General features: G+C 36.4%; 2 protein-coding genes across 2 annotated transcripts; one reads left to right on the top strand and one right to left on the bottom strand.

Moving 5' to 3' along the window:
• The first annotated feature begins 31,591 nt into the window (after positions 1-31,591).
• On the top strand, positions 31,592-36,429 carry LOC149845854 (subtilisin-like protease SBT3.9). Its single transcript, XM_089989515.1, has 10 exons — positions 31,592-31,693; positions 31,809-31,900; positions 32,018-32,115; positions 32,240-32,395; positions 32,485-33,155; positions 33,558-33,652; positions 34,159-34,401; positions 34,565-34,679; positions 35,541-35,718; positions 35,803-36,429. Exons 1-10 carry the CDS (start codon positions 31,592-31,594, stop codon positions 36,369-36,371), a joined length of 2,319 nt encoding a protein of 772 aa, XP_089845641.1. The 3' UTR covers positions 36,372-36,429.
• Positions 36,430-42,057: 5,628 nt separating this feature from the next.
• Positions 42,058-43,430, bottom strand: LOC149845853 (uncharacterized). The gene has a single exon (XM_089997759.1). The coding sequence runs from the start codon at positions 43,204-43,206 to the stop codon at positions 42,460-42,462; it is 747 nt and encodes a 248-aa protein (XP_089853885.1). The 5' UTR covers positions 43,207-43,430; the 3' UTR covers positions 42,058-42,459.
• Positions 43,431-72,089: the final 28,659 nt, after the last annotated feature.

Here is a 72,089-nt window from a genome sequence, read left to right as displayed (position 1 = left end):
ATAAACAAAGACAAGATGGGAAAAAGCATTAATGCACAAGCTTCCTTCCCAAAACCTTGTTGAGAGTTCAAACCTAAGGATCAATTCTTTAAGAAATTTAAAAATAATTTCAAGGTGCATAAAGTGCAGAATAAAAATCCGCAAGCTACACCAAAGCGTTCATGCTTTTTTTATAAAAAACTTGGGCATTTCAAGAAGGATTACCCAAACAAGTTAAATAATGAAAATCAAGGAAAGCATGTGGTAGAAAAGTGTAAAGTAATATGCACAATGTTTGAGTTACTAATCACATATGGCGACCTCTCAAGGTGATGGATTGACTTAAGGGCGACATGATATATTTTAAAGACGAAGGAAGGACTTATAGAATCGAAGGAGCTTAAGCCAGTGATGTAGTCAGGATCGAGACTTATATGTTGATGAGACAAGTTTGTTGTTAACTATTGTCTTGTATGTACCCTTCAAGAGAAGGAATATCATGTTTGTGGTTATGGATACCTTCCTCACAGGTTTTTAAAAAATGCAAAAAAGAAGCAAGGTTTTTTTACTTAAAATATATTTTTAAAATGGATCCAAAATGGATCTAAATTTTGAGAGGGTGTGGAGACTGTTCTTCAAAGTAAAGAGTTTTTCCTCCTTCGATGAGCAAGGATCAACAAAACTAGGAATCTCCAATCTTTGTTTTGGGGTGACAACATTGAAGAGTTTCATGCCTTTATAGATGTGTCCTAAATGAAAATCAAGTTTCGAGGCAGGAGTCACTGAAACTCAAAAAAACACAAAAAGACAACAATTATAAAAACATTAGATCAATTTAAACTTTAAAAATAAGTAAATAAAAATAAACATGAAAATAAACAAGAATCAAGTCTCATATCGAGCTTAGGTAGCCCTTTCTATGATGTTGACGAGCGTGAGAGAGCATAAACAACACCTCGGCTAGGTGCAAAGTCCAAAGGGGATGAGACTAGGCTGATTTGGACCTTAGACTAGGTTGACTAGGCTGGGAGGGCAAGATAGACTAGGCTAGGTTTTGTAGAGGATTTGGCAGAGTGTAGATGCAAATTATTAAATTTTCAAATACTCTCAAATAGGGGAGAATATGTCCCTATTTATAAGTTTTGAGGAAGATTCAAATATTTTTTTTTGCGTATTCGGGATTCATCCAGATACACAATTGAGATTAGGATATGTATGAATGGATGATTGAGATCAGGATAGGGTTTTGTTTCCTTAAAGGGATTTGTGGTTTAAGGCAAGAAATTTTGAAATGTATGGCTTTATATTCTAGTTTTTGAAAGGCTTATTTATCCCAAGGGCACAAAAAATGATGGCCAATGATGAGTTGGCATCGGGGTACGTTAACGACAAATTACACTCACAACAACTAGTGCTAACGAAAATTTGGGCGCTAATGACAAGTTACTCTAATGATAATTCATGACAAAAAAAGAGCTAACACTTTATAGGAATCTAATGACAACCTAGGTTGTCGTTAGCTCTCTTGAGCAAAACCGCTAACGACAACTTGACTTGTCAGCAAAATTGGGTAAAATTGGCCTGATAGGATAACTTAATTTGGTCATAACTTCCTATTTGAATGTCCGTTTGAGGTGATGTTTATTGAGTTTGAAAGCTAATATCCTTAAATTTAATTCATATTTTGAGTGCAAAACCAAATTCGATCATTTTGGTAGTAAAAAATGTGCTTAAATTTGGTTCTACCTGAAAAATAAGTTTTTTACTAAACAAGTCACCTTGTTTTGGTTATAACTTGTCACTCCAATGTTAGATTGGCATAATTTTTGGTTTGTTGAAAAGCTGAAATTCTCTAGTTTAATTTACCTTCTAAACAAAAACCTTGAAAATGTTGTTTTAGATACTAAAAATGAAGTTAAAAATAGAAAAACCTTAAAATAAGTCAAAAACACTAATTTTGGCATCTGTCTTATGATATAAAATGACTCAGTCAAAATTTATGTGTCTACAGTGAAAAACTTTGTCAAGAAAGGGTTAGAAGTCCATTTTTGTGATGATAAGGTCACATTTGAAAAACATAAGAAAATGAATCTTAGGGGTCACTATGATGTAGATCATTTTCTCTTTCTTCTTAATGCAACTCTTTCAATAAATAAAGCAATGACTATTTCTGGTTATACTGACTATGCTATGAACGTGGATGCATATGGACTGTGTAATGTTAGGTCGTGTGAATATGAATCAAATGAAAAGCATTATAAGCACATGGTTGCTAGATTCACTTAAAATTTTGAATTTTGAAAAATGTGAATCATGCATATCTGAAAAAATAACCTAGAAAACATTTTCTTAAGGGTAGCATGACATCTAAATTGCTAGTTATGGTACATACTAATATATGTGAGCCATTGACAGTAGAAATATATGAAAAAATCATATTTTATCATATTCATAAATGACTATTCAAGGTATGGTTATATTTACTTAATTTCTAAAAAATCTGAAGCTCTAGAACGATTTAAGGCATATAAACACAAGGTTGAAGGGTTCTTATGAAGAAAGATCCAAGTAATCAGATCTGATAGGGATAATAAATATAATTATAATGAGTTTAAGTCCTGCTATGATAATAATATAACCCCTCATACAATTATGCCTTATACACAACAACAAAATAGTATAGCTGAAAGAAAGAATATGACCCTAATGGATATGACCAGATACACGTTGACACATGCAAACCATCTCAAGAAGTTTTGGGGAGAAGCTATAAGCACTGACATGTATATTTTTAATAGGGCCTCTACTAAGGCTGTAAAGATCACACCGTATGAGTTGTGAATTGGCAAAAAGCTAGATCTAATTAGTCAACTGCAAAAGTGGGGGTTGTTAGTGCCTGTGTTATTTCTTAGTCAATTGATGGACAAATTGGATTGTAAAACTATCAAGTGCATTTTTATAGAGTACCCAAAGTGATCAAAGGGTTATATACTATATAATCCTGAAAAAAGATTTATACAAAGAAGGGAAGTAAAATTCTTAAACAGTAAAGAATGTGGCTTTGATCCTGAGGAAGATGAAATCTCTCTTGAAATTTTGAAATGGATGGCTTTATATTCTAGTTTTTGAAAGGCTTATTTATCCCAAGGGCATGAAAAATGCACTAACTAAGGCCATCAAGCTACAATGGACCGTCGTTAGAGAACACATATGTCGTTTGTAGTTAGAAGATTGTGCATTCTGTAGAGAGATGGGTCATGCCATCCATGACTGTCATCTTAAACATGGCTATGACAGAAGGCAACTAGCAGCACATGACCTCGCTGATGAGGCTTCATACACTAGTGTCCTCTGGACTCACCCAAGCTAAAAGAAATAATTTCTTTGGATTCATCGGTAGGCATGACAAACCATGGAGAGCCCACAAATGCTCTGACGTCGCTTATCTATAATCTGACATCGTTGATCTACCATCTGGCCTTGCTTGTCTATACTCTGGTCTCATCTGCCTATAATCTGGCTTCGTTGATCTATGATTCGGCTTTACATGTCTACCTTCTGACTTCATCGATCAACATGTTGACATCACCTATTTACACTCTGTCTCCATCCTCCCATACCCTGCACAAACCAAGGCGCACTAGAAATAAAAGGGATTATCTTAAATAGTTATTGAAACACCTGTAGGAGGAACATAGGAGTTTTTTTTTTGGAGTCAGGTTGATGAACTCCTACTAGATATGTGCCTTTCTATTGATATCAACCAACGATGTTGGGTTTTAGTATATATTTGAATATGTGCAAATGTTACTCTACTTAATCTATGTTTTCTTTTTCCCATATCCCTGATATGATAAGTCATAACACGATCTAGTCATTTTAAATTATAAATCACTGACTCTAGGGTGACTCGCCAAGAAAAGAGGGATCCACCTAATGAGTGGACAAAGTTGTGAGGGTTTGTCATGGAGACCCTCAATAGTTTGGCTACAACCATAAGAGATCCAAGTGTAGACTAGACAAGAACCAATTGTACCAATTGAGGCGTGCCATAACCAAAATAAGATTACATACAAAAAGTTTTTAAAGTTGGATTCCCCGACATTTACAGGGAAGACAGATCCTGAGGCTGCCGAAATTTAGATTTAGGAGATAGAGAAATTCTTCTGTGTTTTAGCAGTTCCCAAAGATAGAAAAGTAGAGTACAAGGTGTACCATTTGAAAGGTGATGCAGAACGTTGGTAGGCAACCACCTTAGAAGTAAAATTTAATAACGAGCATGTTACTTGAGAACAGTTCGTAGGGGTCTTCTACGCTGCCTATTTCCTAAAGCATGAGAGGAGTCAGAAGATGCATGAGTTCCTAGACCCATTTTGAAGAACCAAGTGATATCCACGCAAAAGTACCTAAAGAAGGGTTGCACAACATTCCTAGTCAATGTCACCTTGGTGGAGAAAATTACTATGCCAATTGAAAGCTAGGAGGTGGTCCGCGAGTTTCCAAATGTTTTCCCGAAAGAGTTGTTAGGACTTCTTCTATACTGAGAGATCAAATTTGGTATTGAGTTATTGTATGGAACTGCACCGATCTCCAAAGCACCGTATCAGATGGCACCAATAGAGCTTGAGAAATTGAAAAAACAATTACAAAAATTAATGGAGCGATGATTCATTAGGCCAAATGTATCACCTTGTAGAGCGCCTATGTTATTTATAAAGAAAAAAGATGGGTCATTAAGATTATGCATCGACTATAAGATGTTCAACGAGACCATGATAAAAAACAAGTATTCATTACCACGTATTGAACATATGTTTGATCAACTACAAAAGGCTAAGGTGTTCTCAAATATTGATCTTAGATCTGGATATCATCAACTTACAATCAAAGAAGATGATATTTCAAAGACAACTTTTTAGATAAGGTATGGGCATTATGAGTTCATAGTGATGCCTTTCAGACTCACAAATGCGGCAACGACTTTCATGGACTTGATGAATTGAGCATTCAGACCATTCTTGGACACCTTCATGATTGTATTCATTAATGATATTTTGGTATATTCTGAAAGTATGAAGCAACATTGGAAGCACTTGAGGTTTGTTTTCAGAATACTAAGACATAAACAACTATATGCTAAATTCTCTAAGTGTGAGTTCTGACTCAAGAAAGTTATATTTTTGGGACACATGATCTTAAAAGATGAAGTATTCGTAGACCTCAACATTGCAAGAAATTAAGATTCAATTTTTTATTTAATTTTTTATTTAGATCTTTATAAGTAGATTTTAGATATCATGATAGGTAGAAGCAGTATTTGAATAGAAGCAACCAAAGAATATTTCAGATATTCACAGCTTCCTAAGACTTGCAGGATATTATTGAAGATTTATTTAATATTCCTCCTGGATACTATCACCAATGACCAAACTCTTAAGAAAAGGAGTTAAGTTTGAATAAGATGACAAATATGAGGAAGCTTACCATAGCTCCTTGATGTCTTCTTTTAAATCGTTGTAATTTTGAAAAGATTTTTATATGAAAAACATGTGAAAACCAGACATCAAATAATAAAAACCGGTTCTCACTAGTGGATGAGACCGGATCAAACTCAGGGAACGGGGATATTTTGTATTCAAATACACAAGTCTAAACTAATCTTTATTGCCGAATTATTTGAAATGTAAAATGTTCAAGAAATGTAAAAACAACTAATTATTACAACAAATGAATACCCTTCGTAGAGGGCGTAAAGTGCAATATTTACAAACCCAATCAAATTCCTAATTCTAAAAATAAAAGCAAAAAGACTTTATTCTTCGTACTTCGTGTCACGTAATCGCTTCCGCTCCAGTCCTGTGCTTTCCTGCACAATTCAAAGGAACATGAGCAACACAAGAGAAATATAGAAACTAAAACTATACTAAAACTAGATAAATGCTAATTACAAAAAAAATTATGCAAGAAGAACGAAATATCTACTAATGGAACACTAATTAAATCTTCTAATTATAATGCAAATCACCACTAACTAACTATTGAGCTAATATTTAACAGCTTATTTAACTAATAGCATTACTCCAATTTCAGTGTTACCAGGGTTGATTAAACTGTTACACAAATTTGGTAGACAATGAATCAATTTCAGACAGCATATTCAACAACATTGAAATCCTCTGAAGCTTCATCAAATAAATCTCTTGTATTAGGTAAATCAACACTTAACTGATCAGAAGATTTAATATCCAGCAACCGTGTAGCAATTCATTCAGAAAATTTTTACATTTCAACAGCAGATCACTGCTTAAACAGAAAATTTCAACAAAATTTTTTTTATCAGAAAGCAGTAGATCAATGCTTTAACAGTCAATTGCTATCAATATTCATATTGGATTCAGACATCCGATCGACTATAAAAATTGTTTTTTTCAAGAATACTTGCTGGAATTTCAAATAACCAAAAAAATTACACTGGAAACTTCCAACAGCCACCAGAGTTATTGGAACTAAAAAAATCTAAAGAAACAATAAACCGTGAACCGAATTCACGGTGATTCAAAAAATGAAATTCCTGTTTCTTCTTTGTGTGTGCAGTGAATCAGAAGATTTCAATCGGCTGGACTGTATCCATCTCTCTGATTGCTACAGAAAATTACTCCAACCGATGATTGCTGCAGAAAATTAATCCAGCCGATGAACTTTAGACAAAACAATCTCCGGATGTTCAATTGGTTCAAATCATTGCCGGAAAACATTAATCAACAGTGGATCAACATTCATATAGTTGATTATTGGAAATTAATCACTCTAAAATTCACAGATCTTCATTTAAACTAGACATTACATAATTTTGACAGACTAAAATTAATCAAATTCCAGCACTCAAGCACCGGAAGGTTCATTCATGCTCAGCTTCACTCGCCGGAATTCCTCTTCCATTTGTGACTATCAACAAAATTCTGAATAGAAAATTTGTCTTCTTCTAATGTTGATTCAGATTGTCATCATACGGACATTATTCCAGTAGATTCTGATCAAATTTTTAATCAGAAATTGATGCAAGCAGTTATCAAGAATTATTCATTAGAAATAATCTTCCAGTAGATCCCTGTCCATCGCCGGAATTTCCCTTCCGACATTGTTTTTTTTCTTTTTATGTTTTCTTGTTTTTTTTTTTATTCTCAACATCAAGATTCAAACCGTAGATTGAAGTTCAGAAAGAAGATAAAGAAGAAGAAGAAGAAGAAGAACTGAAGAAGAAAACTTACCGTGAACAGAGAGGGGTTAGAAGAGATCGGACTCCTTCCATACGCCGCCACCGGAATGAGAAAAACCTCCACCTGAAAAGAGGAGAGAGAAACAGGGAGAAGGAGAAGAAGGAGATAAGAAGAGGTGGAGGGGAGAGGTTAGGAGAGATGGAAAAGGCACACAGAGGAAGACCCTTTTGAAAATCCCCCCTTCGTGGGTTTTTAAAGAGCAAACCGGTTTGTTAAACCGGTTTGTTATTTTTTTCAAAAATTAAAAGAAGAGCTTCAAGAAAAATTATTTGCTAAAAGACTCATTTGATTTAAAAATATAACTACTCTACTATTTTCATAATAATTTTTTTTTTCTATAAAGAATACTAAAACAATTTTAGTAACAATATAAAAATGTATACTAAATTGCAAAATAAAGCTATTTTTCTCTATTTTCTCTATTTTTTTATTTTTTTATTAAAATGCTCTATCCTAGCATATAAATGGGTTTTTTTTTATTGATTTTAATATGAAATCATGCATGTTTTTATGTAAAATGTACCTAAATCTATGCATGATCAAATACCCCCATGCTTATGTTTTGCTAGTCCTCGAGCAAACTAGAAAAATGCAAGAAATCAAACTATCACCTAACTCACTTTCGTAGGAATCACGGTTGCATTTAGCTCATGCAACAAGCCCTTTCAACCCCTGGGTTACCCCAGTGGACGAGTAAGGTCTCGTGAGGGTTTGCAGTGATGCTACCCACAAACATCTCTGTCATGTATGCATAATATTACACATCCTCACAAGTAGTAGGTAATTAAAGACTTTGTTTTCACAAATATTTCCTGTTAAAAAAAAAATCAAAACATAATTAGAGTCTTTTATATACCACCACAGAAAAATAATTTCTTTCACTTTTCTAAATATCACAATTATTTATGTTTAATTCTTAGAAAATCCAATAAAAACATATTATTATTTACTTATCCTCACACATATGTTTTCTGCATAGGTTTTCTCAATCGCACTTCTAAGCACTGAACTTTTCTTTCTTTTTCAGCTCTTTTCTCAATTTTTTCATTTTTTCACACTTTTTCCTTTTTGCGTATTCATTCTTCTCTTATAGCATGCGTGTGGTCTGCTTTTATGCCTTGTGCAATGTCAATATCTTCTATACTTTTTTAATACATACCAAAAGATATCAACTAAGACATAAAAGTGACTTCCTTCATTCACCTTTATAACATGAGTCAAACATTTCAACTTGTATCTGTTCTCAGTTACTTAGGATCACGAAGTTTTCCACTCTCCTTTTCGAAAATGGAATTAAAAGTTTCAACTTACATCTAAGTTCCATCTACTAAGGATTTTGGAATTATCCAAACAACCTAACGCATGCTTTTCTCACTTTTTGAGCTCATTTTTACACTTTTGTTCATTTGCTTATTTTTTCAAAAATAGAACTGTGCATATTCATATTTATGATTCAAAATAAATTCTAACATGTATCTATCATCATTTCTTCGAAATCCGCATAAACGACCATAATTTTTAGATCCATGTCAGAAAAATAATTTTTGTGGGGCTTAAAAATCCTCTAAAAACATCAGATTTGAAATAACATTCATATAAGTTCAAATTCTTTCTTTAAAAATCTACTTTTCATGAGAGATGTATAAACATGTGCAAGAACGTAAACAGAAATATCAAGGTGTGCAAACTACACCCTCCCCCATGCTTGAATGACACTTTCCCAGTGGCACTCCCCCATGCTTATATGAAACTACATGAATGCACATGAGAGAAATAAATGAGGGAAAAGAGTAAAATGACCTGACATGAATTAAAAATTCACATTCTATGAATGTAATGAATGCAATGTATACATGACAAAACATAAAACTCATGAATGAAAGAAAAAGAATATGAAAAACTCATGAAAAAGTAAGAACAAAATAAAATCTATAAATTCTAAGCAAATCTAAGAATATACAAGATATGGGTTGCCTCCCATCAAGCGCTAAGTTTCACGTCCCCAGCCAGACGGATCCCTGGAAAAACCTTCATCGTCCATGAGATCAATGGACATGAAGTCAGGCTCAACCGGGTTCTATAAAGAAAAGAGTGTCATCTGTGACACTGCGCAGTGTGTTCCCATCCTGTCTACCTCTGAATGGCTCGAAGTGCCCGATCCAATTCAAATCACCTATCTGATTCGCAAGTAATTCTAGGTGATGCTCTTCTAGTGATTCCTTATCCTCCTCAAGAGGTGGATCACTCAATAACCAAGCATATTATGCTTCTACGAGGTCTTAAATGACATCAACCTCGAAAGAAGCCTCCTCAACAGCAGGCCCTATAGCAGCACGAAAAATGTTTAGCCGCATCTTCCTATTTCCAAATGGCACATCCACCGCACCAGTGCGGCAATTAATGCACGCGTTGGCGGTAGCTAGGAAGGGGCGATCGAGAATAATAGGAGTCTGCTGTGGGCTATCAACTCCCTCCATATCTAATATCACGAAGTCAACAGGGAAAAAACAATCCTCCACCTTGACTAAAACATCTTCAAGTATCCCTCTTGGGATCTTGATAGATCTATCTGCAAGCTGAAGAGTCATAAGTGTAGGTTTCATCTCTTTCAATCCAAATTGATCATAAAAGAAACCCGGCAAGATGTTAACACTTGCCCCAAGGTCGAGCAATGCACGCCCAACAGTGATGTTTCCTATGACACATGAGATGATCAGAGTCCCTGGGTCCTTGAGCTTAGGTGGGGTTTGATGTTGCAATACTGCGCTCACCTGCCCAGTTAAATAAATCATTTTCTGCACATGGGACATCGACTTCCTTTTCTGCGTACAAAGTTCTTTGAAGAACTTTGCATATGCAGGGACCTGTTGGATGGCATATAGTAAAGGGAGGTTTATCTGAACGTGCTTGAATATCTCAAGCATCTCTCGCATGTTCACTCCATCCTTACCTAATGCCCTCGGCCTTTCTAACGCCTCAGGAAAGGGGGCTTTAGGAATGTAGGATGGTGAAGGCTCAGATGGAAGAACCTTCTCGCTTTCCTGAGGTAAAACCTTAGGGATAGACTGCTTCTCACTTATCTTCTCTCTTTCTTCTGCAGTATCCCTCGCTTGGTACTGTTTTCCACTCCTAAGGGTTACAACTTGAGCTTGCTCTTTATGTGCATTGGTCATATGCAAGCTATTCATGGGTTCCTTTCCCTTAGGGTTGACAATAGGCTGGCTAGGCAATGTCCCCTCACTTCGCCTGCTAAGTGCCTCGGCGAGCTGCCCCATTTGAGTCTCTAATTTTGCAATAGATTGATTATGCGAGCTTAAATTCGCTTTAATATCAGAAAATGCTTGTAGCATCTTGTCTTCGAAGGACTGACTATGCGAAGGCTCATGAGACTGGGGATGAGTATAAACAGGTTGAGCTGGGGGATAACTGGATCTCTGAAATCCAGGCGCATAACCACCCTGACTGGGTTGAATCTGGGAAGGGGTTAGGGGTTTGGATCTGTGAGTTGCGCCATGAAAAATTGGGATGGTTTCGCCAACCCGGGTTATAAGTGTTGGAAAATGGATTGGGTGCGGGCTTAGCGAAGTTTTGAGCCATCTGAGCTTGCTCTTGGACAAACTCAGGATACTGTGGCGCAACTGAGCACTGAAAAATATGGTATGCAGGACTCGCACACAACGCGCACACCTGCATGGCAGGAGAGGGACCCAACAAAAACTGATCTAATTTCTGGGACAGTTGGTCTACCTTGTTGCTTAACTCAAGGTTTATCCCTATTTCAAAAATACCTGCCTTCTTAGTACTATCCTGTGCAGGTGCAGCCCTATCGAACCGTGAAGTTGTCGCATGGTGCATCGAATTTTCGCTCAATGTCTCAAAAAGCGACCATGCTTCATCCTCACTTTTTAGCATAAAAGTGCCCCCACATGATGAATCCACTATTTGCCTGTCCTTCTCGGTCAGGCCATCGTAAAAATACTGCACCAGTTGCCAACAAGGCACCTGGTGGTGGGGACACTTGCGGAGAAGATCTTTCATCCTCTCCCAAGTCTCGTAGAATTTTTCTCCCTCAATCTGCGAGAAACTGATTATGGCTTTACGAAACTGATTCGTCTTACCAATTGGGAAGTACTTTTTAAGAAATTCGCGCTGCATTCCTTCCCAAGTGGTAATCTAAACTGTATCGAGAGCCTTTAGCCAATGTTTAGCTTTATCTTTGAGAGAGAACAGAAACAACGTCAACCTCAATGCATCATCTCCAAAGTTGTTGATCCGCACTGTCGAGCAGATCTCCAGAAATTCATCAATATGATTATATGGGTCTTCGTTGCTTAGGCCATGAAATGATGGTAACATTTGAATGATAATGGCCTTTATTTCAAATTGATTGGCTCCTACATCAGGTCTCGTGATGCAGAAGGTGGGAGTGTATATGGTGGGCATGAAATACTCCTTAAGGGTACGGAACAACGACCGATTTTTGGCCATGGTGATAAGATGAGGAGTTCTCCTAACAAGACTCTCGGGACTCAATTAGCTCGGGTCGAGTGATCGTTGCCTGTGCATACACCTTGAAGTAGACCGGTGTAGCACCCGTCCTAATTTTGGGTTTTCTACCTAACTAACGCGCTAGCGGCCAAACCACACAAACCACAAAGCGAGTAAACTAAAACAACGAAAAACTAAACAAACACCACGCAATTACACATAACAGAGATTATGCAAAGAAATATGAAATCTATGTGTACGGTACCAATCGTACACAGTCACCTCTAAGGGAATCCTAATAGGTGGGCTGTGCAGAAAAGTAAGCTCGTCTCTAAGATATGCACATATGTGGTTCTAAACCAAAATGCAACACAAACACTAGGCAATAAAGTGAATACTAATATTACGCCGTTCCCCGGCAACGGCGCCAAAAATTTGATGTCTTCTTTTAAATCGTTGTAATTTTGAAAAGATTTTTATATGAAAAACATGTGAAAACCAGACATCAAATAATAAAAACCGGTTCTCACTAGTGGATGAGACCGGGTCGAACTCAGGGAACGGGAATATTTTGTATTCAAATACACAAGTCTAAACTAATCTTTATTGCCGAATTATTTGAAATGTAAAATGTTCAAGAAATGTAAAAACAACTAATTATTACAACAAATGAATACCCTTCGCAGAGGGCGTAAAGTGCAATATTTACAAACCCAATCAAATTCCTAATTCTAAAAATAAAAGCAAAAAGACTTTATTCTTCGTACTTCATGTCACGTAATCGCTTCCGCTCCAGTCCTGTGCTTTCCTGCACAATTCAAAGGAACACGAGCAACACAAGAGAAATATAGAAACTAAAACTATACTAAAACTAGATAAATGCTAATTACAAAAAAATTTATGCAAGAAGAACGAAATATCTACTAATGGAACACTAATTAAATCTTCTAATTATAATGCAAATCACCACTAACTAACTATTGAGCTAATATTTAACAGCTTATTTAACTAATAGCATTACTCCAATTTCAGTGTTACCAGGGTTGATTAAACTGTTACACAAATTTGGTAGACAATGAATCAATTTCAGACAGCATATTCAACAACATTGAAATCCTCTGGAGCTTCATCAAATAAATCTCTTGTATTAGGTAAATCAACACTTAACTGATCAGAAGATTTAATATCCAGCAACCGTGTAGCAATTCATTCAGAAAATTTTTACATTTCAACAGCAGATCACTGCTTAAACAGAAAATTTCAACAAAAAATTTTTTATCAGAAAGCAGTAGATCAATGCTTTAACAGTCAATTGCTATCAATATTCATATTGGATTCAGACATCCGATCGACTATAAAATTTTTTTTTTTCAAGAATACTTGCTGGAATTTCAAATAACCAAAAAAATTACACTGGAAACTTCCAACAGCCACCAGAGTTATTGGAACTAAAAAAATCTAAAGAAACAATAAACCGTGAACCGAATTCACGGTGATTCAAAAAATGAAATTCCTGTTTCTTCTTTGTGTGTGCAGTGAATCAAAAGATTTCAATCGGCTGGACTGTATCCATCTCTCTGATTGCTACAGAAAATTACTCCAGCCGATGAACTTTAGACAAAACAATCTCCGGATGTTCAATTGGTTCAAATCATTGTCGAAAAACATTAATCAATAGTGGATCAACATTCATATAGTTGATTATTGGAAATTAATCACTCTAAAATTCACAGATCTTCATTTAAACCAGACATTACATAATTTTGACAGACTAAAATTAATCAAATTCCAGCACTCAAGCACCGGAAGGTTCATTCATGCTCAGCTTCACTCGCCGGAATTCCTCTTCCATTCGTGACTATCAACAAAATTCTGAATAGAAAATTTGTCTTCTTCTAATGTTGATTCAGATTGTCATCATACGGACATTATTCCAGCAGATTCCGATCAAATTTTTAATCAGAAATTGATGCAAGCAGTTATCAAGAATTATTCATTAGAAATAATCTTCCGGTAGATCCCTGTCCATCGCCGGAATTTCCCTTCCGACATTGTTTTTTTTCTTTTTATGTTTTCTTGTTTTTTTTTTATTCTCAACATCAAGATTCAAACCGTAGATTGAAGTTCAGAAAGAAGATGAAGAAGAAGAAGAACTGAAGAAGAAAACTTACCGTGAACAGAGAGGGGTTAGAAGAGATCGGACTCCTTCCATACGCCGCCACCGGAATGAGAAAAACCTCCACCTGAAAAGAGGAGAGAGAAACAGGGAGAAGGAGAAGAAGGAGATAAGAAGAGGTGGAGGGGAGAGGTTAGGAGAGATGGAAAAGGCGCACAGAGGAAGACCCTTTTGAAAATCCCCCTTCGTGGGTTTTTAAAGAGCAAACCGGTTTGTTAAACCGGTTTGTTATTTTTTTCAAAAATTAAAAGAAGAGCTTCAAGAAAAATTATTTGCTAAAAGACTCATTTGATTTAAAATTATAGCTACTCTACTATTTTCATAATAATTTTTTTTTCTATAAAGAATACTAAAACAATTTTAGTAACAATATAAAAATGTATACTAAATTGCAAAATAAAGCTATTTTTCTCTATTTTCTCTATTTTTTTATTTTTTTTATTTTTTTATTAAAATGCTCTATCCTAGCATATAAATGGGTTTTTTTTATTGATTTTAATATGAAATCATGCATGTTTTTATGTAAAATGTACCTAAATCTATGCATGATCACTCCTGTGCTGACTTTGCCTTCGGAATGAGGTGAATTTGTAGTATATACCGATGCCTTAGGAACATGTTTGAGTTGCGTGTTGATGCATAACGAAAAAGTCATTACTTATGCATCAAGAAAGTTGAAGATTTGTGAGAAAATTATCTGACCCATGATTTGAAGTTAGCAGCAATAATGTTTACATTGAAAATTTGGCGACATAACATATATAAAGAAAAATTTGAGGTATTAACTGATCATAAGAGCCTCAAGTATCTATTCTCACAAAATGAGTTGAATATGAGGCAACAACGCTAATTAAAATTCAATAAATACTACAAATTCATACTTTCCTATCACTTGAAAAAGGCAAATGTTGTAGCCAAAGCTCTTAGCCGTAAGGCTAGCGGTACTTTAGCTAGCCTCATAGGAAAATGATTGAGGCTTGTAAAGGACTTCATCAACTGAAAACCATTCATAGCAGAATAAAAGAAGTTTCAGTTATCCATTTTAACAATATAACCAGAGATCCTCAACCAAATAGTCATTGAGCAAAGTAAAAACCCTCAATATGAAAAGTTGAAAGCAAGAGCTTAGCCGAAGGATGATGCTTTTTTTCGTCTTAAACAAGACAAAAGTATTTAAATGAAAAATAGAATATGGGTGCCAAATGACCCTAAGTTGAGGGATGAAATACTTGTAGAGGCTCATAAGAGCATATATACCATCCACCCACGAAGCACAAAAATATTTAAGGATTTATAAAGAAAATATTGGTGGAACGGTATAAAAAAGGATGTGACGAGTTGCATCTAAAAATGCTTGACTTGCTGGCAGATAAAAATTTATCATCAAAGACGATGTAATGATGCAGCAGATGAAAATCCCACAGTAAAAATGAGAAGAAATTACTATAGATTTCGTGGTGGGTTTACCCAGAACTCATAAACAACATGATGTTATCTAGGTAATCGTCGATCGACAAATTAAGTATGTATATTTCCTGCTAATTTGTACCAAACAGTTTATGCAGAGTCTAGCAGATCTATATATTCAGGAGATTTTAGATTGGATGGGGTATAAGTCTCTATCATTTCTGATTGTGACCCAAGATTTACATCTCGATTTTGAGATCATCTATAGCAAGCCTTATGGATGAAGTTGACGTTCAATACATCTTTTCATCCCCAAACCGATGGACAATTTGAGCGTACCATATAAACTCTAGAAGACATGTTATAAGCATGTATTTTGGAATAAAAAGGAGACTGGAATGCACACATAGTACTCGATAAATTCGCTTATAACAATAGCTATCATGCAAGTATTGAGATTCCTTCGTATGAAGCTTTATACGAAAGGCCCTGTCAATCACCAGTTTACTGGGATGAAGTTGGTGAGCGAACTATGAACTTGCCAATTGTACTGCAACACTACACTTAACAAGTATAAATGATCTAAGAAAGGTTGTGTACCGCTCAATGCTAACAAAAGAGTTTTGTGAATGAAAGACGTAAGGAGCTCACTTTTTCTGTTGGAAATATGAATTTTGTCAAAGTATCTTCGACCAAGAGTGTATTATGATTCAGAAACAAAGGAATAATTTAATCATAAAATAACTCAAATTTGTCGAACATTTTAAGATTTTGAAACAAATCGATGAAACAACTTACCAAGTAGCATTGCCTCCCAAGTATGCACAGATACACAACATATTCGAGATCTCAATGTTGCAAAAATATACTCATGATTTATTGCATGTTATTTAATAAGAGGATGTGGACATTCAAGAAGATATGACTATAGAAGAGAAATCTGCAGAAATCATGGATCATAGGGATTAAGTGTTGAGAACGAAGACCATTCCTCTTGTTAAAGTGAGATGGTAGCATCATGGAATTGAAGAATATATGTGAGAATCTGAATCCAATATGAAGGAAAAATACCCTGACTTGTTTGAATAAATCTTATAAGGGAAATTTCAAGAATGAAATACCTTTTAGAAGGGTAGGATGTAATATTCATATTTTTTCTAAAATATTTTAAATATATAAGGGAATCTTATTGATGATGTAGCGACTATTATGGCACTTAGTTTATGTTTTTCATGATTTTCATAAAGTATATTGCATTCTTACATATTGTTCGAGAACAATCTTTAATTCATCAAAATTAAAGTTATATCAAGTTTATAGAATGCCCGACAAAGTCAATGGGCAAAATAGTCATTTTGGAAAAGTTTTGGGGCATTTGAGACCCGAGGGTCATGGTCGTCCAACCCAAGTTGACCAGCTCAGTCAACTACATAGGTGACATAAATGTTCTTTCTATTTGATTAAAATGGCATAATGGTTATTTTCTTTTGGTAGGGATTTAATTGAAATTTATATAAATATGTAAGGGCATATTAGTCATTTCAGTTGAACCCTATTCTAGAAACTGGATGAGAACCTAGTTAGCTAAACTAGGGACCCAACCAGAATTGATTATGGTTAAACCTGGATTGGATCCCAATCAGATCTAACTCAAGATCCAACCCAAATCCCACTCTCTAAAATCAACCACTTGTTGACTTACACCATCCGCATGTTGCTTCCACCCCAACCAAGTGTCACTCTTCTCTCAGCAAGTGTCACTCTCCTCTTAACACTTGTCACCCAACCCACTTCACTTCCTTCCCATAAATACTAATATTCAAACTCTCATTCCCATTTCTAAACTCTCTCTCTCTCACACACACTACTATACGCAGCTTCCCTCTCCCCACTCGCTTCCTCACATCTCTTGTTCTCTCCCTCTCTTTTCACGGTAAGGGATCCCCTTACCACCCGACCCCTCAACTTCTATGTTCAAGGGACTACCACCCCTCCTATTGTCACCACTTCCCTGCATCGGCACCATCGTTGTGTCACTCAGATCCTCCTCATTTTTCATGGCCACCACTCACAGTTGCACACCTTCCACTGTCATCATCCTCTTCTCTTGCTATCGCCTGTGAATGCCCATCACCACCATTGTCTCTCTCTTCCCTCGCCTTCGTTGCACTGTTGTTTGCAAGCCCACATATCAGTGCAAGACTCGGGACACTTGCATGTTCTCGCTTTCTTTGTAACATTATACAAAGACCGAGGTAGGTTTTTATACCAAACACACAAAAATGTATCATATTAAAATATATTTTTGACACGTGCATTATTGTCTGAATGAATTAGATTTAAATGTTTTGCATACGTTGCTTTTCAAATAAATCATATTTCAATTTTTTGCATATGTTATTTTATGATTAAATTATATTTAAATGATTTTGCATATGTTGCTTTACATGTGAAATTATATTTAATTTACACACATTGTTTTACGTACAAAATTACATTTAAGTGATTTGCATGTGTGGTTTTACGTACAAACTTATATTTAAATGTTTGCATGCCTTGATTTATATTTGCATGCATTGTTTTACATCCAAATGCATTGGTTTACATATAAAAAAAATGTTTGCATGCATGGCTTTAAGTATAAAAGATGTTTGCATGCATTGTTTTATGTTAGCATGCACTGTTTTACGTTTGCATGCATGGTTTAATGTATAAAAGATGTTTGCATGCATTAGTTTTATGTTATGCCTTGTTCTAAGTATGATAAATGTTCACATGCTTTGGTTTACATTCACATGCATTATTTTACGTATGATAGATGTACTCATGCATTAGTTCATGTTCACATGCATTTTACCTATAATAAATATATGCATGCGATGAATGTTTTAGCTTGATAATGGAGCTAGGGTTTGTGAAACCCTGCAGGCTATGTTAGTATATGAACTCGTAAGCCCAATATTATGTTTTATGTTATGCATATAATGAAATATTTATAGCTAGGATGGGGCCAAGGTTCAAGGAACCTTTTTTGTGTTGTGTATGGCATATGACTGTGTAATTGTAAAGCATGATCATACTTGAGATTTTGCTCGTATGCAAGCTTGGGGTGATACAAACTCATGGAGTGCGAAAATGACATCATATGATGAATGATCCATGCCTACATACACTTAAAGTTGTTGTTTGCATTCACAAGCAAAATGCTTGTATGTTCAAAGCAATATTGAATGGGTGGGGTACATATGATTGTAATATAACGTGATTGTTACCCTGAAAGGGTTCTTGGGCTATTGAGTTTTGAATTTCCTACGATAATGAGGCACAAGAAATTATAATCCCTTTAATAAAGACAACCCTTCCAACCCATTCGGTCTGATATTTACCTCGAGTGACATATAATATGTTTTAGAGAGCCATTCATCCCATAGAGAGGGCTCTCATTCACTCGTACGTTTTGGAGATCGAGCATATTGACGTATCCTAGATGATAGATCCTCAACTACTGCAGCTAGTCTAGTATGTATCCAATATTGAACATATGCTTTAGCGTGAGTTTTCTTTTGATCATGAGCCGCCCTCTTTGGACCGCATAAGTTAGGTACCCGGGTAAAGTACATGAGAATAATACCCCCAAAATGATTCGACTGTCTGAGAATGTCCTCCCCTATGTAGCAGGGTAGATGATAAATATTGAAACAATGACCTTACTCACACAGATTGATATGAAAATATGCCATGATAATGCAAACATTTAAGCATGATATTTTTATGTATTTACATAGCTGCATGATTGTTTTTTAAGGATGTGCTTTTCTGTTGAAGAACTTTATGCAAATATGCTTGATAAATTGTGACATTTGAGTTTCAAAACTATGTTTAAACTGTGGCACCTAAGTTGCCAAAATATATTTTAATGTTTTAAATTACTTGAAATTATTATATACCTACCAGGTTATCACAAGTTTGACCCTTTAAAGGGATTGTTAGGTGTATGATGTAGAGATGGCATCAAGGATCAGAACTTATTTAGATCCAAGGCCAAGCTTAGGATTTTTGTTTATAATGTTATTTTGGTCCTAAGTGTTTATTAAACAGTATGTTAAGAATTTTATAAATTATATGCATGGTTTTGGTTTTCCTAAATGAATGCTCTGATTTGTATGATGTTGATTTACACCTATAACCTGTCGGAGTTGTTTAACCCTAGAAGCAAAAACAACAAACATTGTTTTCTGCTACCTATATCTAAAAAGAAAAAAAAAATCAATTTTTTAATTTTTTTTGGGTTACAAATTTTGAGGCATTATAACTGAACTCTAACCTACAGTCGAGTCTCTCATAGTAGTGGTTGTGTCCGTACATTACACAAAGACCTACTTAATTACTAAACCAACATTTTTTACATTTTGTAAAATTATCAAACTACCCCTCTTGAAAGTGGTCCATCAAACCTCATTTCTTGTGTTGTTTATTTGGTCTTGAAAATAGAACAAACATCTTTCTCTCTGTGTCTCGATTCCAATGAATTAAACCTCACCTGATTCTGAGATCAGAGTGGGAAATGATTGTCTTTTTACTATCCTGCGGGTCTGACTTGACTCAGTCCATGTTCGGACTAAGCTAGGTTTGGTTTCATTCTAAACTGAACCTAAAAGGTTTAGTCTCTGTATGAATCTTTAGTTAAGCAAACAGGATCCAGATCCAGTTTGGTAACAACTGAACCAAACTCATTTCGGTCTGATTTGGATTTAAATTGGACCTAAGATAGAGATCCAGTCATTGTCCCTCTCTTAAGTTAGCAAACTGAATCTAGATTTAGTTTGGTACAACTGAACCAGACCCAGTTTAGTATCGGTTTGGTACCAATTGGGCCCAAACCTCATTTAGTTTGGGTTTAGTCCAAACTAGACCCAAACCCAAATAAGTCTAGGTTTGGTCTAAACTGAGCCCAAACCCTAATCAGTCTGGGTTTGGTCCAAACTAGACCCAAACCCCATTCAGTCTATCTAGTTCGGTTCATGACAGAAAACCAAGACAGTTTGTCTCAGTTTTTTGTATAATATATATATATATATATATATATATATATATATATATATATATATATATATATAGTAAATGTCATAGACTTATTTTAAAGCACCGCACGACACCGGGTGATTCCAACCAGGTCAGCCTTCCGAGTTAAGGAAGCAACACAAACACCCCACACGAGGGTGCACAATCGCAATAGAGCGCCACAATCTCAAAGTGAGCAACAGAGAGGGATAGAGAGAAAGTCATTCATATTCATAAGTTGCAAGATTACACCAAGAGAGTAAGAAGGGGGGAGGGACCCGTAACAATTGTTGTTCACAGGGGATCTTAGGCCAAAGACCATTTATGTACATTACGAAGGATCAAAGAGGTATTTACATAAAAAAAACAAATGTGTCAACATGGCGGGCTGGAACATGCTCCCCCACCTAAACTGGCACCGTTCTCGGTGTGATCTGTTGCTGGTAGTCCTCAATGGCTTACAGAAACTGACGAATATTTCTTTGAGTCTCCCAACTGGCATCACTCTCGGGTAGTCCTTTCCATTTCACGAGATACTTCTTCACTTCTCCTAGATAGTTGTTGACGTGATCCATAATGAATTCAATTTCTCTGAAAGTTGATGTTGATGCTGATGTTGAAGCTCGTTGAGGAATGAGAGCCCACTAAGGTAGACTACGGCTAAAATCCTCTTTATCTTCGTCAAAGGTCTTTAGATTGCACACGTGAAAAACAAGGTGGACCTGAAAACTGTTAGGAAGGTCTAGCTTATATGCTAACTTGCCAATCCTCTGGATGACTGCAAAGGGTCGATTATATTTCTGAATGAGTCCTCGATGGTGTTCCCGAGAGATAGTCATTCTCTCGGAGTATAATTTGACGAGCACTTTATCTCTGACTCGAAACTCGGTGGGCCGACAGTCTTTATCTACCCATTTCTTCATTCGTTTAGCAGCTTTGTGTAGAAATACCTTTGCTGATTTTGTCTAATCATGCTAGTTCTTGACAAAGTTATAAGCAAAGGGCACATTTCTCCGACCTTGGGCAGCGATCGAGTGTGGTGTCTAGGGTTGTTGTCCTGTCACAATCTCGAATGGACTATGTCCTAATGATTCGCTCTTTTGAAGATTATAGCAGAACTGAGTGATATCCAATAGATCCATCCAATTTTTCTGATTTACACTTACAAAGTGCCTCAAGTATTCTTTCAGCATCTCATTAATACGTCCAGTTTGGTCATCTGTCTGTGGGTGGAAACTGGTAGAAAAGTGCAATTCTGATCCCAGTGGAATGCCCCAATACTTTACAACATGCTTCATAAAGAGTCAAGCAGTATCTTCAGTTGAACAATTGTTAGGGTCAGGCGCAAAGGTCACATGTTTTGATAATCTATTAACTACAATGAAAATGATACTGCACCACTCAACTTTTAGCAAGTTGATGATAAAATCCATCAAAATGCTCTCTCAAGGACGACTTGGGATGGGGAGAGGATCAAATAGTCCTGCGGTCTTCTGATTCATGGCCTTATCTTATTGACAGATCAAATAAGTGTGTATGTAACCGTCTACGTCATCACGCATTTAAGGCCAGTAATAAACTCATTCCATCAACGTAAAGGTCCTTTCTTGCCCTGGATGTCCTGCCCAGGTAGAGTCGTGGCACTCCTTTAATATTTTCTGACTCAAGGCTCCCCATCAGGGCACGTATACTCAATTCCTAGTTGTTATCAGTAATCCTTCTTGTTCCCAAAATCATCTCGTCTTTCCTTCTTTTACCAGAGAAAAAAGATGTTGTGCCATGGGGTCTTCTCCTAAGCCCTCTTGAATTTTGTCGAGGAGGTCGCTTATGAGGTCCAGTACCCCCACTTTTATCTTCAATCAAAGTCGTCAATCGAGCCTTCTTGCTCAATGCATCTACCACTACGTTAGTACTTCCGGGTTTGTACTCTAGAATCATAACAAATTCGACTAAGAACTCTTGCCACCGAGCTTGTTTGGGACTAAGCTTTCTCTATGTTTGAAAATAGCTCATGGAAACATTGTTAGTGTAGACAACAAATGTTGATCCCAGTAGGTAATGCCTCCAAGCACGTAAGCAATGTACGATGGCGGTCATTTCTCTATCATGTATTATGTATTGTCGTTCAGCGTTGTTCAACTTTCGACTCTCGAAGACGATAGGATGGTCCTCTTGCATCAATACACCTCCAATGGCAAAATTTGACGCAACCGTATATACTTCAAGTGGTTTTTCTTGGTTTGGCAGCTGTAAGACCAGTTTTTTGGCTATGACATATTTAAGAGTCTTGAATGCTTTTTGGCATTCTTCTCACCAATCCCAACTTTTGTCCTTCCTCAACAACTCTGTTAGAAGTGCCGCAATGGCTGAATATCCCTCAATGAACCAACGATAGTAGTTTGGTAGGCCAAAAAAAGACCATAGCTTAGGGACCTTGGTTGGGATTCCCCAATCTTGAATAGCTCTTACCTTCTAACTATCCATCCTTAGATAGCCCTTTCCAACCACGTGGCCCAAGAAACTTATCTCCTCTTGGCCGAACATGCACTTTTCTTTTTTTACATACAACTCATTGTCCTTTAGAATCTAAAACACCATGCGCAAATGTCATACGTGTTCCTCAATGTTTTGATTATAAACAACGATATTATCCAAGTACACAACCACAAAATGATCAAGATAAGGATAGAATATCTGGTTCATCAATGTAGAAAAAGTCGCAGGTGCATTCGTTAAACCAAAATGGCATTACTAAAAACTCAAAAGCACCATATCATGTAACACATGTAGTTTTGGCCTCGTCTCCTTCCGCAATTCTGACCTGCCAATATCCCGATCACAGATCCAATTTTGAGAAAACTCGAGTTTCTCCTAATTGGTCGAATAGATCGGCAATTAGGAGCAAGGGATATTTGTTCTTGACAGTCAGTTTATTGAGTGCCCTATAATCCATGCAAAGCCTCTTGGACCCATCATGTTTGGTCTGAAATAATACGAGAGCTCCGAAATGAGCCTTTAATGGTCGAATAATACCAACAGCTAACATATCATCCAGTTGTCTTCTAAACTCTATCAGTTCAGGTGGGGCCATTCTGTATGGTACCATTACAGGAGGTCTTGCACCTGGCACCAACTCATCTGATGATTCACTTCCCCTTCGTGGTGGCAAGTTTCTTGGCAACTCCTGGGGCATTATTTCTCAGAATTCTTCTAATATCGTAACAATAGGTGGTGGTACATCTTCAGAAGGCTTCCCTTCTGTTTCTTCTCGCACCACCACTAGAAATGTTTGATTGCCTCGTTGGAGGCCCCTTTTTATCTGCAGAGCAGAAACCATGAGGACGTTTGACGTCGAGGTGGGGATCATGCAAGGAGACTCTTCACTCATAAAGCTGACGACCTCCAAGTGGGGCATAGGCACGACCTTACTCGCCCATAGGAATTCCATCCACAAGATTACTTTGAAATCGTCTAATGGAGCAATAGAGAAGTTTGTTCTGCCAGCCCATTGTCCAGCCCCAACTTGTACATTCTTGGATACTCCCAAGATGGGTTGTGCAGCTGAGTTCACGGCCTTCATGCGATTGGCTTTTCGATCCCATTGTAAACCTAATCTCTGGGCTTCCTCTTGGGCCATGAAGTTATGTGTGGCTCACGTATCGACCATTGCATTAGTAGCCCTCCCATTGATAGTCACCGCCAAGTACATTAACTCCTTCCATGGACACTACAGAGGTGGACTCCTCTAGTGCATTCGCCCTCTGTAAGGCCCTCATTTTGACGTCCTCTTCTGCGGGTGCCTCTTCTATCTTGATAGCATTGGCCACCTTTCTTTCCTCATTTCCTTGATTTTAGTTGAGGCAATCTCGCGCAAAAGTGATTTTCGCTGTAGTACCAACACCGAAGGTTCAGAGGTACCGGTCTATTTTCCAAAAGTCCATCATGTCGTGCTTGGAGTTGATTTCTCTGATCTCGAAGAGGTGGTTGATACGGGTTTCCCCCTTAGCCTCCTGCAGTATTACCCCGATCATCTCTGCGAAACAGCCTTGCTTGATGTCTCTCACGATTAGGGAACTCAACTATTTGTTCAGCTATCGCCATTGCACTTACAAGGTCCATCGGTTTCATCCGAGTCAACTTCTGTTGAGCCCAAAACCTTAGGCCTCTTTTAAAGAAATAAATGTGATTCATTTCTGACATGTCATCTATATCAAGCATCACTAATGAGAACATCGCCACATATTCCTGAATGCTTTTTGTATGCCTTAGAGCCATCAGCTTGTCACGGGCAAGTTTCTCAGTATTGTGTGGAAAGAAATATCTCCTCATTTTTTTTTTGAAGTCATCCCACGATTCAATCATAACTCCTTCGCGTTCCATGCTTTGGTATTACATCCTCCACCATACTGCGGCACCCTCAATCAAGTACCTAGTCGTTGTACGTATTCGATCAACATCAATGTCAATCTCTGCTTGATCAAAGAATTGTTCCACATCCCACAACCAATATTTATTTCACCTTTAAATTTTGTCGGCTCGACTGGTTTCAACTTAGGGCATTCACAACGAAACATCATTATGTCTCCCCCTTGGGAGTTGTTTCTAAGATTTTTGGCATTGGCCACACCACCAATCTCGATTCCCAACAACCTTTTTAGGACTCTGTATCATTCCTGAAGTTCTCATATTTTGGCCTTCTGCATACTCAACCGATCTGATAATTCTTGGACTATAGCCCTTAGTTCTTCGGTCTCAACTCTCACATCAATATCTAACTTTCTGAAGTAATCTTGTGCCCTTTTAATAGCATTGGCACATGCCCGAACGTCACTAATCAATTTCATCATTCTTTTCTCAACTTTGGTCACCCATTTTTCTATAAGGCCGACCATTTCTTTCAAGTGAGACATTTCTGTCAACTTCACGCCAGATTTCTCATTCTCTGTCTTTTTTCTTTTATGGACTTTTCCAAGGAGTTCTTCCAACTCTGAATCTACTATCAAACTCAACTCATGAAGGTTTCAGCAAATACGTTTGTTTCTTTCTCCCAGTTCTTGAGTAGGCTTTGATACTAATTGTTATGGGCTTATTTGGAAGCACCATGAGGCACCAGGTGATTCCAATCAAGTCAGCCTTTCGATTTCAAAAGGCAACACAAACACCCCACACGAGAGTGCACAATTGCAACAGAGTGCGCACAATCTCATAGAGAGCATCAGAGAGGGATAGAGAGAAAGTCACTCATATTCATAAGTTGCAAGATTACACCAAGAGAGTAAGAAGGGGGAGGGATCCATAACAATTGTTGTTCATGGGAAATCTTAGCCAAAGGCCATTTATTTACACTACGAAAGATCAAAGAGGTATTTTCATCAACAAACAAAAGTGTCAACATGGCGGGTTGGAACAATATATATATTATTATATTTTTTTTACTTGGCCAGACTTGGTGCAACTCGGACCGAGTTGGTTTGGCTTTGGACCAACAAGACTCAATCTGAGTTCGCACCTACACCGAGTCAATCTATCAAACCAGGCTTAGTTAAGACCCAGACCGAGTCGGTCTTCAAAAACCACTAAGATAGAGGGCCAAGTCCTCTGTCCTCCACCTCTCTCCCTTGGCTGAGCGATGCCGACCGTTGAGATAGAGCGCCCCTCCCTCTGTCTCGCTTCTTTTCTCACGGCGGTGGTCAAAAATCTTATAGTTGTCGGCAGTTGAGACAGAGGTGCCCCCTCTGTCTCGCTTCTCTTCTCATGAGGGCCCCACAGGAAATATGATACGTCTGAGATAGTGGGTGGCCACCCTATGTCTCTCACCCCCCTCTCTCTCAGCGAGTGGTGCCGACAACTAGGGTGCTTGTCGACTGAAACTGAGAAGCCCTCTGTCTTCTCTCTTTCTCTCTCTCATTCGAGAGGTGTCGACAACCACTCTGGTTGCTGGCTGAGACATAAGCACTTTGTCTCCTCCCTCTCTCGCTCGTCCAGATCATCTCTCTCTTTTGTAGAAAAATCAAACAGAGAAAGAGGGAGTGTGGTTACCTAATGTCGCTTTCCCTTCTAACGACGCCTCTCTCTTTCACTTCGCTTTCTCTCTCTGAAATGGTGGGGGTAGAGAGGCTGATAAAGTTTCTTACTCTCTCAAAAGAATATCGCGGAGGAACAACCCTCCACTAATTCACTTTGATGAAAAGAGTGAAACCGTTCCCAAACAGAGAGACCGGTTAGGATACGGGTTTTATAGGAATCCTGACCACATGCTTTTCGTCTGTTAGGATTCCTATTGCTGTTAGTTGGGAGGGTGGTGTGTGTTCTCCCTGAAACACAAATTTGTGTGTTCCTGTGTGTACGGAGGAATATCTTGGGACCCGTGATAATTCATATGCCAATGTTGCCCACAATGACTTTATAATAAAATAACATATAAAAAAGGTAGATATGCTTTTGACGAAAATGTCCTCTGATAAGATAGATATGCGTTGGATGAAAATGTCTTCCCGCTCCTCGTAAATAGATTTGCATGTTTCGCCTTTGTTTTTAGCTTGTGTTACAACATATGGCCGCCTTCTCGTTCCTGCCTGATGAGTTGTGGAGCCTGATTCAAAGTTTTTGCCCTTGCAGGAAGGGGGGTCCAGGGGCTCCCCCCGGCGCGGGTCCCGCTACATGGTCAGCGGACGGGAGTCCAGGGGGCAGCACCTCCCGAAAGAATTTTTTTTGGGCTTATGTTTGAGATTCGGTTCTTATGGATCAAACCCAACTTGTTTAGGTTTAGGGTTGTCGCCCTTGCCTTGTATAAATTCTTTCTTTTCTTTCTCTCTTGTAACTATTGAAAAGAGCAATAAGATTTCTCTCTGAGCGACCATGGTGTTTTTTATTCTCTTTGTTGAAAAAAGCGATTAACAGTAGAAATCAAATCAGAGAGTAACGATTTACAGTAGAAATTAAATCAAAGAGTAGCGATTTACAGTAGAAATCAAATCAAAGAGTAGCGATTTACAGTAAAAATCAAATAAGAGAATAGCAATTTACATTAAAAATCTAATTTATAGTGTAAATTGCTACTCTCTGATCTGATTTCTACTGTAAATTGCTACTCTCTGATATGATTTCTACTGTAAATCGCTACTCTCTGATTTGATTTCTACTATAAATCGCTACTCTCTGATCAGATTTCTATTGTAAATCACTACTCTCTTATTTGATTTTTATTGTAAATCGCTACTCTCTGATTTGATTTCTACTATAAATCGCTACTCTCTTATCTAATTTCTACTGTAAATCGCTACTCTCTTATCTAATTTCTACTGTAAATCGCTACTCTCTGATTTAATTTCTATTATAAATCGCTACTCTCTTATCTGATTTCTACTGTAAATCGCTACTCTCTGATTTGATTTCTACTATAAATTGTTACTCTTTGATATGATTTTTACTGTAAATCGCTACTCTTTGATTTGATTTCTACTGTAAATCGCTACTCTCTTATCTGATTTCTACTATAAATCGCTACTCGCTTATCTTATTTCTATTGTAAATCGCTACTCTCTGATTTGATTTCTACTTTAAATTGCTACTCTCTTATCTGATTTCTACTGTAAATCGCTACTCTCTGATTTGATTTCTGTTATAAATCGTTACTCTCTTATCTGATTTCTATTATAAATCGCTACTCTACTCAGTTTGACGTTGCCATCATTATCTCTGTTGTAAATCGCTATTCTCTGTCTACTTAGTTCGAGGTTTGCACCCTCGTATCATGATGAACAATAAACAGAATGCTGATTTTTCTGGTAGTTCAACTATTTCTCATGAATAGACGACAACAAAGGGTGCTTCGACGATAATAGATGACAACGATGGCAAAGGGTGCTCTGGCGGTAGCAGACGACGACAAAGGGTGCTCCAACGACAGTAGACGACAACAAAGGGTGCTTTGTCGGCAACAGACGACAGCAAAGGGTGCACCATTAATCGGAGTGCATGTTACAGCAGATGATGCATCACCAAAGGGTGATTCAGAACGTTTAGGGAGACATATTGCGAGGAGAGAGGAGTTTACTCCTTAGGGCAAAAATGATGATGATTTTAACCCTTTCTGGTAGGAGGACATTTTTGTCCTTTACTCAAAACATCATTTTATGGCGCTAATGGCAGGAAAGGGTACTTAAGTCTTTGCAAATGCACCAGACTTCGATGCTAAGTGATGCTGACACACACAGAAAAATGAACCCCACGTGCTTACATACGTGGCGCTCATTCAGACCCGAGAACACGCACCTACGTGTTCCGGGGGGGAACATATAACCTGCTTCGCTGTTAGGGTGGTGGTTCAAGATTTTTATGCCAATATTTCATAGCTTCAACGTCTGTCTTTGTTAGGTGATGCATATAATTAATTTGGGGCATGTTCCCTCATTGTTTCAGTCGAAGCTTAATTGTCATGTTCAAAATGTCAATTACTGTAATAATTTATGAATGTTTAAAAAGCTATTTCCTTGTGTTTCATGCGCAAGGCAACTCTCTCTCTCTCTCTCATTTGGATGTATTCATAAGTGAGTTTGAATATGCTAAACATGATACAATGGTTAGTTTGTTTACGAAGATTTGGTCTATCTAAATCAAGTGTATACCACCACACATACACACAAATATGTATAAACAGAGAAAAATGATAACATGCTAAATGGGTTTTTTTAGGCTTTTTTTCATTTTTAAATTTTGACTATACAAATGTGATTTTCATGCTTAATTTTATAGGGATCAACTCTTAGAACATTCGATTCCACTATATAGGTAAGTTTTAATAAGGTTTAAAAAAATAATACTACAATATCTTTGTAGACTTTGGAGGCTTCAATTTTCATAAAAAAAAACATGATTAAATAAACAATGCCAAAACATATATATAGGGTCAGAATTGCAAGAAAAACACTAGAAAACCCAAAAAAAACATTTAGCATATTTTTATCACTATATATATAGTGATTGGTTTCTCCTACCCAGGTAGGAGGCTACGGATAATCTTTGTTTTTTAAATATTCATTTTTAGGATTTCTTTTGAAATATAACCTCATACATATGTGATCTACTTGGTTTATTTAGTAGGATTCTTTTACATCATCTGATTACCACATATAAGCAATATTTTTATAAGGCTTCAAAAAAAATTGCCAATTTTTTTTATAAATTTCAAATTCCATAAAATCATAATTTTTCATCCAAAACACATGATCCAATACTCAATTTCTTACAAATAAATCATGTTGAACACATCTATAGGGTCTGATTTACAAAACATTGAAAAACAACATTCTTCACACCTTATGGATAGTAGTAGGTGTGTGTGTGTGTGTATACACACACACACACAATCGAGTGTAGCATTGAAACCATCGAACAACACAGACTTGGGTGCACGGGATGTATGTCCACCTGCTCTAACAAAAAAAAACTTTAGTAGCACGTGAAAGGGTCAGCAAAGATCTGGGGTCTTTAGTGGCGATCTTTATTAGTGCACAAAATGCGTGCTTTTGGCACCATTAGAGGTCTTTTTGTGGGTGTTTTCTGTAAAACAATCACAGAAAGTGTACCTGTATTCGCCATAGAGCACGTGAAGGGTATTCGGCGTTCTCCTCAGCCGGTCGACGCCCATGATGAGCCCAGGCCTTAAGTCAACGGTGAGCAGGACCCTTAACTCATGGTATTGAATGTAGGCTAGGCTGAGGCTGAACGGCAATGTCTCTCATTATACATTGCCCAGTCTCCTCTTTATATAATGAAGTAGGGAGAGAGGATACACTGAATGTGAACATCCACATTCACGTAGCCTCCTCCCTAATGGCATTAACTGCCCTTCACTATCATGCCCATTAGCCCACTACCTTCTTTTAATGTCAAACCGGGTCACCCAATGGGTTGGACCCGATCCATATGTCCAACACTTTTTTCTTTTAAAACTTGTGTGCGCCATTGATCATATGCACATCCAATTTAACAGCAAACTACTTACAGTTTGATGTTACACCCTTGTGTGTTTGTGATCTACATATCTTTTTTAGTAGGAAACAGTTTTTGGATGACAGGAATTTGACCTGTACATAGTTTTCTCAATGATGCAAAAATCAATGGTTATAAATACACTTTCTTTCGGCTGCTCGTTTCAAAAAGCATGATTCAGAATCACTTTCTAATTTGCTTGAGATTAAGAATCACATGGGGTCTCTTGTGATTTTGAATCTCAAGTAAATTAGAAAGTGACTCATTTGCAAAGGCAAATGAGATTCACTTTCTCACAGCTTAACTTCTTATGTTGGGCTGCTTATACAAATCAAATCCACTTTCTCATTCAAATGAGAAAGTAAATCAGAATGATCCAACCCAACGTTAAGTTTTGTTGACTCAAAGAAATATATTTTTTCAAAAAAAAAACATGATTCAAGGGTCAATTTTCACTAAGTTGGCCATGCTGATCACATCTACGAGGTAAGACTGTGTCCACAAAATCCAATGACCTCATTGAATCACATCAGTTATCTAAAAAGTGGCCTGATTAACTAAGAGATATTTTTTTATTATTCTCCGCCAGAGGTCCCAATGGATCTGAATCTTGCAATCTATTTCCATATTCAGATCCTCAAACGAAGAGCCAGATGTGCATTTGAATCAAATCTGGATTTGCTAAAATAGATTATTTCTGGAATCGGGTCCACCAGATAAGTATTGTAGCTTGGATCTAATTCGGATTCATATAAAAAACTGGTCCTATTGCATTTATCACATGTAAAAAAGCTGTTTGTGTTCTTTTTTTTTACAAGGAACTCATCCGTTTACACCCGACGGATCCCATCATTTGAAATAGGATGGGTTTCATCATACATTCAATCCTAGCCATGTAGCAGAACCATCTAGCCATTGATTGGATGGCTAGGATTGAATGTATGATTCATATTTCAAATGTTGGGATTCTTGTTTTATTCGCCACAAGTAAAAATTCCAATAGACCCTGTTCTTTGTCCGTATGCACTGCATGGCCCAAGTGACAACTCAGAAAAAGCAAACTTCATCGAAAAAGGTCAAAATACCAAAGGGATCCGTGAATCAGCAGGCAGCACTGCCCTTGTCTAGTACTCTTGTGCTCCTTGATTAAATGAATTGTTACAAACTGCTATATACTCTTTCCGCACACGAGTTTTTCTTGTTGGGGGCAATGGCTTCTCTTTCATGCCGCTGCACTACAGCCAGACTCCTGTTTTTTCTCACCATATTCCTCTACCTCGAGCTCAAATTGATCAATGCCGAAAGCAGCAAAGTGAGTACAATGCTGTAGTCCAATAGCTGTATATATGCTAGAATATAGTCCACGCCTGAATCCAGAATAATCAATTGTCATGGTGCCATTTTGAACTTTGCTGATATTACAACAGGTATACATTGTGTACATGGGAGAGAGGCAACATGAAGATCCGAAACTAGTCACCGGTTTACACCATGAGATGCTAGCTAACCTGCTTGGAAGGTAAGCATTTCATGTACCTTCCTAGAGGGAACTTATTTTCGTTTAATTGGTTGTCTTAATCCCCAAAGTGAGGAAGATGTAATCTGATATTAAGACTTTTTTTTGTTTGGTTTACAGTAAGGAAGCAGCTCTTGATTCAATCATATACAGTTACAAGCATGGTTTTTCGGGTTTTGCCGCAAAACTTACAGAATCACAAGCAAAACAATGCGCAGGTGTAGAAACTTGTGATAGATTATAGCTTTTCCAATCCAATGAACCGTACCTTGTGGGAAATGTTGATGTGCAGCATTATAAATAGGGACAGAGACATAATGTCTCTCATTTTCTAAAATGCAGGGCTTCCCAGAGTTGTTCGTGTGATGGAAAGCCAAACATACAAACTGCACACAACCAGAAGCTGGGATTTTCTGGGCCTCGATCCTGGGACTCCAAACGCTCTTCTTTCTGCTAACAGCTATGGAGATGGTGTAATAATTGGAGTGATAGATAGCGGTAAAATACATTGGCTGCCTTACCAAGAACATGTGAGTCTTACACATCTTGATCCTGACTGACTTGTATATATATGGAAACCCTCTTAGGAATTTGGCCAGAGTCAGAAAGCTTCAGCGATCAAGGATTGGGCTCGATTCCACCAAGATGGAGAGGCACGTGCGAGGAAGGAGAGCGCTTCAATGCTTCAAACTGCAACAAAAAGATAATTGGTGCTCGGTTTTTCGCAAAGGGAATTATTGCCCAACTGGGACAGCTCTTTCCCTCTGTTTTAGGCAGAGAGTTTCTCTCTCCAAGAGACGCAAATGGCCATGGGACGCACACAGCCTCGACCGCAGCTGGCTCGTTTGTACACAATGTTAGTTTTAGGGGCTTAGGGCGTGGCTTGGCAAGAGGGGGTGCACCTCGTGCTCCTTTGGCCATCTACAAAGCTTGTTGGGGTGCTGCAGGTTTCTGCATTGCTGCAGACACGTTAGCAGCATTCGATAGTGCCATAGGTGACGGTGTTGATATCATCTCTGTCTCAGCGGGCATCAACCAACCACCTCTGCCAGGTTACCTTGATAGCCGGAACAGTATATCGATTGGTGCATTTCATGCAGTGGCTAGAGGAATCACGGTTGTATGTTCTGCTGGCAATGTGGGGCCGAGCCCTCAGAAGGTCGGGAATACAGCACCTTGGATCATAACAGTAGCTGCTAGCACCATCGATCGCTCATTTCCTACGGCCATCAGTCTAGGAAACAACCGCACACTCATTGTAAGTGCTTGGAGAAATTGAATCTGGTTTTCTTGTTTTTATCATAGTTACCAGAGCAGGGATTTAGAATAGAGAAGCGGTACAGGAATCAAAATCCAGAAACTGTCATCTCAAATTTTTTAAAGGATTCGGGAAGAAGGAAGCGAGTAGGAAACGGTATGGGGAATCGTTTAGGAAGCGATATGTAAAATTTCATGAGCATAAGAATTGGGTTTTCTGTATCATGGGAATCGAGATTCCCATCACTGGGAATAGCGATTCCTGACTGATTCCAAATCCGCTTCTTGAGAATATTGATTCCCATATATCATAAGTGATTAAGGTAACTATGGTTTTTATTGTATTTTTGCATGGTGCAAGTTGAATACATTTTTTTTCATATGGTTCATGAATGTTCTGCAGGGGCAATCAATCTACTCCGGAAAAGGAGATGTGTTCAGAAGCATTGTGTATGCTGGGGACATTATTAATGAAACCGCCACTACTACGAGTATCAGGTATATTTACTTAGATCCTGTCTATCTAACACCAAAATAAAAAATAAGAAAATTAATCATATAGATCAATTAAATTTTTTATGATCATATAGATCAATTAATTAGCCTTACCTAAATAGTGAACGTCAGGCGCTATCGCCTTTATTTTTCCAGTACTTGTTCAAGACATTTTTTTTTTTGGTTTTTGAGAGAGAGAGAGAGGTACTTGTTCAAGACTTAGCCAACTTAAACAACAATGATCTTGTTCTTTAGATTTTTTTTTTCAGCAAGAATAATGTGATATATTTCAAACTTTGACAAAAATCTCAATACTTTTATAAATAAAAGATAAAAATTATGGTGAAATATAAAAAATTAAAAACCACTAAAATCACGGTATATCAAAAAAATTATTTGCACCATAATCAAGAGAACAGTGTTCATTGTTCAAGTAACTAAGAAGCCTTCTTTCTTTCTTTTATCTACATTACTTCAACTAATTACTTCATTTTTCAATCTTGCCTCAGTTGTTCACCAGGGTCTTTGAATACTACACTAGCAGCTGGCAAAATAGTGCTTTGTTTCAATGGTCTTATTGATCCAATCTATCAGTTCCTCATTGCTGAATCAACCGTATCAGCAGCTGGAGGTGCTGCCCTCATTTTCGCAATGCAGAACATGAACATCATAAGCATAAGCTCAGACATGCCGTATGCTCAAGTAGATTATGCTATCGGGACCGAAATTTTCGCCTATGTTAAGTCCTCAAGGTGTGTCATTTTCTTGTTTTTCTTCTTTTCTAGTTTTCTTTGTGAAGCTTTCCTTTTGTTTATTTTACTGGATAAAAGCCAAGATGTTCAAATTATACTCTTGGGAATGTTTCATTTGGACCGTCTTGTTCCTCAGCTGATACATATCCATGTTTACTAGCAGCAATCCAATTGCAAAGGTGAACTCCCCCAGTAGCGTAGTTGGAAGAGTAACGTCCCCAAGGGTAGCTGCATTCTCCTCAAGAGGGCCTAGTTCCTTAGCAATGGACATTCTAAAGGTATTCAAAGTAGAATCCACAAATGAATATAAAGGCATAATGTCATTATTATCCATTTTTAGTAGAAAATTATCCGAAGGACACAAAATGTTCATTTTGGTCTTCTTAATACCAGTGAGAAGCAGTTGGATTAGACCTGAAACAGCAGCATAGCCAAACCTAAATCTGGATCTGATCTTAGATTCAAAAAGTTGGAGTTGGACCATGGCCTGATTTTATGGTAATAATGGGGCCAATAAAAATATTTGGGAACATAAAGTTTTGGATGTTAAAACGTAAAAGCAGATTGGATTTGATCCAGATCTAAACATAATCCAATACAAAATGTTAACTTGAATTCTGCTCTAAAGCTACACAAGATTAGACTAGATAAATGTGAATGTGGTTCCTTAGATCAGTATCCAGAAAAAATGTGTTAGATCCAAATTGGATGTCCAACCGAATCCAATCTATTTGCAACCTTGTTTGATAAACAGAGCTGGAGCACAAGCAATAGAATACAGTATACAAGTCAGAATTGTCATTCAGAGTGAGTCCCAAGTCAAGTCTAAACCTGAACCACGTATAAGACTGGTCACTCTCAAATCCTAACCAAGAGAATATCAGGTCTAAGGTGCTTGGATTGGAACGCATCACATGGTTTTGACTCAGTTCAAGTAAGTTGTACCTAAACAACTGGGTTTGACTGTCTTCTGAGCCCATGGCCCATTTACCTGCGTACGGTTTTTTCTACTAAACAAGTTGAGAATGTTGGTTCTTTTTTCAAACTTTTGATTGAGAATGATCCATGCATGCTTCTATTTCTTTGTTCGAACCAACCCCCGTTTCTTAATCAACACAATCTCCTTTTATATGCAACAGCCTGATATTGCTGCTCCAGGAGTTGATATCTTAGCTGCATGGGCGGGCGACATTGCTTACCGGTTTGAATCTGGAACCTCAATGGCATGCCCTCATGTATCTGGAATAGCAGCAATGCTCAAGTCTCTGCATCCCAATTGGAGTCCTGCAGCCATTAAATCTGCCTTAGTTACTACAGGTTTGATCTGATCCTTTGCTGGTTTCACTCTAAGTGCTTCTATCACTGTTATTTGTGCTAATATTGCACCCATTACTTTTCCAGCCACTACGACCGATCGATATGGTGAACCAATCATAGCAGAAGGGAACCCTCACAAACCTGCAGACCCTTTTGATTATGGAGGTGGCCATGTTGACCCCAACAGAGCAGCAGATCCGGGACTAATATATGATATGGGCATTGCAGATTATGTTCAGTTCCTCTGTTCTATAGGCTATAGCAATGCTACCATTAACAGTGTAGTGGGCATTGCAACATCATGCACATTAGGAAGCTCTGCTTCTGACCTTAATCTCCCATCAATCTCCATTTCCAATCTCAAGAAAACTACCACTATAGCAAGAACAGTTACAAATGTTGGCCCAGTTGACTCTACCTACAAAGCCACGGTAGAGACTCCTCCTTACGTGAAATTGAGAGTGAAACCTTCCATCCTATACTTCAATGAGACCGTTAAGTCTGCAACTTTCAGAGTGACATTCTCACCTCTCCATGCAATACAAGGTGATTTCTCCTTCGGTGGCTTGAGTTGGACAGATGGGAAGCATGTTGTTAGGATTCCTATTGCTGTTAGGGTGGTGATTCAAGATTCTTATGCAGATATCTCCTAGCTTTGACGCCTATGTCATTTGTTAGGTGATGAATAAAATAAGCTGGGGACACATTCCTTCATAGTTCATTGTTTCAAAGTGCCTTGCCTACGTTGTACTCTCTCTCTCTCTCTCTCTCTCTCTCTCTCTCTCTCTCTCTCTCTCTCTCTCTCTGTCTGTGTGTGTGTGTGTGTGTGTGTGTGGTGGTGGGGGGGGGGGGATGATAGCAGGCTGGATATGGGCAACGTCATACTTGAGCTACACTGGATCTGACTTTTGAACAGTGGGGCGTTCCTTCAAAGGAAAGAAAGTGGGTGTGGATCCAGATCCAGGACCACTTTGGATCTGACATTGGAATCCAGAACTACTTGGGGAACCAGATCTGCTAAAAAATGGGTAAAATCTATTTGTGTTCAGGTGGAACAAGGTGAAACACGTTCAGTTAGATCCACTTCGGCCATATTTGATTATTTGGTTCCAAGCCCAACCAGGTCTAAATGCCTAATTGTATTTGTTCAAAATCCAATCCTGATTTGGGCATATAATACGAAGCAGTAATATGGGTCGGATCCAGTTCAGACATTGGTTTGAAACGCTATCACAAATATCTTTATCTTCAGACAACTGTTCCTAGAAAAGGGATTTAAATCAAAGAATGAAAGTAATTAGGCTTATTTGAACGTTGAGAAATCAAAACTTTACTTTCCTAATAGTATATCTAGGCAAGTAAACTTGAATATCGTTTTTTCTTAATACAAGTAGTTTAATTTATAGGAGATAAAATGAAAACATAAGCAACCAAAATGTATGGAAGGGACAACTAAAATAAGAATGTGGGACCAGTTAGAGTGGCACTATCTTAATTGAGATAAAATAAATACGGAGAAACAGAGAGAACCATCTTATTAAGACAAATAGGTCGGAAATGCCCAACTCTTTCCTTAAGATTAAGATAAAATTAATAGATGCCCCTTATATATAATCTGCATTTTCAAAGAGTGCATAAATATCTCTGTAAAAACTAAACTAAAGAAGTTGTGGTATTGTTTTTCAAAATTCTTCTGAATCAAATCGGATTTGCACCAGACATTCCTTAGAACAAAAGGATCATACACTTACAAGGCCAGACCACAAACAAAACTCGTCGTGGAAGATACGTGTATAGGATACACGAGGTCAGTTGCTTTGCTCCTTAGGCTACAGCAATCCTGCTATCACTAATTTAACATTGCAACATTTGCGGATTAAGAAGCTCAGTTTTCTGACCTCAGTGTTTCCCTTATCCCCACTTCCACTCTCAAGAAAACAACAACAATGATAACAGTTGTGACTGTTGCTTGAGTTAGTTCTACTTGAAGAGCTACTATGGAAGCTTCACCTGGTGTGAAAATGCACGTGGAGCCTGCCATTCTGTCCTTCAAGGAAAACATATTACTTTGAGCTTCAGAGTGAGATTAATGCAGTGCAGGGCGGTTCCTCCTTTGGTAGCTTAAGTTGGATGGACAGAGTCACAGAAAGCATGTCGTGACTCGTGTATGTTAAAGCTACAAATACTGGTCCGGTTATATTACAATTTCAAAACTACAAACGAGGCTCTTCCCGGCATGAAAATACACAGTATAGTGCTACTTACATGAAAAGTTTGGAGCACCGCATCGTCTCTCTTTGTATACCTGCTGTACTAAGAGCTCAGTCCAACTTTTGGTACAAAAGAGGAGATTCATGCATGTTGAAGTCATGCCCAAGGCAAAATCCAGAAACCATGCATAGGATGTGTCCCACCACAATTTTTTGATGAGATTCATGGTCTAGATGAATGGCATCGCACAAGGTGTGGAATGAATCGCTCAGGAAAGCATCCAAACAAAAATGTGGTACAGAACTTGAAAGGCCACAAATCCTGTCCAACGGTCTAACCTATAAAGAAACTTCACCAATAATTGCTCAAAACTTGACCACCATATTTCTCATAATATTTGGCCCAACAGCATGTCAGATTTCTTAACTAGCTGGCAGATAAAATACTAACAAACAAGAAAGCCAACACTAAGAACAAGAATGGAGGGGTTACTTCCCTTCCCAGATCATAGTACACACTGAGTCATGAATGTGAGGAGTTCAGAAGTAGGTTCACATGTCCCTTCATTCTAAATTCTGAAGTGTATTTCTTGGGAGGAGGCGGACTTATGGTGATTGGTAGACAATGATCAAGCTCGACATTGGTTTGCAGTGAAAATCTATTCAGATGCCAGCATTGTAGAAGAAAAGCAATGAAATGCCAATCTACAACAACAGAGCTACAGCTAGCGTCAAGGGTAAATTGACTAAGAATCTCACTTTTGCCCCTTTCTGTGACTTCTGTTATCAAGTTCTTTCTTTACGATAAACAAATTCTGGCTAACTGAAACGGAAAGTGACCTTCCACGAACGGAAGTCCATATGGATGAAAAAGGAAATGAAACTGCTCATGAAGTTGGTCTCCCGGAGCTGTTTGCTAAAAGCACCTCTACTAATAATGCTGCCTTCGAGATTCCAGCAAGGGGCCATGCCTGCAAGTTCATTTCATCTGACTCGCTATTTTCACATAGCAACAGTAACTGCAATGGCCTTTGTTTTTCCAAATCTTCCTCACAATAATGACTCGGATTGCCCAAAAGGGAATTGTTATAAAAGCCTAGATCCATCTAATGTTCATGATACAATAGTGAATCCACAAAATCAATTAATATCATCCAGTCAACCTCCTCTTAGAATTCCCTCAGGACCACCCAAGTAACTACTATCTTGCACTGTTGGGACTTGAGATATTGCTATAAGTCAGAGTGCCTTATCCAATTAAACATTAACCAGCTATTGTTTAACAGCCATCTGATTAGCCCATGCTCTGAATACTGTACTAGTCATTTGATATTATTGTTTAAAGCTTCAATATTTAAGCCATGGCAAGACTATTATTTACAAGCTACACAAATGGACCAGAGGGAACGTATGCAGGAATTATCAAATATTTTCTACCAGAAAATTGGTCACTTTAAGATGGATAGTGGACACAGACTTCCCCATCACTTGAAGCTCTTTTTCAATTGTAAGCACCAGCTTAGTCAATTGTAAGCACCAGATTAGAACACCTCAGTGCAGGCTGCATATTTAGAGGTTCTATCCATGAGAATGATCTTTAATTTAGTATTTATATAGTGAAGAAAAAATACCTGGCAAAACATGAAGAAGAATTTCCAAAAACATCCAAAAAAATATGGATGTATATTTTTTGTAGGTGATAATGTTAAAAAATTCAACAAGACCGCTATAGAAGAGGATTACCAAGGTGAATATGAATGTTATTTACTTAAATGGGCAACAGTAAATTTGATAATATTTTCTCAAACTAAGATTAAAATGATAACATATCAGAAAGGCAAAATGTGACAGGGTTCTCTCAATTACTGTTTGTCAAAATCTTTTGGCACCTTAAGCCAAAGCTATAGTGAGTTCTATCCTAGAAAGTTAAGTAGATTCAAACAGAGTAGAAAAACAACTTGGAATTGAAAGAAAACCATTCCTTCTAGACCAGATAACAAGTTCCATTTGATGTTATGAGAACAATTTCCATTCAGGGCAAACATGGAGAAATTACAGCATCTTTTACTTGGTCAATAATGAAGGAAAAAGCATTGGATAAGTGTCTTGTAATGTGAATGCATATTGAAATTACCAACCCAATGTAATGGATAAGCATTGGATAAGTTCCATTCAAAGTTCTAAATTTTTTAATGGTTTAGTCAATAAACCTAGCATGAGCCATGTCAGACTAGTCAGATCACTTGGATTAAACTTCACATCGACTCTAGATTCACCAAGCAGATGCAACTCTGCCACATGCAGCAGAACCTGAATGGGAGCCCCTTACTCTTTCATTATCCTTTTGACATATACACGAGAATTTTGCTGGTATGTCAATCATAATATCTTCAGAAAACACATACATTACACATGAATTAAATGACAATAAGGTGGAGAAAGGTGTAGAAATAAGGATAGAAACTAAATAAATAGGACGATTATGGAATGGCTTGTAACTAACCATGCACCTTGACAAATGTTAGGAGCACTCGGTAAATGTTTTGGCAGAAGAAGAGATTGATCACCATGTTTTTTGAGTGAATGTTTAATTAACTATATATTAGTGCTTAAAAAAATCAAGCAGTACATACACATCATACAAACTGACCAAAAACTACACTGTACAAAAGCAACAACGGCCCTATGGCTACATTTCTAATAACCATAGTCACAAATAACGCCCAGATTTTGAAATCTCACGATCTTATCATGATAAAATTACAAGCCGAGATTATCACGATAATTTTGCGAGAATTTCAAAATCTTGCCTGTTTTGAATATTTCGTGATATTATCGCGTTATTCATGAATTTATTGAGGCTGGAACCGCGCACACCCAAAATATTTGTACAAGCAAGGCATTTAATGCCCACTTTATAAAATGACTAAAAAAACTTTTAGGAGCAAGAGCATTAAATGCTCACTTTCTAAAATGATTTCAAAAACTTTGCTTACGTAGACTACTCCACGTGAACACTTTTGAACTTTCAAATTCAATGTGAAATACCAAGGGAACCCATCCCTTTAGATAGAGGTGGGAGAAGCCCCTCCTTCCTCCCCTCATCGATATGGGACTATTTGTTTTATCCCTTTTCTAGCTTCTACTTTATGTTATTAACATTCATAGGAAATCACTTATTTCACTTGCTTTTTAATAAGAGATTATTTTTTTGTATATTATTTATAAAAATATGATATTTTGCGACCACCCCATATCAATGTATTTATTTATAAATTTTTACAATATTTTTATTATATATTTAATATGATATTTTTTAATCCAATATTTTCCCGAGATTTTTCCAAAAAAAAACAAGAAATTGGAAAATCTTTCCAGATATTCCATTGCCGACAAATTCCCAAGAACTAAATTTTTTACTATGCCAATAACCAAGGTCAAAAACTCAAGATTCAATTTCATGTATAAAGAAAGAACCAGCCACCTCACTTATGGAACACATACATCTCCAGGTATCTGGAATTTTATTATTTTTATGTCAGGATGCAAAGGTGAAGGAGTCGTGAATTATCAAGCTCACAGGCAGAGAAACAAGGGTCCCCAATCTCATGCCATCAAATTCAGTATACATAATCTTATGTTTTTTCTTTAAAATTTATGAATTTGACAAATGATATAAGTAGTCCATATGCTTATTCCAACAATGAAATTTCTGCAACAGATCTAACAATGCCTTTAGCCTAATTTTCATAGTCTCTCACTAACATTTTCCATATTGTTAAAACTGCAGTGCAAAAAAGAATGATAGAACTCTCACTCTGTTACCATGCAGACTTTTGGAATACATACCAAAGCATGAAGAAAAAATTGATTAACAATAATAGCACTGATACACAGCTTTTAGCGAGAAAGAACAGAATCTTAACAACATATTGCAGACAACAACAATCAACCCGAAAATGCATCATTGACATGATAATTATCACATACCGGTGCTTGAGCAAGCTCTTTCTTAACCACCAAACACTGTACAGCTTTTGGTCCTAATAAAAAAGACAGCATACTTCAAATCATGCATATTCCGATTAGTACCCCCATACAATGGAATTTCAGTTTGCACGACAATCAATTTTAACCACCCATCAAATATTTGATTAGGCGATATGGCAGATAATAACATGTCAGGGAAGTAACAAAATGACCTGATCAGAGATCTCAACCTGATTTCAATTTCTCAAGCTCAAAAGCTGTGAATAAACCTCTGTTCAGATCTACAAGCATTCCTATCGTTTAGCTTTGACAATTATAATATACTTTGATCGACTAAAAGGGGTAAGCATCCATGTCTAATCCTTGAATTAATCACCGTAAATCCAAAATACATTGCAATGAATTTCCTTACTTGTATGACACAATAGAAATGTTATGATCCTTTGCCACTTAGAAGCTTGAAATCCTGTCTCGCTTCTCTGGCGCCGTCCTCTTTGCCAGCAATCTGAGAACAGAAGGGAGGCTCCTCGTCATCTTTCCTTCAGCTCATTTTCCTCTTCTTTCTGAAAATACTATCTGATGCAGCCGCATTCCCGTTAGAACTTTGCCTCCAGTCCTGAATTCTCCAATCATTTCCTTTTCTGGAAATCATCTTCTCTGATTTCCATCCAGGACAGCTCGAATCGATCACTGTTACTTCTGTGCACGAATACGAATCCAAATCTGCATCAGGAACATTCGCACTCTCCTCCCCTTTCTCGTCCACCTTCGGATCATTCTTCGCGCATTTCCTTCTCATCCGGAGATGAACACTATCCAATTCCACTGGTTCCTTCTGCTTCGTCCCCGAAACACTGTTCTGAGGAGACGCTGCGTTGTCGTTCTTCAGATTCGCTGAGCTTGAGATCGTGCACATTCTAGGGTTTCTCTGCTTCCTGTACCTCCTCCTCTCCTCCATAGCTCTCGATCTCCGCGGATCCCCCATATTGAAGAGCTCTGCCAGCACGCCGCTCATGATCGCGAACCAGTCCTCCTTCTTCTCTCGGCCAATCGACGCAGTCGCCTTCTTAATTTTCATGCGAACCTTCGGGCTCCCTCCGGCGCTGCCGGGACGAGCTGAGGCGCCGGACCGACCGTCGGCGGAAGGTTCGACATGGCCGGGAGATGGTGGATTGGTGTCGAGAAACGCTTCCAAACCGAGATCATTTCCGACCGGAAAACCCTTGGAGGTCCGGAGCCTGTCTAGCCAATTCAAGCCGGATTTGCTCCTCGAGATCGAGCAGATCATCGCGCGATCGTAAGGAGAGGGGCGAGATAGCGTTTCAGAAGGTTCGAGTTCAGAAGCCCGACATTGCCAAGGGGGAAAAGGGAAACGAAGAAGAAGAAGGGGAGGAAGAGGGCTGAGGAGAGGAGGGAAAAGATTGGTCTCTAGGGTTTATTCAGAGTTCAGATCGCCCCCTTCCATTTCCTCCTCTTCTGCCTCCAGTCGATGCAAACGGGGCCAGATATGGGTCGAGTAAAGCTTGATTCGGAATCGGAACTAAATTCGATTTTTCAAAACTGGATCTGGTTCAGGATCTATATCCGACCCAGAACCCACAAAAAGTTGTTTGTTTCTTCCTTACCTTGTTCATCATGTCGGGGCTATGCATTATCGTTGTTAGGACAAGAGTGGAATTGACTATTGGATTATCGTATTCGGATCAAGAAATATTAAAGTATATTTTTTGAAACGTGAAAATTGATCCCATTGATTTTTAGCACTTTAAAAAATGCATATAAACATCAAAAAATCATAATCCAAAACATGTCGTTCATTGAATGAATGATAAAAATCTAATATGTAAAGTCTCATCGCTGAAATACTCTATTGTTAGACAAAGAACATTGAGGATTATCATTAGTTGTAGATTTTGAACTTTCTTTTGATTGAACACGATCATCCTTTATATATATATATATATATATAAACTGGAATATGTAAACCAATGAACCAAGATTTTCATAGTTTTTTTTGCAAATCTAACCTTGCAGATGCAGTCGGTGTGGTCCGGAATTGACTATTGAATCATCATAATCGAATCAAGAAATGTAATTTTTTATGCTTGATATTTACAACATTTTTTAGTCATTGATGTTCAAGCCTTAAAAAATCCTTCTTATACATCGTAATCGGATGATCCAAGAGTCTCTTTTAATAAAACCAAGCATCTATATCTCATGTGTACGGTGAAATTTTAGAGAAAAAAAACTATAAAAATCTCGGTGCATACCAGTTTATATATTTTGTTGGTTTACATATTCGAGTTACTATATATCTATATATATATATATATATATACTGCAATATATTGTACCTACAATCGAGTTGGAATGTTCATGATGCAACTTTTTTTATGCAATCTAATCACATTTGAATGTTACCCAATGTAAATTTGAAATATACATGTGAATTTGAATGTTACAATTGAATTGTGTATCTGCTGTAAATTCGAATGTTACAGGTGAATTGTGTATCTATTGAATTATATGAACTTCGTATTGTATATCTTTTAACTAAAATATGTTGTAATTTTGTAAATATTCTACTAAATTCACATATATAGTATAAATTTTACATAACAAAATTTATATACTTTTTATAACTGAAACCTATCAAAATTTCACAAATATTTTATCAAATTTGCATATATAGTATGAAATTTGCATAGAACTGTGTGAATCTCCTTTAAGTAAAGGAGATTAGCAAATATGTGGTGATTTGCTCATATAGCACATTGCAAAGTTTCGTGAAGTTTGCACTCTAAAATGACTATCATAAAAAAGGTACTAACTTTGCAAATGAGGTCATTGTTAATATGTTTTTTATATGAGATTTTTTTAACAAATTTATGAATTTTCAAAAATATCACAAATATTGAGGATGAATAAAATGTGAATTTTCTTCTTTTAGCAAAGTTTTTCTTTTATGTTTGTCCTTATTATAGAACATTAAACCTAGAATAAAATTAAACATACAAAATATGTACATCTTTTGTAGATTGAAATTAAATATACAAAATATACAAAACATTGAACCTTAAACGAATACTTAAAGTACATTTAGAGAACAATTTTATTAAATTTACATACAATCTTTGATAATTTTGTCAAATTTACTTCAAATGTTTTATAATAGTAATCAACTTATACTCCCTAGAATTGTCCACAACTCAACCTTTGATATCTTGTCATCTGACACCTCATTGACTGGTGTCTCCTCATTCTGTCTTTTGTTTGGCCCTTAGACCTTTTGTGGTCCTTTTTTTGCTCTATGTCTCCTTTTCATTCTTCTATTTAGCACCCTCCAAAGTCATTTTCTGTCTTATGCATTTTATAGAATATGATCATATGCTTCTTATAGTTTGTTGCATCATTATAAAAAAGAGTTATTAGCAAACAACTAACTATAATTTATATTAAAAAAATATAACAAAAAAGATATATAAATGCGTATATATGTGAAGTTCAATTTTGTGTTTCTGTCTAAGTACTACATATATAGTAGAACAAGTATACCACAATCAATCCTATAACAATCATATATCAAGTTAAGAATATGTACATGTACGAATTGAGTTAACAAACATATGAAAGTAATTACTCATTTTTTTATTGAAGAATACCCTCCATAGGCCAAACCATCCAATGGGTGTAACAGTCAAAGTCAAACTACCTTGTAAAAAAAAAAACTTGCAACATAACATTCAATATACCGAGTACGAGAGAACAATAAGCACATTATTAAATAAGTAATGTTATTGTACTAGTGTTCGAATATTCTTATTTGCATTAGTTGTGGACCCAGTCGAATTGTATAACCTAAACTTTCTCACATTTATATTCATTTTCCAAAAAACCTAATGTTAGTTGCTTAAGTTGACAGAAATTAAGATCTATAATATAAATCGAGTTTAAGGTCACTGTGTACATGAAAATTTATATTTTGTAAGATGAGAGAGAATCGTTTACGGTGGTTTGGACATATTCGGCGAAGGCCTAATGATGCTCCAGTTAGAAGGATGGAGAAATGGGAAAATATATTAGTTAAAAGAGATCGGGGTAGGCCTAACAAGACTTGGATGGAGATGATAGAAAAGGATATGAATGCTTTGAACTTCACCAAGGAGATGACATTGGATAGAAATGATTTGAGGAGAAGGATTCATGTGGAAGACTCAGAATGATTTTCTTTTTTGGTTCATATCGCCGACCCCAATTGTTTTGGGATGAAGGCGTAGTAGTTGTTGTTGTATGCAAAGTTGTCCAAAGAATACATCGTCAGATTTAAAGAAAGGATACAACAACTTACCAAACTCTAAGCATTCATGAGCCATATCTGTCATGCCTTTAGTTTTGACCATTTGTTTTGAACATTTGATATTTACTAGTTAGTTTTTATTAATTATTAAAAAATTAACAAAAACATCACTTTTGAAACTCATAGAAAAATACAGGGTCAGGTAAATGGTCTTAGAAACTTTTGCTCATGTTGCTATGTCCTGGATGTGGGATGCTTAGAGTCTTTCTATGAATCATGCTAAATGCTACATAAGATATTAGATATGTAACATATTCATGTTAGATTTAAATGAGTCTATATGCAAATATAACAAAAGAACAAACTAACTAACATGTAAACCTAACACTTACGGTGGTTGCCAACAAAGTTTCTTTATAAAATTCATGCTCTTTTGGCTTTTTTGACTACTCTACATCTTTTTCTTTTTCATTAACATATCATCATCAATTGAAATTGAATATAAACATATACATGTCAGTACCATTGGTTGTTTACACACATGACTCAAGACATTTATCTCAAGCATCACAATTGAGTTCTCGTTTGGGGGTAAGAATTTTGTTTCCTTTATGCTGCCATATTTTTTTACCTAAAATATAAATAAGAGACTTATGACACAAGTATTTAAATTGATCTTTTTGATCAGTCTGGATATACCCTAGTGATCATTGATTAGACTTCATTAAATTATCTAAATAGGCAAAAAGTATCCTGAAGGACTCTTCAAATAAACCATATAGTGTCTTCCTCGTATATTCTCGTCCACGCCATACTTATTTGTATTTTAACTTACACACCTTCCTCGTAATTAATGTCATTCATGATTTTCCTTGGAGTCATCTTCAGGATATCATGCATGAGTTTGTAAATAACACCTTAAAACACTATAAGAAAAATGTTAATTAGTGAAATAAATAATCTGTCGCAATTTTATGAAGGATTAGCGAGAGAAAATTAGTCATCCTTAAAATTAGAATTAGTTACGGAATTTGCGATAGAAACATTCTGTTTCCAAATCCATCGCTAATTAGCGACAAATTAGTGATGAAAACGTTTTGTCTCAAACTTCGTCGCAACTTCAGGACAGAATTTTTTTTCGCTGATCCGTTGCTAAGTAGCGACGAATTTTGAGACAGAATATTTTCGTCACTAATCCGTCGCTAATTTTTTATGTAAAACAATACAGCTAGGGCACGAAATTAACTCTGCTCTCTCTCTCTCTCTCTCTCTCTCTCTCTCTCTCTCTCTCTCTCTCTCTCTCTCTCTCTTCTGCCGCACTGCTTGCCATCTCCGCCACCGCTCTCTGGCGATCCACCGACAGCTCCCTTCAGAGACCTCGCCGGCCACCTCCCTTCGTCGTTCCCCCTCTATCGCCCCTTTCCCTCAGTTGAGCTGTCTCTCCCGCTCACCGTATTTCGGCCATCCAATGCCGACGACCCACCTAACACATCCGGCCCAACCTCTCTGCCTCGCCGTCAACCCCACCTTCCTCTCCAGCAGCCTCGTCGGGCAACCCCACCTCCCTCTCTGGTAGCCTCGCCGTGCCTTTAAAAGGCACAGAGGGTTGAACCCTCTCTGCCTTCCTCCTCTCTCTCGCCGACTACGCCTCCCCTCTTACCGCCGCCCTCGTCGCTCTTCACCCTCTCTCCTCTCCCGTCCGACCTCCAGCCTCTGGCCGACAGTCGTTGAAGTCCCCCCCCCCCCCCCCCACACACACACACACACACACACCTGCGACCCTCACCGACCTCCTCTTCTTCCTCCCTCTCCAGCAGCCTCATCGTGCCTTTAAAAGGGAACAGAGGGTCGAACCCTCTCTGCCTCCTCATCTCTATCCCCGACTGCGCCTCTCCTCTCATCGTCGCCCTTGTGCCTCTTTGCCCTCTATTCTCTCTCGTCCGACCTTGAGCCTCCGGCTGACAGCCATCGGAGTTTCCCCCCACCTGTGACCCTCATTGACCTCTTCTTCTTCCTCCCCCCTCTCGTCTTCCTCCCTCTCCGGCAGCCTCGATCACTCTCTTCTCCCCTGAGCCACGCCGGTGACCTTGTTGCCGATCATCCTCCTATTCCGGTAGCCTCTCTCCGCAGTCGACCCATGGGCGGATCTCCTTCACCGGTGAGTCTGCAGGTATACCGCCTCTCTCTCTCTCTGTCAGACGGTGGTGGAGCCCCTGCCGCCTCTTGATGGGTTGTTGCCCCTGCCGTATATAAATGTGCATTGCAGGTGCGTAGCTGAACAAAATGCATGATGCTTAATTCTAAGCATCACATGCGACTTAAAATGCCATGCGAAAAGAAATAAGAAAAATGCAAATGCAAAAACATGCAAATCGGGTAAATACTCATGATGAGTAAGTGATGCAAGCGCATCACATGTTAGTTACTTTCTTGGATGCAACACTTTTTGCTCACACACTCACTTAGTTGTGGATCTCTAGGACTGTTTTGCTGGAGTTTGGAGATCATGTTGAGCATGATTTGAATGTATGAGAATATAAGTGCTCTTATTTTTATAATTCGGATTCTATGCTAGTCATGGTAGTTGTTAGCGGGATATTGGAGTATGTTTGTTGTAGGTACATGTTTGACATTGTTGTGATATTAATGATTGAATGTATTATAATGTTTGACATGACTATCCATGCTTGCATGAAGTTATTTTTTATTTGATTATGCATTCCATATAAAATTATATCATGAAAACATGCTTAAATTGAATGTATCATGTTTGTGAATGTGATTTCATTTTTCTAAATATCCTTGTGATATATATATATATATATATATATATATATATATATATATATATAATCATTATATCTACCAACAATGCATGATAAATTTGATATTTTTTACTTCGACGCATTATTATGATTCTCTTTTAACTGGTAAAGATAATATCCATAACATTATAGGATAAAATGGTTGCAAACCGTGAATGGATGTACTGTAGGATAGTTGATAATGAGGTGTCCCTTGAATATATGGATGGTGTTGACAGTTTTAGTGAATTTGCAACGGCAAGTGTCAGTACAGTGGATCCTATTGGTCGAATCAGGTGACCCTGCATGATGTGTAAGAACAATCGATTTATAGAACCTCATGGAGTTAGACATCACCTATACAGGAAGGGTTTTGTGAGTGATTATCAAAATTGAATGCTTCATGGTGAAGAATTTTGGAACAATTTTGATGCACGAGTGAATGTGGTGCACGATAATCTATATGTGGATTTGATATTTGATGTTGCAGAACCAAAACTGGGTTCTGCTATGGGTCCTAATGATGTACCAACTGGGGTAGAGAAAGAAGCAGCAAATGATGCAGCTAGTAGATTTTATGATTTACTTAGAGAAGTTGATGGGCTACTATGGAATGGTTGTAAGAGTCACACTATTTTGTATGCAGTTCTTCAACTACGAAATTTGAAGTCAGAGTATAATTTGAGTCAATCATGTTTTGACCGTTTGTGCCCTATTGTGAAGACTATGTTGCCCAAAGATGAGAAATTACCACAAAATTTTTACCGTGCAAAGGTTATGGTCAACACTCTAGGTATGAGGTATCAAAAGATAGATGCTTATCCAAATCACTACATGTATTTTAAAGATCAAGAAAATAGCAGATCATGCCCGTCATGTAGGCATCCTCGGTTTAAGCCAAAGACAAGAGTCAATGCTAGCACGAGGTCAAAAAAAGTGTCATACAAGTCACTCTGCTACTTCTTTCTCACCCCTAGATTGCAACAATTGTATATGTCTTCGAGGATAGCTAAACATATGAGATGACATGCAAATAAAGTTTGACATGATGAAGATAAGATCACGCATCTTATTGACGCAGAACCTTGAAAGCACTTTGATCGTACTCATCAGACCTTCGCAATGAAAGTGAGAAATGTTAGGCTCGATTTATGTACAGATGAATTTAATCCATTTGAGGGTATATTAACCCCATACTCGTGTTGGCCAGTATTTGTCACCCCATACAACCTTCCTCCAAGCTTGTGTATGAAGCGTCAAAATCTTTTCTTGTCTCTATTGATCCCTGGTTCGACATCTTCGAGCCAAAATCTTGATGTATATTTAAAGCCATTGATTGATGAACTGAAAATACTATGGGATGACGGTGTTCAAACGTACGATGTCCACAAAAAACAAAACTTCAATATGAAGGTTGTTGTTCTATGGACAATCAGTGACTTCCCTGCATATGATATGTTATCTAGTTAGAGCATACATGAGAGGTTGGCATGTCCGTACTGCATGGAGGATACAAAATCTTTTAGATTAACGCATGGAAGGAAGTCACGCTGGTTTGATTATCACCATCGATTTCTACCCAGCGACCATCCATTTCGATGACAAAGGAATGCGTTCTGAGCAGGCATAACTGAAATAGAAGGTCCACCTACACGGTTGTCTGGCATCGAGATTTTAAGACAATTGCAATATTTTCTATATGGACTGACAGAGGCCCGTAGTCCGACGCCCTTTCTTGGATTTGAGAAGGATCATAATTGGACAAAGAAATCTATATTTTGAGAACTATCATATTGGCCAACTTTATTGATACAACATAATTTGGATGTGATGCATGTGAAAAAAATTGTGCTTGATAATGTGTTCAATACGATAATGAATGTCAAAGGGAAAATGAAGGCTAATTCGAAGGCTCGTATAAATTTAAAAGTAATATGTAAAAGGCCAGAATTGGAACTCCAAGAGTACAATGGCAAAGTACTAAAACCAAAGGCAAGGTACGTGCTTGGACCAGATCAAGTAAAACAGGTATGTCAGTGGTTGAGACAGTTGAGATTTTCAGATGGATACGTCTCTAACAATGCTCGGGCTGTGAAGATAGATGAGTAACAATTATGTGGGTTAAAGCGCCATGATTGTCATGTCATTATGCAACGATTGATTTTCCTAGCATTCCATGATTTGTTAGACAAACCTATATGGGGGGTATTATCCGAGTTAAGTAGATTTTTAACATTATATGCATTAAAAGTTGTAGTAACTGAGGTAAAAAATCTCTAGAATTCTGTCGTCACTACTATTTGTCAACTAGAGAAGATATTTCTGCTAGCATTTTTTGATGTTATGGAACATGTGGTCATACATTTGCCATATGAACTTAGTGTTAGTGGTCCTGTGCAATATTGGTGGATGTACCCATTTGAAAGGTATATTTTTATTTATACTTTTCTCTCTGATGCTATTGGGAATTTATTGTATTATGAGATGTATATTGTTGACAGATGCATGTTTGATCTAAAAAAAAAGGTTCAGAATAAAGCAAGAGTTGAGGGTTCAATTTGTGAGAGGTACACTTTAGAAGAGATTTCAAATTTCTCATCTAAGTACTTTGAACCTCACATTCCAACATGTTACACTTGCCCACCTCGTAATGATGATAAAGAACAAGTTACTGTGGCTGACAAACTAAGGATATTTAAACCACTTGGGCATGCCTTTGGCAGTTGCTGGTCAAGACTCTTGGAAGATCGAGAGCAAGACACAACACAAATCTATATCCTTTTTAATTGCTCAGTGATCGACCCCTATATCGAGTAAGTATACTTAATATGTAACACTAAGTTTTCTACGTGCGTACATGGTTCGGTAATATAAATATTTGTTAAGTACAGACGATTTGATCTGGAGTTACAAAAAGAACTTTCATATCTCACTGATTCAAAAGTACAGAAAGAGCGTGAAAATAAGTTTGGGGCATGGTTTCAAAGAGTTGGTAAGGACGATGACATACATTCTTTTCGTGTAAACAACAATATGTTACTTAATTGGTCGTGATTACAATCATTGTTTATGCTTGTAGGTCCGTCGTGGTGATGTTAATGATCAAGGAATATGTGATTTACAAAATGGTCTGACCAAAGTTGTGCAATGTTACAACGAGTACATCGTAAATAGTTATCGATTCCATACAAAAGACTATGGTGTAAATAAGTCAACGATGAATAGTGGCGTGTGTCAAGGGTAGCAATTATAGTGAAAATGAACTTGACTACTACAGTGTTATTGAAGAAATAATAGAGTTGACTTACTTAGGCATAAATAACACGATAACTTTATTCAAGTGTCATTGGTTTGATCCCATAGCAACAAGAGTCGACAAAGCCTCAAGCATTGTGGAGATGAATCATAAATCAAGGTTTGAAACATATGAACCATTTATATTAGCATCACAAGCTCAACAAGTTTATTATACTTCATATCCAAATACAAGAAAGTCAGATAGAAATGAATGGTGGGTGGTTTGCAAGGTGAAGTCTAAACTATACCCCGAGTATGATCAGTTATAAGAAGTCAACATTGTTGAAGAGGGTGATTACTATCAATCAGATGATATGTATGATTTCTCTTATGGTCACGATGTCATATGGTTTGCATGTCACATCTCCATTGTCTGATGACACACGTATAAAAAAATATTATCCAAATGATATACCAAGTGGATGAGCGCCCAATGAAGAAGAAGACGAAGAGAATAAAGATGAGGAGGATGAGGAAGAAAAAGAGTATGAAAGTCAAACAAGTGATGAGAAAGCATACTTCAGCTAGTAAAATACATCTTGTAATACATATCACATCACTTTCTCATATGCTCTTATGTTTGTATTTCGAAAACCATGCTAGCCATGGTTGTAGTTAGCGAGATATTTTAGTGTGTTTGTTGCAGGTACATATTTGACATTATTGTGATATGAATGATTTGAATGTATTGTCATGTTTGATGTGACTATATGCATGCTTACATGAAGTTATTTTCGATTTGATTATGTACTCATGTTCATGGAATTGCATATCAGGTTACATTCCATGCATACTTAGCATGTACATGCACAGTTCATGCATAGTTATAAAACTTATTCATGTAGGACCTTTAAATCTTTATATTTCATGCATATATCATGTCCATGCTAAGATCAAGAGTTATATAACTAACCCAAATAACATTTTTATTTATTAGAATATGGTTCATAGAGGTCACAGTGGTCGAGGACCAAGTGGAGGTCGTGGGACATCATTAGGTAGATGTCTTTGTGTTATATTTAAATATAGAAATTCATTATATTTTTGTTTATATGTTGATATAAAAATTGTTACTTGTTAATCGTCTTTATAGGATCCCATCTCAGTGATAGTCAGTCTCAACCTTCGTCTTCACATAATATTTCAATTGGTATATCATTTAAATAATTGTATAGTTGATTAGTTTATATGTGCATTGTGTAAATTTCTAACTTATTGTTCTGTAGATGATGTTTTGCTTGTACATGACCCACTTACACCAGCTACTCATATGCATCACGAGACAACGCCGGATGCAGGGTCTTCTCAGTCTAACACACGATGACTCATTCAAATAGTGTATATCGATAGTCGACCGTAAGTATTATATTGTCACTTATCCAATATTTATCTTATAAATAGTGTATATCGATAGTCGATTGTTAATGTGTACCAATTCATGTGCAGTGCGAGGTTCGAGCCACAAGAAGTAATACGAAAAATTAGAAAGTCACTAGTTCAGCATCTACTAGGATCGATCGCTCAATGAAAAATATACCCGAAGGAGGTGTTGGAAAGATTATGGTCCTCATTCATAATATATAATCGTTTATCATAGCTAATGTGTTTTATATTTAATTTTTTATTATAATCATATGCACTAACTTTCTGAAATTATTTATAGGCTTCAAATTGCTTTACAACTGCGAAGGAGGAGCAGGACACGAGGCTAGTGTGGCAGAAGGTGGCTGTCAGTCGATTTGCCGACATGCTGCACAATATGAAGACTGTAGCAATAAAAGCAGCTGGTGGGATAGATGATCTACTGCAGTGGAATGACTATGATCTTTTTACTATCAGAACAAATTATTGAGATGCAATGTGCGATAAGTGGGCAAGCCATGAATTTTGAAACCGCTTAGCAAAGGTCGCACAAAACTGAGCAAAAATGCCTGATGCCCATCTACACATAGGTGGTTCTACGACTTTTGAGAGTCACTAGAAGAAAATGGTAACTCATCAATATATATATATATATATATATAGAGAGAGAGAGAGATAGATATAAATATATATTATATATATTATCAAATTTATAAGTATTTTTGCATACTTTCTAATTGATTTTTTTTATCATTTAACCTTGCAGAAAGCTGAAAAATGAGGCATTGTATCTTATAAGGATGTGTTTGTTAAAACACATAAACGTAAGAGCACGGAAGAGTTTGTATCAGAGAAGGCGAGAGCGACAACAGTATGTATTTATTGTATTAATAAACATTGTAAAATACAAGTTATCATAAATTATATTATTATAAATATTATAATTTTTAATTATTATTTTATACTGTAATCATTACTTTGTAGGAGTCATACGAGCAATAGATGGTAGAGCGATATAGCGATGACTCCACTCAGCATCCGCTTTTTGATTCTGCAACATGGGTGACTGCAACCGGTGAACCCAAAAAGGGTCATGTGTTCGGGTTTGGGAGTAACATGAACATCACATCAGTCATTGCCTTCTATAGCCAGGGCCTTCAAAGTTCTCCCGCCAGCATCAACTCCCACCGTCTGATTGACTCTGTTGTTTCTTGGGATGGTGTCCACCAGCTTCTACAGGACACAATGCGTGACTTTTTACATGAAGTCATTCCCAACCTTGTCCATAATGAGTTGTGCAACTTTTTTCTAGACAGGAGAACTTCGTCTGCATTCAACATGAGCTCTGGTGCTCGTCAAGTATAAAGTTTCATGTCATTTGTTTCATGTCGTTAGATTTCAAGCTAGTATATGCATGATTGAATACATATATGAATGATTGAATCACTATGAATTTTTATTGCTAGCATTAGAACACATATAAGCATAATTTCATCACTATGAAAGTTTTTTGATTGCCTTATAACACATATATGCATGATTGAATTACTATGAATGTTTTTTGACAATCTTAGAACACATATAAGCATGATTTCATCACTATGAAAGTTTTTTGACTGCCTTATAACACATATATGCATGATTGAATCACTATGAAAGTTTTTTGACAACCTTAGAACACATACAAGCATGATTTCATCACTATGAAAGTTTTTTTACTGCCTTATAATACATATATGCATGATTGAATTACTATGAAAGTTTTTTGACAACCTTAGAACACATATAAGCATGATTTCATCACTATGAATGTTTTTTGACTGCCTTATAACACATATATGCATGATTGAATTACCATGAAAGTTTTTTAACAACCTTAGAACACATATAATAATAATGATTTCATCATTATGAATGTTTTTTGACTACTTTATAACATATATACGCATGATTGAATTACTATTAAAGTTTTTTGACAACCTTAGAACACATATAAGCATGATTTAGTCACTATGAATGTTTTTTTACTGCTTTATAACACATATATGCATGATTGAATTACTATAAAACTTTTTTGACATCCTTAGAACACATATAAACATGATTTCATCACTCTTAAAGTTTTTTGACTACCTTATAACACATATATGCATGATTGAATCACTATGAAAGTTTTTTGACAACCTTAGAACAAATATAAGCATGATTTCATCACTATGATTTTTTTTTACTGCCTTATAACACATATATGCATGATTGAATTACTATGAAAGTTTTTTTACACCCTTAGAACACATATAAGCATAATTTCATCGCTATGAAGGTTTTTTTACTGCCTTATAACACATATGTGCATGATTGAATTACTATGAAAGATTTTTGACAACCTTAGAACACATATAAGCATGATTTCATCACTATGAAGGTTTTTTGATTGCCTTACAACACATATATGCATGATTGAATTACTATAAAAGTTTTTTGACAACCTTAAAACACATATAAGCATGATTTCATCGCTATGAAGATTTTTTTACTGCCTTATAACACATATATGCATGATTAAATCACTATGAAAGTTTTTTGACAACCTTAGAACACATATAAGCATGATTTCATCACTATGAAGGTTTTTTGACTGCCTTATAACACATATATGCATGATTGAATCACTATGAAAGTTTTTTGACAACTTTAGAATACATATAAGCATGATTTAATCACTATGAAAGTTTTTTTGACTGCCTTATAACACATATATGCATGATTGAATTACTATGAAAGTTTTTTGACAACCTTAGAACACATATAAGCATGATTTCATCACTATGAATATTTTTTGACTGCCTTATAATACATATATGCATGATTGAATTACTATAAAAGTTTTTTGACAACCTTAGAACATATACAAGCATGATTTTATCACTATAAAAGTTTTTGGATTGCCTTATAACACATATATGCATGATTGTGATACATAACACATTTATTTGACAGCCTTATAAACCATATATGCATGCTTGAATCACTATGACATTTTTTTGACAACCTTAGAACACATATCTGCATGATTGAATCACTATGAATTTTTTTTTTTCAACCTTAGGACACATATTTGAATTCTGTTAATGTCCTTCACTTTATTACTAGTCTATGTGTCATTCAGCCATGTTATTTTAATTGCCTTAGATTAGGTGCATTGCATATAATTTATTTTATTATATTTTGTTCATCAATACTAACATTTTGGTTTTCTTGTAGGATGCTGGAGATGAGCAACATAGAGGAGTTGATGGAGGCATGGATGAAGGGGCAGATCGAGACAATGAAGAGTATGATGCTCCAAATCTTGGCAATGATTAGATTCATGTGTTGAATTTATTTCACGTACTTATTGTTTCAAATGAAACTCTTTGTATATGTTCACTTGTAACTAATTAAAACTTGGCGAGGATTATAGTGGGTTGTTAAATTTGTTTCACTTGTAACTTATGTTAAATGTGTTTTACCTGCTTTGTATATGTATTTTTTATGTGTACTTTGTTTTTTATACACAGGTTATATAAATTGTATAACGAGAAATTTTTTCTCGATATTTATATTTCAAATAAATTTTTTTTTAAAAATTTTGCAATGGATTAGCGATGGATATTATCCGTCACTAATATCCATCGTGAATTTAGGGACGAATATTTATCTGTCTCAAAAGTTGAATCAGTCGATGTTTTGCGATGAAATGTAATCCGTCGTGAATCCGTCGATAAATTGGTGATAGAACTTAGCGACAAAAATGTATTCATCGTTAAATTTTAGTGACGGATATGTATCTATCGCAAAACCAAATCAGTCCTTATTTAGCAAGGGATTAGCGACGAATCATGACATTCGCTAATCTGTCACGAATTAGCGATGAAAGTAGAAACATGTCAGTTTTATCGCTAATTAGCGACAAAGAAATTTCGACAGATGCTATCCATCGCTAAACCATTGCCAATCCGTTGCTAAACAGATTAGCGAAGAATTATCATCGGATAGCGTTCGTTGCTAATCCACATAATTCTTATAGTGAATCCAATTGGAAGATACTTTTTCTACTATAAAGTTGTCTAATGATCCACCACATATATGTTCACTTTCATACTTCTTCACTTGAAAAAATATTGCTTTGTGCACTTTTATATATGTTCACTTTCATACTTCCTCGTCTATTCTCGTGCATACGATGACGACTCTGTTTTTGCAGCTCTTCGCAAATTTTACTTTATAGTTGTTATTGATTATATAATCTTTCAAAAACTCATGACAATAATGAAGATCATTAAACTTTTTGTCGAAAGTAATTTCTTAATCATTTGAGCATGTTGTTAGTTACTAAAAATATTCACAATCATTAAGTTTTTTATTACGCAACTTGTCATACAACTAAGAGTCCTTTATTTAAATGACTTTCAATTGTTTTCCATTGTATAAGAATTTATTAAACTGTAACCTATTCAACTATGTCGCATTAGTATAAAAGCATAAAATAGTTCTATTGCCCAATAAATATTCATATAGCTTATACAACATACCAAGGTTTTGACTTCTCAATTGTTATTTGTGCAATATTTTTAATCGCTATTATTTGTCTAATGTCATTAGGTCCTATTTTATCATTTTTGAGCCTGACTCAACAGACATGGTATCATCATCATTTGTATCATCAATTTTTTCACTATCTATGTCATCGTTGCTACCACTAATTGATTGTTATATTGCATAAACAAAATCAAAATTTATTATATATATCACTTCTTTTTCTTTCATACATGCAATATTTCTGCATTTTTAACTTTCAACATTAATCATAAAAAATCGCATTCATCAGCACAACTACATCTCATGCATAAATTACAAAGTCCAATAACTTGTACCTAGCTTTGTCATATGCCCTAAAAAGATGAATGTCATCCATGTTACTACGATCAAGATCACTTATACAGGTTTGCCTGCATGGTTCAACATCCTCTATAGTGATTCTTTGATCATGTACGGTGTCAACTATTTGCGAAAGTTCTTTATTGCTTGCACGTCAAAAATCTATATCCTTAATCGGTTTGAGAAACTGCATGCCCTCTATGTGTCTGCTCTTAATGTTTAAAACATCAATATTGTTCATTGTTCGAGACATTCAGATGTTTGTCAAAGGACTAAACTCGATAGATGCACATCCTCCACATGATTTTTATCATTTCATTCATCAATTGTTTATTATGCATCACTTCCAACTATTTATTTAACTTCACAACCAATAACTTCTTGTTCAGCTTTGCGAGCAATTAAGTAAATGTCGTCACTAAATAACATTGATTATACATCATCTAAAATATCTATTCATATTTGTTGACTATCTATGCTTAGAGAATAACTATACTGACATTTCAATAACTCTTTCGCATAACTAATTTTATTAGACATTAAAGCCACAAATTCGTTAAAGCTATTGTTTTTGTAGACTAGTATAGATATCCAATTAGCGTGGTTAATGTTATGATAATGTACTTTAACCCTTTAAGAGGTCATCATTAATTGCTTACACCAACCACACAACATATCATTCACTTAATAAAAATATTATATGAGAAAAGGTCATCTATATGCACTTCATACATTCAATTAACATAACTACCTACAACAACAAATCTGAAAACCAACTACCCCACAATAACCCCTAACCCCTATTCAATGCTTGTGTACAATAAACCCTAGTCTCATTACCAACACAAAAATATCAAATATTAACTAATGGACAAGCAAACAAATATAAATCAACTACAACATAAATATATATATATATACATATGAAAAAAACCTAAACGATAAATCTGATGATAAATACTAAATAAAATACAAGAAAATATACAAAAACATCTACAACAATAACCAAACATAAATGTGTATAAGGCTATTAAATGCCTATATTTATAAATAAAAAAAGTTTAGAATGAGATAAAATAATATGCATATATATATATATATATATATATATATATATATATTATTTATATGAAACTCACCTTTCGACATAACTTGAAAAGCCGATACAAAGGATATCATGATCTCGTCATAATGCAACAAATTTTTTTTACGAAAATCACTGTAAGAGGAGAGAGAAAATGTTGAGGGTTCTAGAAAAAAAATGGTTAGGGTTCTTTCTAGAAATAAAAAAAAACAAAATGAACAAAAGCTACTTTATGTATGATTCAACAAGCATGTCAATGTAAAAAAAATTATATGCCAAAAATTTATGCAAATTGCCCTATATTTGTGAATCTCCTTAAAGATCAATTACTTAAAAGGGATCTACATGATTATATGCAAACTTCATACTCTACATGTGAATTTAGTGAATTATTTATGAAGTTACGACACGTTTCAATTACAGAAAGTTCATGAGTTTGGTTATAAGAACTTTATACTATATGTGAATTTAGTGAAATATTTGCATAGTTATGATAGTTTCAATTATAGAAAGTTTATATATTTAGTTATGTGAACTTCATAATATATATGTGAATTTAGCAAAATATTTACGAAGTTACGATAGGTTTTAGTTACATGAAGTTCACATATTTGGTTATGCAAATTTTGTACTATATATGCCAATTTAGTAGAATATTTTTAAAGTTTCAACAGGTTTCAGTTATAGGAAGTTCGTAAATATGGTTATGCATATTTTTTGAGATACAAAAAAAAATGTGTGAATTTACCTTTTAGCGAGAGTTTGTGATACCCAAAGAAGCGTACTGATACATCACGTGAACTTCAGTAGGTTCTCTCATTCGAAAGGTAAAATGGTCCTAAAGAAGTTAAACATTTGTAAATTTAGACTTGGGGCAAATTTCAAAAATTATAGTATTTTGAGAAACATGACATTTTTGTTGTGCAGTACAATCATTTCTGAATAATATGTCATTAACAAGTAGAGAGAAGGAGAGGCTTAGGAAAGGAAAGGTTAATTATGTGTCTAAATATAGCAAAAAAAAAAAGAACGGGAAAGGGAGAGAGCCTTGAAAAGTGTACTTAGGTGAATTAAGGGCTTGTTTGAAATCTAAGAACTGGGATAGAAATTAATGCATTTGGCAAAAAGTTGTTTCAACTACCACCTAGTCACTGTTTGGAAACTGGGATGAGAGTTAATGCATTTGCGTTGGAAAGTGGCATTGTATTTACACTAAGTCATGAAATTCACCTTTAGGAGGTGGCAACTGTCCTTTCCTGAAATGCCACTTCCCATCCCAGCTGGGACCTTGGGAAGTGAAGAAGGCCATGAATTAAAAGATGAGAAAACATTTATTTATAATATAAAGAGGTATATTGAGAAGTGTGGAGAAGGGGTAGTTAAAAGTAGAATAAATGAGAGGGGGGTAAGGGAAGTGGAAAGAGATATTAGAGAGGGTCACATGTTTAATGTTCATTGGCTAGAATGTGGGGCTTTGGTCACCTAAAATTTAGTGCAAGAGTATATATATACGGAGAGAGAGAGAGAGAGTAATGTGTAATCTCTCAAACTATCTTAGACTCCTTTAAAAAACCAACTTGTATGTTTTTTTTGTTTAATATAAACCTATAGATGTGTTTATCATTATTTGTTTACTAAAAACCATGTTTTAGATGGAATCAATTTAACATTAATTCTTGAAGTTTAGTTAATCATTTTTTTTTGTGTAATATGAACCAATGATTTTTTTGTTCAGCTAAAAATATATCTAAACATGAAAATTGTTTAAACCAATACATGTTTGTACTAAATAAAGCATATAGATCACATGTATGTATTTAGATTAAGTAAAAAATATAAGTAAATATATTTTTTAAAAGAGTCTAAGATGGTCAAGGAGATAAATGGTCAGTAACTCACACATTACTATATATATAGTACATTCTATGTATAAATAAGAAATGGTATTTTTATTATATTTTGGATTTAAAAGAAGAAGAAAGATGACAATTTTGTAATATTTCAACATTTAAATTTAATAATATACTTAAAATGACTAAAAAATATTATTTTATATAATTACAAATTTAACCTTAAGTAAATATTTTGCCCCTTTTAATCTATTTGCATTGGACTATTGGTAGGAAAATTTTGTAATTACAAATTGTTACGTTGATTTTTGCTTACAAGTTCAAAAATACTATTATGGAAGTTGGTCATATAATCCTTTTGATAATTATAGTTTTAACTTTAAATAAATATTTTTATTATGCCTATTTTAATCCATTTGCATTAGACCATTGGTAGGGCAAATTTGTAATTGTAATTTTTTGTGTTGGTTTACTCTTAAGAAAGTCCAAAATGTTATTATGATAGTTGATTGTATCATCTTTGTAATAATTACAGTTTTATTTAACCTTAAATAAATATTTTTATTATACCCAATTTAATTCAATTATATTAGACCATTGGCAGGACAATTATGTAATTGCAAATTTTTTTTGTTGGCATTCCATTTAGAAGTAAAAAAAATTGTTATTATAGCAACTATCGTATCATTTTTTTATAATTACTATTTTATCATTAAGTTATTTTTTATTATGAATTTTAATTTGTTTGAATTAGGCCATTACTAGGGCAATTTTGTAACTGCAAATTATTTTACATTAGCTTCTCATTTACTTGTCAAAAATGTTACTATTGCAATTGAAAGAATATGATGAGAAAAACATTAATTTGATTTTTATATTTATTTTATTTCTAAAAAAACTGGGTGGGATTAGCATTCTTGCTCCTGTTTATTCATTCTCATTATTCGCGGTTGTGCTCAGTTCTCACTCATTGCCATCAATCAGTTCTCTCCATAGTCCACGGAAAAGTGCAAGAGTTAGATCTCCCTCTCTCTCTCTCATGTAACATAAAGCTCTAATAAGTGTGTGTCGAACCCCTCCAAGTTCTGCTAGATCTTATGACCATCTCTCTCTTTATTGCCAAAAAAATCGGTGTTCTCCTATTCTATTTATGCAGGTTTTACTCTAAAAAATTAAGGTGAGAGTTATTTCTAAGGGTGTATACGGATAATTTGGAGAATTCTTATAGAAAAGTGAATTCTCAAGAAAGAGAATTCTTAATCTCAAGATTTATAACATTTGGATAACTTGAACATACTCATTCCTTATCTTTGAGAATTCATATTATATTTTTTTTAGCATAGATTGATGTGAGAGTTTTAAATCAAGGTTGTTAAATGCGATGAGGTGAGCCTGCGCTTCGCCTCTGAGGGGGAGGCAGGGAGCGGCGGAGGAGCAGTTGGCCGGCACGTGGTGGTGGATCCACCGATGAGGGGCAATTTGCGGATCACAGCATGCCTCAGTACCATGAGCGTGCGCCTCGCCTCTGAGGCGTACGCCTCTCACAACACTGTTTTAAATTTTTTAGAATAAGGTAGCAAAAAAAAAAAAGGGTATATTAGCAGGGATGTAAACAGATCATAATAATTAATTTGGATCTATACATTAAATCCTACTTGATCCAATCTAATTAGATTTGAATTAATAGTCAAAATAAAAGATGTATATATAGTGGGTGGTAGCTGCCTACTGTGAGTGGATGCACCCTCGGTGTCCATTGCACACGTGATGAATCCTCAACACACACGCCCTGTAAAACAACCTTTAGCGACGTGCTCACTAAAGGCCTTTTTTACGTAACAATGCAGGTGTGTAATGAATGGTGTGCGCACGTCCATTGGGGGTAAGCCAAATGGTAGACAGCTATCACTTTATTATATATATAGGATTCTGTGACTAGATCCTAAACACAAGATTCAAATGTGCATTCTGATCAGATTCAGATTACTTTTGTATTCAAATTGGATCCAAATCCTTTTTTATAGTTCTATATTTGGTTTAAAATCAAATCTGATCCATTTGCATCTTTATATGTAAAAAACTTACTTTTTATCAATTTATGGATTCATGTTAATATTTTTTTATCTCATTGGATACCATTTAGATGATATGTTTGGATGATCCGACTTTAAGGTATACATTTTAGACTGGCTACAAATGGATCATATATGGTCAGATATCCAATATGACTTTGACATATTTTTCTGGATATGGATCCTTTAAGTAAAATCCAAATGTGGATTCAGATTGGTTTCAGATCGGTTTAATTGGATCACTTTCGAATTCATATCAGCATTTTAAGTCATATACTGAGTTAACCAGAATCAAAATCCAACCCAAATGCAATTTTTACATGTAAATAATTTATTTTGTTCTATTTTTTTTGGATTCGGTAATACCACATATATTACATTATGGATTCTTTGAATTTCAAATTTGGATCTGGTAGGACCCAACCCAAATCCAATTAATTTGCACCCTATTTTAGAGTTGGGTTTGGATCTAATATGATAGACCCATATCCTACCCATTTTACCTCTTGAGAGAGAGAGAGAGGACAAGGTGGAGGATAAGAGAAAAGGTGGAAGTGGAGGAAGATAAAAAGAGGAGGAAGAGGCGTAAGTGTTGGGTTTCTGGGACTTTAGTATGTGCAGTAAGGATTTTTACAACCTGATTCAAGGGAGATTTCCTCGATGTACTTATTGAACTATCTACTGCATAGGCATGGTTAGTTGTTACCCAGCCATAACTATCTGGCCTACCACTAAGATTGTGCCTCTTGGATTTCCAACTGTGTTGGGTATCCTATGAGATATAGGCCCCACCACAATATGTGTGGTTCATTGGGGTTCCATACGTGAGACCCTATTGTCACATTGAATCTAGATCCTACACTGAATCTGATTTTATGCTAGATTCAATTCTTGAATCCAATATCTTCCACTTGGCCATATGGGGCTAACACCCATATTATATCACTTTATTATAAAACAAACACCAAATAAACTTGCACAATTTCTTGGGTTATATCAGTATTTAAATATGATATTTTTCTTACATGTTATGGGTTATTTCTCACATAATCATGTAAATTTTTTTATCATTCAATTTTTAAGTACGAGGTTTTTTTTACACATGCTATGAGTTATTTTTCACATAGTCATGTGGATCTTTCTATCATACATATTCAAGTACATGGTTTTTATACATGCTATGGGTTATTTTTCACAACTATGTAAAATTTTCTTCAATTTCAAGTATGATGTTTTCACATATGCTATGGGTTATTTCTCATATAGTCATGTGGTATTTTCATCACTATATGAATCATGATACTTTCTACATATGATATGAGTTTAATCATGATATTATTCTTTCATGCACTAATTTCATATAACCATATAGGTTTCTCATCATGTCATAATTTAAATCATAACTCTCAATATGTATTTTTAAATAAATATATCATATTGTGGGTCTCACTTACGTAATAGGTTATGGGGTTCTTATGGCTCTTCTATGACCATACCATAGGAGATCATCATATTTACATGCACACTAGTGGAGTACTATAAATTTTATTAATTTATAGATATATGATAAAATATATTTTGCCAAATATAACAAATATTCTTACTTTTCAAACTTTCATCATAGTTAATACTCTCACTATCCATGTGTATCATTATCACATGCAATATACTTAAATTCTCATCAAATTAACCACTACCTGGTCATTTTGGATAAATATATCTATATTCAAATAGTCACAAATATTACTAAAACATGAATAACACTATATTGCATTTCATGCATAAGCTTACACATGAAAAAATATACTTTTATGCATTCATACAACAAACCATAAGGAACATGGCTTATGATGTTTATTTATCATCATATGCAAATAAATATATTCACATGCATGTGTAAAATTATAATTCAGCTCTAACTTTTTTAATATATTGTATTTAAGTAATATGTGCATTAAGTCATCACAAACTAGAAGCAATATGCACAAGTAATAAAACTTAAGTCATCATATCCAATGAAATTGAATATGCACCAGATTCATATCCATTGAGAGTTATTTTATTACCAATATATCAAACATGATAAACTCATTTCAAGGCTTTCAACTTATCAAAAATGATAATCAACAATCATGTCAACATATAAGTTCAGATCTATTATCAGATCTACTCAAAAAATCCATATCCAAAATAATTATATTTTTGTAAGTTCATATCCAAAATCGACTTGAGATGTTATCATCAAATCCAACATGATCCATGAATATATATGCAAGCTTAAGCAAATTCATGAATCACATAAGATTTATCCATAGTCCAAATCCATATCTTTATGTTCCAATTCAACTGGATCCATACCACATATCTAACATTATACATATTTTGATCTATCTGGGTCAAACTAGGATCCATGCAAACTATATTATTAGGTCAAAAAATCTGGCTTGACACTATCCGGATCCATCATAAAACCTGGATCAAATATAGATTCATATAACATATCTTCTAGTATAATTTCCAGATTCATCTCTGAATCAAATTTGGATCTATATCTCATATCTAAGCATTATACTACATGGATCCATCACTAGATCCATTCAATAAAAAAACCCAATATGGAACTATCCAAATTATACATGCATCAAACCATAAATAGGTTTATATCATACTATGAACTTTAAGTAAAAAACAATTCCAAATTGAATCTCAATAATCAATTCATGTTGACTTATTTGCTCAAAACCCAAATAACTTCAAAAGCTCATAAAATGACTCATTCAAGTATAATAATAGTGCAAGCATGTTCAATGCCATTTTCTGGATCTAAATCTTATTAATTGAATCTATAAGTTCAACAAGATTCAATAGCATTGCCTAGATTCAAACTAATACAACGGGATCTTAACTCATTTAACTTGATCTATACAAATCCATACAAGTTAAATAGGTCCAATATTGATCCAATCATTAGATTCAATGGATCCTAGTCTGGTTAAACTTAATCCATCATAAAACTGGATCAATACTCAATCATACTGGATCCATATGTAATAAGATCCAAACATAGAGAAATTATAAAGCATATCAAAAAATAGTCTGCAATTACATATAATATTTCAAGATCCAAAAAATAGATGCATGTTAAAAATCCAACCTCTTTCATATTAAGGTATAGATCCAATCCAGATTATAACTAGATCCAAGAAAACTAAACCAATCATGAGTTTTTGAAATTTAATATATCTAAATTTTATGGATATTACCTCAATCGAATATCAAACTCATGAAAATAATCCAAGATCCAAAGAATAGATTCAAACTCGTCTAAATAAAATACTAGGAGGTTTTCAGCAAGCTTGAAATACTTTTCTACAATATCAAAAAGTTAAAAGGCACTTCTGGGCAAAAACAACAAACTGGAACACTAAAACTGATTTTTTAGAACTTTTTGAGTTAAACAAAAGATTGTAAGTGCTTTTCTGTAATTTCAGAGAAGGTCGAGAACCACTTTTGAGAAAATTCTTAAACTATAAGAACATGCTTATTCTTTGAATTACCTAAAAACCGATCCCCTGTTCTGTAAAACAGAGGGGCACAAGCATAATTAATTGGAAAGAACAATGACAGTCTAATAATTTCCTTAAAGGGGATACATATAGAAAATATCAGAAACAGATAAAGGGCATAAAAGTAAAAAAATTATTAAAACATATAAAAAGCAAAAACTGAGCATCGAGTTTCTCAAACCCTAATCCCCTTTTTTCTATTTTCTTCAGCTTCTCTTTCTTCCACCGTTGGTTCCGACAACACGTCTGGGGGGGGGGGGGGTCTCCACCATTTTCAGTTACTCTACCCACCTTTGGTAGCTCCGCTACTCCTCATCCGAGCACCACCACCATCGCCTGATGGTAGAGGCTTTGCCAGCCTACTCCACCTGCCCAAGGTTATCGCCACCACCACCGCGACATTAGATCATGCCTCTCCTCTGCATCTCTGCTACCTTTGGTAACTCCTAGCACCATCAATTGGTGAAGGGTCTCTTCAGCTTCTGACTCCAACAATGTCTATTTAACACCAGCAATGATGCCTCCTCTGATGCCATTATCGTAGAGGGTTGCTCCAAATGCTAGATCTAACAGGAGGTGGGTATGGCGCTGTAGAGGAAGATGAGGAGCTACTAGGCTGAGCAGATGATGCCAACAAACCAACAACGACTATCGATTCATGATCACTTCTTCTCCTTCCTAGGAAGGGGCTTGGCATCATCCTTTCAGAGATCAGACTCCTTCTCGCTCCCTATGCCCATCCTCTACCTCAACATCGACATCTTTCTTCTCCTTCTTCTTGGTTCGAGAGCAAAGCAGAAGCAATCAGGTTCTGCTCCTCTGCCTTGCTTGTTGTCATCAGCAGCCTCGATAAAGCCAGCAAGGCATCGGCCTTTGTGCTCATTGTCGCTGTTGACATGGCTAGCAGAGAGCCACTCTTGATAATATTTACATTTTATTAATCATTATTTATGCATGACCCATGTTAAAATCATTCTAAAAACCTATTTTTATTGTTAGTTTCAAGAAACTGCATTGAATTGAATTTGATCAGTAAATCATGTTTTTCAAAGCTTTCACTTATTTTTAGTATTTTTATTAGATTTAAAATTTCTTAATTGTAGTTTAGTTAACTTAGGTTTGTATTAGCTAATTTTTAATTAATTTAGTAAGTTTCTATTTTTAGAAAAAAATACAAGAAAAATGTCAATTAGCGATGGAAATTTGTAACGAAAATAATCCATTGCAATTTTGCAATGAATTAACGAGAGAAAATGATTCATCCCTAAAATTGGAATTAGTTGCATGATTTGTGATAGAATAATATCCATCGCTAATCTGTCGCTGGGTAGCGACGAATATTATTTTGTTGCAACATATGTCGAAACTCAACGATTGAGTAGTGACGAATATTATTTCGTCACTAATTAGCGTCGGTGTTGGCGAAAAAATTGTTTCATCACGAATTCGTCGCTAACTTTCGATGTAAAATGCCATCTAGGGCACAAAAATAAGTCTCTCTCTCTCTTTTTCTCACACTCTCTCTCACCCGCGCTGCTCTTCGTGGCCACCTACCTATCTTCGGTGACCGCCCCAACCACCTATCGCCCTCTGACGATCGCCCCGTCCACCTCCCGCCCTTCGGCGACCACCCCGGCCACCTCCTCCTCCCTGTGTCTGGCAAACACCCCGATGACCCAGAGAGCCCCCCCCTCTCTATGTCTCCTATCGCTTCCTCTGCGGCAACCGACAACCCGCTCCAGAGCTCTGGTGAGCCACCCCCTCTCTGACACCGTCTCTCTTCGACCTCATTTCATTTTTCGCCAGGGAGGAGTCGAGCCTCCCTGTCTTACGGGATGCGAGGGAGGGCCTCAGCCCCTCCCTTTGCTTTTTTCATCGAGGAGAGGTCGAGTCCTCTCTCTGTCTTACGGGTTGCGTTGGAGGGGCTCGACCCCTCCCCTTTTTTTTTCCAGGGAGGGGCCGAGCCCCCTCCCTATTTTTTTTTCCAGGGAGGGGTCGAGCCCCCTCCCTGTTCTTTTTTCGTCGGGAAGGGGCCGAGCCCCCTCCCTGTCTTACGGCTTGCGCTGGAGGGGCTCGCCCCTCCCCTTTTTTTTCACCAGGGAGGGGCTCAGCCCCTCCCCCTTTTTTTTCGCCAGGGAGGGGCTCAGCTCCCTCCCTGTTTTGTTTTGTTTTTTTTTGCCAGGGAGGGGCTGAGCCCCCTCCCTGTGCTTTTTTTGTCGGGGAGGGGCCGAATCCCCTCCCTGTCTTATGGCTTGCGCTAGAGGGGCTCGGTCCCTCCCCTTTTTTTTGCCAGGGAGGGGCTCAACCCCTCCCCTTTTTTCGCCAGGGAGGGGCTGAGCCCCCTCTCTATTTTTTTTTTCCAGGGAGGGTTCGAGCCCCCTCCCTATGCTTTTTTCACCGGGGAGAGGCCGAGCCCCCTCCCTATCTTACGGGTTGTACTGGTGGAGCTCGGCCCCTCCACTTTTTTTTCACCAGGGAGGGGTCGAGCTCCCTCCCTATCTCCCTGTCTTACGGGATGCGCGGGAGGGGCTCGACCCCCTCCCCCTTTTTTTTTTTTGCCAGAGAGGCTGAGCCTCCTCCCTGTCTCCCTGTTTTACAGGATGCGAGGGAGTGGCTTGACCCTTTCTCATGTTTTTTTTTGCCAGGGAGGGGTTGTGCCCCCTCTCTGTCTCCCTGTCTTACGGGATGAGAGGGAGTGGCCGAGCCCCCTCCCTGTCTTACGAGATGTGAGGGAGGGACTCCGACCCCTCTCTGTTTCCTTTTTTGCCAGGTAGGGGTCGAGCCTTCTCCCTGTATTGTTTTGTATATTTGTGCTTTGCAGGTACGTTGTTGAGCTAATTGCGCGATGCTTAGTGCTAAGCATCGCATGCGGCTAAAAATGCAATGTAAAAAGAAATAAGAAAAAAAATACAGAAGTACAAGCAATTCAAATCGGGTAAATACCCGTGGTGAGTAAGTGATGCAAGTGCATCACATGTTATTTAATTTTTTAGATGCAACACTTTTCTGTTCACACACTCACTTAGTTGTGGTTATCTAGGACTGCTTTGATGGAATTTGGAGATCATGCTGAGCATGATTTTAATGTATGAAAATAGAAGTGTTCTTATTTTTGGAGTACGGATTTCATGCTAGGCATGGTATTAGTTGACGGGATATTGGAGTGTGTTTGCTGCAGGTACATGTTTGACATTATTTTGATATGAATGTATTGCAATGTTTGATGTATCTGCATGAAGTTATTTTCCATTTGATTATGTCTTCCATGTGAAATTGTATCATGAAAACATGCTTCAAATAAATGTATCATTTTATGGAATGTGATTTCATATTTCTAAATATCCTCGTGATGTGTATAAATATGATGTGATGATGTTTTGTACGAAAATATTTAGTTTGTAAATGCATGCATAATAGTTCATAGAATTGCCTTTTTTGTTAAGCATGTTTATGGTATAGAGGGGAAGTAAATTTACGCATTAATTGAAACAAAAAATTGCTCACAAACAATCACCAAACAAGAATTAATAGGTAAATTAGATAATTTTTTCATCATAGCATTATTAAGATTCTCTTTTAACTGGTGATGATAATATCCGTAACTTTATAGGACAAAATGGCTGTAAGCCGTGAATGTATCACAGGATAGTTGATAATGAGGTGTCACATGAATATATGGATGGTGTTGACAGTTTTATTAAATTCGCAATGGCAAGTGTCAGTACAGTGGATCCCACCGGTCGGATCAAATGCCTCTGCACGATGTGTAAGAACAATCGATTTGTAGAACCTCATGGCATCAGACATCACCTATACAAGAAGGGTTTTGTTAGTGGTTATTAGAATTAGACGCTTCATGGTGAAGAATTTTGAAATAATTTTGACGCACGGGTGGATGTGGTGCACGATAATCCATATGTGGAATTGATATTTGATGCCGCAGGAGCAGAAATGGGTTCTGCTATGAGACATAGTGATGCATCAACTGGGGTAGAGGAAGAAACAACAAACGATGCAGCTAGTAGATTTTATGACTTACTTAGAGATGCTGATCATCCACTGTGGAATGGTTGCTAGAGTCGCACTATCTTGTATGCAGTTCTTCAACTACTGAATTTGAAGTCAGAGTATAATTTGAGCTAATCATGTTTTGACCGTCTGTGCTCTATTGTGAAGAGTATGTTGCCCAAAGATGAGAAATTGCTAGAAAATCTCTATCGTGCGAAGGTTATGGTCAATGCTCTAGGTATAGGGTATCAAAAGATAGATGCTTGTCTAAATCACTGCATGTTTTATTTCAAAGATCAAGAAAATAACAGATCATGTTCATCATGTGGACATCCTCAGTTCAAGACAAAGATAAGGAAAAATGGTAGCACGAGGTCAAAAGAAGTGTCATACAAGTCACTCCGCAACTTTCTGCTATCATCACAAAAAATTTTTCCTCCCTCTATGAGAGAGAGAGAGAGAGAAATGATTCTGCGAGTCAAACCTGACTAAGATTTGTAAATGGTTTTGAAAATAACTCACCTCCGTTTTAAAATTGCAGGAAAATTCCGTAGAATGGGACTCGTCTATCGGTACGAGGTTCAACCATTCCTGGTGCCATAACTAGGGGTAATTGAACCAATGATCAAAAGTGTGCTTAGCTAGGCTCAATTGTCTAAATCATGCTCTATTTTCTAAATGTATAGAGAATCAGGCATATGCAATGAGATTTTCGAAAATGCACGTTTTCAAAATATGATGTTTGCTTCTATTGCTTGGAAAATGCTTGGAAAAGTTGTTCTTGGAAAATCATGGATCACAGTAGAAAATGTTTCTTGGAAGACAGAGAAACCCATTGAAGAAAGTGGATAGCAAATTTATGAGGATTTGATGGTCAAAGAAAATTTAACACGATTTTGAGGAAATTG

This window comes from Nuphar pumila, chromosome 2 (assembly GCF_984573655.1).
Source record: "Nuphar pumila chromosome 2, dmNupPumi1.hap1.1, whole genome shotgun sequence".
NCBI classification, from domain to species: domain Eukaryota; kingdom Viridiplantae; phylum Streptophyta; class Magnoliopsida; order Nymphaeales; family Nymphaeaceae; genus Nuphar; species Nuphar pumila.
This window is presented reverse-complemented; position numbering and strand designations above follow the sequence as displayed.

Excerpts from the sequence above, each read along its gene's own strand:
- LOC149845853 (XM_089997759.1), bottom strand. The coding sequence starts at position 43,206 with ATGATCTGCTCGATCTCGAGGAGCAAATCCGGCTTGAATTGGCTAGAC.
- LOC149845854 (XM_089989515.1), top strand. The coding sequence starts at position 31,592 with ATGGCTTCTCTTTCATGCCGCTGCACTACAGCCAGACTCCTGTTTTTT. Across the intron at positions 31,901-32,017 it reads CTAGCTAACCTGCTTGGAAG|TAAGGAAGCAGCTCTTGATT; the intron begins GTAAGCATTTCA and ends TTTGGTTTACAG. Across the intron at positions 33,156-33,557 it reads GAAACAACCGCACACTCATT|GGGCAATCAATCTACTCCGG; the intron begins GTAAGTGCTTGG and ends AATGTTCTGCAG.